We start from the raw sequence: 72,089 nt of genomic DNA, 5'->3' as shown, positions 1-72,089 counted from the left end.
GAAGGTCTCCAAACTGGCGCTTCTCCCAATAAAAGCTTTGCTTTATGCCATTAAAGTAGGCATAAAAGTTTAAAAAGCACTTTCAACGTGTTTCTAGCTCGGACCGAGCTCTTTATCAAGACGTGCATGATGCACGTCTTGATAAAGAGCTCGGTCCGAGCTAGAAATGCGTTGAAAGGGCTTTTTAAAAGTCACTGAAGCTAATGGCACCAACAGCGAGGGATTGTGAGGGCCTAGAAGAAAAATGCCATATCTGTGGTGTAGCGACTCCGTGTAGATTATGACGGGCCAAGTTTTATGTAAAGGTCCTCTTAGAACTGAGACTCATATGTCCATGTACAGTATGACTGGAAGGACTCACGTGTATATATGTGACTTCACCAAAGTTGGGTTCTTTAAACCCTTTTAGAGCCCTGTAGTTAAAGAAGCTCTATAGGGGAGCCGAAGATTGCTGAACAGCTCTTTCTTAGAGCTATATAAAGGGGGTGGCCCCTCCTTCGGGCAGGTGTTGTGACGCGCCGCTGTGAAGGTGAGCCGGGGGGCCCTAGCGATCGGACCCCCCTGCAATGTAAAACTTATCGCCTATCCTTTGGATAGGGGATACATTTTTTTACATGATACTTAGCAGATCATCTTTTTCTTTTTGAAAGGCAACCTGTCATGTATGTAGGACATATAGGATACTTCGTTCCGTGATGCTTCATGTCCTCGCCCACTCTGCACGGCTTGTGAGTGTCAGTGAAGCAGTGAAATGCCGAGTATTCATATCACCCATGGTCAAGCAACATTTCACAAGCAGCCGGGAAATGAAGAAGTTAAGAAGAGCACTTGTTATTACTTGTTCATTATGGTAGATCTAACAATCTTAGTGGATACGAGGAAGGATGGTTATGCTGCATTCACAAAAAGGAGCTCAGATTTACCAAGCAAGGAAATTACTTTGGCTTTACCATTTTAGTGACAATAGCCCTGTGATTGGGCGGGGATGAAAACCCAGTAGACGAGGTGTATAAGGCCAGGATTCCACTGAGGTTTTTTTCTCACCAGCAAAAACGCCATAAAAACTGCCACAGCTTTTTCCTGCGTTTTGGCAGTTTTTCTGTCATTTTCCTTGGTGTTACTCCCCCCCCCCCCCCCCCCAAAAAAAAAACAAAAAAAAAAAACAAGTGGAATTCCAGCCTTACAGAATGGGAGCACTAGAGGGCCTCATGAATCTTCAACTATTTAACATTAGTGTCGGCTCCTTTAAAGGGGTTATTCAAACTAAAAAAAAAAACAATTAGTATTCTGCATCAATGAAGAGGCTGCAGAGCTCCAAACAGCTCTGACTTCATAGATGTCAGACCCTCCCCAATCTAATCGATGATCTATTCTAAGGTTGGCAATAAGTTTTAAAGGGGTTCTCCACTGCTCTGCCTTCCGGAGCTCCGCTCGCAGCGTCCGGAAGTTTATTACTCCGAAGGCTGTGTTCGGGCTTCCATGTTCGAGGACGCCCCCTCGTGACGTCACGACGCTCCCTCATGACGTCACGCCCACCCCCTTGTGACGTCACGCCTTCCCCCTCAATGAAAGTCTATGGGAAGGGGGCGTGACAGCGGTCGCACCCCCTTCCCATAGACTTTTGTTGAGGGGGCGGGCTTGACATCACGAGGGGGCGGCCTCGAACACAGCGTTCGGAGTAATAAACTTCCGGATGCTGCGAGCAGAACTCCGGAAGGCAGGGCAGTGGAGAACCCCCTTAATAACCCCTTTAACTATGAAGATCTTTCTTCAGTAAATACTAATTGCAAGTAAATAGCGACATTGCATGGCTGCTGTACATTGTGAGGAAGGAGCCATCTAAGGTTTTGTTTTTCTGTAGAAAAGGCCAGAATAGTGTCTGGTGCTTTTTATCCTCCTGGACAATTAAGGCTCTGATATATTAGGGTATGTTCACAATGAGTTAAAAATATAACCGCATTATAAGCTGTATTTTGGAGAGTAAACTAAAAAACGACTGGTTTGCTGATTACAGCCAAAAAAATAAAAAAAAATGCCAGTACACATGGCTGAATTTTTACGTAGGGGAACATACCCTTAAAGTAAAACAAAGAGAACAAAGTGGCTGCACTCACCCAGTATCTTGCCAGATGAAATCTTTATTCAATATTCCATAAAAACGGTGTAGCGGGTAGATGCAGAGGAGCAGCCTCGCAGGCTGCTCCTCTGCATCTACCCGCTACACCGTTTTTATGGAATATTGAATAAAGATTTAATCTGGCAAGATACTGGGTGAGTGCAGCCACTTTGTTCTTTGAACTGTTTGCCTCTATTTGCTTCTTTTGGAGTGCACCTCTGGGACAGCCCCACTAGTATTGTTGGCCGGAGTCTCATATCCCGAACAGGACTATGTGTGGATTGCAGTGCCGGTTACATATTGCCTCTCTCAGCTGTCATACCCTTAAAGTACAGTGACCCCCCCCCCCCCCCGAACTACGATGGCCCCTACATACCATCATTTCAACATACGATCATTTCAACATACGATCACTCTCAGAGGCCATCGCATGTTGAAGGCAGCATCAACATACGATGCTTTTGTATGTCGGGGCCATCGCATAAACGGCTATCCGGCAGCGCAGACTGCTTCAGCTGCCACCGGATAGCCGTTTACGATGCCCCGCGTGCTCCGCTGACGATCACTTACCTGTCCTCGGGGCTCCGGCGCCTCCTCTTCGGGATCCCCTGCATCGTCGGCGCTCTCCATCGTCATCATCGCGTCGCTGCGCACGCCGTCCTGTCATCCAATAATGCGTGCGTAGCGATGTGATGGCGGCGACGGAGAGCGCGGATGCCGGGGAAGCAGAGGCCTTGCCGGAGCATCGGGAACACCCCGGGGACGCGGCGACAGCGATGGAAGGCGACATCCAGGGCAGCGGTGACGGTCCGGAGCGGCGGGGACATGTGAGTATAACCTCCAATACCAGTGGTCTTCTACCTGCGGACCTACCTGCCAACGGCTGTCCGGGCATGCTGGGTGTTGTAGTTTTGCAACATCTGGGGGTCCGCAGGTTGTAGACCACTGTCCTATACTTTACATTGCACGGATCTCTCAACATACAATGGTTTCAACAAACGATGGTCCATTTGGAACGGATTACCATTGTATGTTGAGGGACCACTCTAGTTGTCCTATCTCCTTACTTTCTTACTTTTCCGACCATCTCCTGCCCATTTGCAGTGTCCGAAGGTGGTTGGTAAAACCTAAAGCAAATGAAACAAAGTTACTCTCATCGACTTTGATGGGAGTTACGCAAACAGCGTAGCCCCGCAAATCACACTGTTTCCGTAACAGAGTATTTCATGGATCTGCGCTGCTTGTGCAAATTGCGTTACTTCCCCGATTTGGCTACTGCAAACCGAAAGGGGATGGCCGTAAAAAGTGGAAGTAACCCCTTTAAAGGGACATCTGCACCGTATGAGCTACAAACAAGGACAGACACATATTGGTGCAATGACATGAAGGTCCCCTTTTCTAAAGATGAGGGCCTTTACAGAGGTTTATATTTTGAGCTGAAGTGTCAAGGAGGTGGGCTCAAGCTGAAGTGTCAAAGAGACAGGGACGAGCTGCAAAATTCCAACTGTCCAGAGCAGCATATGTTTTCTATGGGGATTTTCTCCTACTCTGGACAGTTCTTAAAATGGACAGAGATGTCAGCAGAGAGCACTGTGGTCATGATGTCAGCAGAGAGCTCTGTGTTCCAAAAAGAAACAAATTTCCTCTGTAGTATTCAGCAGCTAATAAGTACTGGAAGGATTATGATTTTTTTTTTTATAGAAGTAATTTACAAATCTGTTTAACTTTCTGGTACCAGTGGATTAAAAAAATGTTTTTCCACCAGAGTACCCCTCTAAAATGAAATGTGGTTTTATGTTCAGAACCAGATGCTAAGAGTTTTTCAATCCTTGCTGATTTTCAGTTCCTCGGTATCCCGTGCCATCCGATCTGCTGGAGAATGCCCTGTGTGGTTTGGGTTTCACTCTCGGCATCATCTTCCTCCTTCTGGGTTTCGTCTTCTTCTATTTAGCTAAGAAGTTGCACAATAAGGGTAAGCTGGGGGCTTCCTGTTCTACTGTCTGCAGTCCGAGACTTCTACTTGTGTCTGTGTGATAGTTTAAACCGTACATATATTAGGGTCATTTTACCTATAGATTTCTCATCAACAAACATGATGCAAAAAAAAAAAAAGGTAAAATTGGTAAAATTCAGTGGCCGACATTTATAATTGTTTTTAGACTGTTTTTTGTGTCTAGAAAAGGCGCAAAAAAGGCGCAAGCAGGGTTTTTTGCGCCTTTTTTGCGCCTTTTGGTTTACACATTTCTGCTGATTTTGAGTTGCAATCCACTGATTTTGGCAATACACATGATATGGAAGGATTTAATCAACTGCGCCTTTTTGTGAAAAGACGCAAAAAAGGCGCAGAGCCACTGAAAAGTCTCTAAAACTACCCCAGCCCAGACTTAGCTTAGCTTTTTGGTGTATGTGAAGAGAGAAATTTCTGAAAATGTGACCTGCACAAAATTTATCAAATGCTCTGTGATCATTTAATAAATTTGATTCTCCTATACATTAATAGCACACACAAAAAAGGTGAAGAAAAATGCTTCACTTACACCTACAATGATAAATGCTTCACTTACACCTACAATGATAAATGCTTCACTTACACCTACAATGATAAATGCTTCACTTACACCTACAATGATAAATGCTTCACCTACACCTACAATGATAAATGCTTCACTTACACCTACAATGATAAATGCTTCACTTACACCTACAAGGATAAATGCCGGCCTATAAGTCTATACAATATTAAGAATTAAATAAAACACTGTTTATGTAAAATTTTCAAACCTCTAGGATGCATTCACACATATTGGACGTGCTGCATATTTGAAGTTGCGGATCCGCTACTGCAGATTTTGAGAGGCAATTCTGATGTAGTTTTGATTGATTTTGTCAATAAAGCGATTGCCGTGTAATACCCGTAACTGCATATTTTACAACTATGGATCCGCAACTTAAAGGAGTACTGTGGTGTAGGACAATTTATCCCCTAAGTGTCTGGGAAGTGTCACGGAAGGGTGTCCGACCACTGGGACCCCCAACGATATCCTGCATGGCACCTGGCTCTCCCCATGAATGGTCCTCGTGGGTGGAGACTGCTCCGTGCATGAGGAGAGCTGGGCGCCGCTGCGGATTTTAAAGAAGTACTGTGGTGTATGACAATTTATCCTTGTGTCTGATCGCGGGGCGTCCGACCGCTGGGACACCCCCAACCCCCCCACTGCCAGGATCTCCTGCCCCTCACCAAGCTCTCCTCGTGCATGGAGTGATCTCCGCTCCGAGAAGGGAAACTGTTGACCCCCTGCATGAAGCGGTGGTAAATGCTCCCCCCTCCATGTATGTCTATGGGAAAGCTGGAGATACATGAACGTTGTATCTCCGACTCTCCCATAGAGATGCATGGATGGGGCGTGTCGGCCACCACTTTGTGCTGTGGTCAATACAGGTCCGTTTATGGGGGGTACTCCCTGCGATCAAACACTTAGATAATATATATATATATATATATATATATATATATATATATATATATATTATTGTTTATTATATATTCTTGTTATATATTGTGTGTTAGAGCAATAGATGTTTTTTCACATTTGATTTGGGGGATTTTTTTTTAGGGCTGTTACTTGTTGATCTTGTACAATTATTTTTTCCTTTTTTATTCCTTGCAGACTGAATTCGTCACCTCCTCAAATCCTCAAGACTAAAGAAACTGCAGCATCTTGATTTCTCCCCAGACCAAACGCGTACATTATCTTGTTCCCTAGACCTCCCATCGACTCCTATATAACTATGGTGGCATTGTGTTATGTAACATAAAAACCATTGAAAGCCCTTATGTCATGAATAGTACGCTAGTATAATCTAGATCAGTGTTTCCCAACCAGTGTGCCTGCAGCTGTTGCAAAACTACAACTCCCAGCATGCCCGGACAGCCTTCGGCTGTCCGGGCATGCTGGGAATTGTAGTTTTGCAACAGCTGAAGGCACACTGGTTAAGAAACACAGATTTAGATGGATTCAGAGGAAGAGGAAGATCAATCTCATTGCAGCGGCATCCATGCTCGGTTCTCAGGATAAAGCTTCTTACATTGCATCATTGCCTGAATGTGGTTGCAGAGACATCGAGCTTCCTCTATGACCAAATTTTATTTTAACGTAAAGATATTGAAAAAGTAAGAACTTCATGGCCTAACTCTGTTGGACCAAACCGTATATTTGTTTAATATCCCTTGAAGGGGTACTCCGGTGGAAAACATTTTTATTTATTTTTTAATCAACTGGTGCCAGAAAGTTAAACAGATTTGTAAATGACTTCTATTAAAAAATCTTTACCCTTCCAGTACTTTTTAGCAGCTGTATGCTACAGAGGAAATTCTTTTCTTTTTGAATTTCTTTCTTTGTCTTGTCCACAGTGCTCTCTGCTGACACCTCTGTCCGTGTCAGGAACTGTCCAGAGCAGAATAGGTTTGCAATGGGGATTTTCTCCTGCTCTGGACAGTTCCTGATACTGGCATCAGGTGTCAGCAGAGAGCACTGTGGACAAGATAAAAAAGAAATTCAAAAAGAAAAAAATTCCTCTGTAGCATACAGCTGCTAGAAAGTACTGGAAGGGTAGGATTTTTTAATAGAAATAATTTACAAATCTGTTTAACTTTCTGGCACTGGTTGATTTAAAAAAAAAAAAAAAAAGTACCCCTTTAAGACAGGGACTACACAAAGAATTTTTTCTAGCACAACAATTGCAGTCCATGGAAAATACATTGAGTTATTTGTGCAACGTTCATAACATTTTCATGGGACCACACCCTAACTAATGCATTGATGAGAAAGAAGTCCTCACAGGACAGTTGTCTTTGAGGCACTGCCATGACAAAGTCTCAGGACTAGGCCACTTTCCCATGAGAGTATGCATCTGTATTGTTTTTTTATGGACATAATAAGGGGCTATGATATATGGGGCTAGTCACATGGTTGTAAAAAATAAGTGTGTATCTTAAAAAAAGAGCATGCATGACTTTCATCTGTTTTGCAGATGAAAACTGCCCATTTAAGTCTATGGAAAGAGTTCGAATTACAGTACGAATACATCTATATGTTCATTTGATTTGTATTGCATCTTTTTTTTATTTTATTTTTTAATGTGGTACGATTAAGACACCCACCAGTATTTTAATGGGTATTCCGGTGTCCATAAAAAATTATTATAGTGCTGAGGCTGTAAAAAAAAAAAAAAAAAAAAAAAAAGCAATACTTATTCTTCCAGTCCCCTGATGCAATTTTCTTCTGCTTGCTTTTGAGATAAGCGCTTGGAGCAGGACCTGCATGCTCAGTCAGTCACTGGCCGAGACAGGATACCGCTTAGGTCGGTGATTAGTGAGAGGGCAGGTCTTTCTTCAATCACATTTCTTAGTAGGAGACAGAAAAGATCAGCTATGGGGGACTGAAAGAAGTTGAAGTTGGAGGGAGGGGGTGGGGTAGGTAAGTATCACTTTATTTTTCTACAGTCCCAGCATTATATAAAGTTTTTTTTTTTTATTGTAAAGAAACAGATGCAATACTGCATTAGTGCTGATAAAATACTGATGACCATACTGATAAAACCTCCATATTACCGACATATACCAATGCACTCATGGTAAATAGGCCTAAATGACAGCTTTATCAAGAACGTGTGAAAACCTGTCCATCTATCCTTTACAATAAACTTGTGTCATTAACGTATACAAGAGAAGGGTTTTGTATGGTTGGTAAAAACTTGGTAATATTTTCCTATAAAATGAAAAAAAAAAATTTTGCAGTATATCTAACTAATCTATTCTGGTTTCCACACCAATAATGGCGGCCATGTATTTTTGAAGTGTTCTGATTTCCTGGAGAAATCTTATATGACTCATTCCTAAAAAAAACTCATAATCTCATACCAGATTTTGGAGAATTTGGAAACTGAAACGACTTTTTCCAGGCCAAACAAATTCATTAGATTCCTATTCAGTGACTCGTATGGTAAATTCACTCATCTATAGTGGAGAAACATGGAAGCCATATAGATATGTAAACGATTAACACAGCGGATCTTGATGAACAGGCAGCAGCGGTGCGGAACCAGGGCAGAATCAGATTAGTTTAGTATATTATAAACTTTATTATTTTTACATTGAATACTTAAACATCTCTATTTATATAAACTATAAAGTCCCTGTGAAAATAAAGGTGTAAATTTGATGCTTTTTCCGATTGGTTATTATGTAAAAATTAGGGCTAATGTGGGATGATTGTTTTACAAAGAGTGAAGAATTTTCATACAGACTTTCTTATGTGCATTTTTTTAATTAAATGTTTCATAAAATTTGTCTCTGTGTTCTTAGATGACTATCTGATGTATATACAATTTTATATTACAGAGGTAGTGCAAAGTACACAGTAGAAGTCATAAAGAATAAGATTTAGCCAAGATTTTTCTCACTATTAATTTAGCAAAACGCAGTCATAATAGTGATAAAAAGTGGAAACGGAACAGAACTGGAACCAGCCAAAGTATTTTTACTCCAGTAGACAAAGAAGTGAGTTAAACTTACAAACTCTTACAAGTATCGGGAAGTCCAGAATGTTTATGGGGATTTCCTATGCAGGCCTAAAAAGATAACATGTCACATTGTCTAAAATATAAAGTTCAGAATGTTTTTGCAATAATAACCAGCGCTCTGCCATGTTCAATAAATGATGGAGTCAAATTTATTCATGTTACCGCAAAGGGGCCATATTAAAAGGAGTTGCCTATAGAGATTTTGAAAGTAAAAAGTTCTCAGGGCGGAGGGAAGAATTAAAAAAAAACATATACTCACCTACTGCCGATCCCCTGACCCCCCCCCCCCCCCCCCCCCCCCCCCCGGGGTTCTAAAGCTAAATTGAAAAGGAGGGGGAACAGGGGGCATCCCTGTCTCATGCCCAGAGTAAAGGGCGAGGACAATATGGCCGAGGTATGGATTCGTGCCATGGGTGAGGAATAAAGACCCCCTATAAAGGTGCGACAGCGACCAGTGATTCCCTCTTTGTTCAGCACCATCCCAAGCCAGTCCCATTGAACATTATCAAAAGCCTTCTTGGCATCTAGAGCCAATAATAGTGGGTTATCATTGGGCTTGGGTTGGAGCTGCACCATGTCCAGGACAGTCAATACGTTACGAATATTAGTGACCGCAGAGCAGTTGCGAACAAAGCCCACCTGGGAGAGGCCGGCCAGGGAGGGAAGAAATTGGCTTAGACGGTCTGCTAATAATTTGGAGATCAATTTAGGGTCTTGGTTAATGAGGGAAATGGGGCGATAAGACTGATGGACAAGGGGATCCTTGCCAGGTTTTAGTAGGAGTTTAATGATAGCAGTGTTAGTGTGTAAAAGCAAAGGGCCGGTGCAAAGGGTTGAATTAAGGCATCAATGGTGGCACAACTTGGTCAATCAAGGCTTTATAAAACTCCCCAAAGAAGCCATCTGGGCAAGGGGCTTTTGCATTGTGTAAGTGCTTTATGGTTAGCCGGACTTCGTCTTCCGAGAAGTCCGCATTTAGCACTGTCCGCTGATCGTCAGACAGTACAGGAAGTTGAACCAATTCCAGAAACGTCTCACCAGCAACCATGTCCGCCTGAGTTGGGAGGTACAAAGACTTAAAGTAGGAATTAATTTCTCTGGGATCCGTGTGGACCGCCCCTGAGGCATCACAAAGTCCAGAGAAGTACTAAGGTGTTCTGCTGCCCTTTGCCAAGTGAGCAAGTAGGCGACCTGACTTATTACCAGAGCAGAACAACTCTGCCTTAAATCTAGAAAATACGTTTCAATGTGTGTGGACCATAGCATGGAACACACAAAAATGAGGACTTGGTCCATAGCAAGAGGGGAAGCGAGCTGGACCAAGTCCTCATTTTTGTGTGTTCCATGCTATGGTCCACACACATTGAAATGTACTACAAGCACTGAGTGACCATATCACCCAGAGAGGACCCCGGAGCTGCTGACCTCTACCAAGCGAGACTACATACATGTATAGGTGTTGTGCCCTCAGCACAACTACTTCTGGTAAGCTCATATTTTTTCCTTGGAGGCTTACCTGTGCAAACAATCCACACTAGGAGCGCACCTCTTTTTTCTTTTCTCTTAAATCTAGAAAAGGAAGCCATGCATTTCCGCTCTGACCAAAGATCAAAAGTCGTTTTCGCCGTCTTCCAAGCCTGGCAAGCTGCCTCAAAAGGCCGGGAGAGAAAGTCAGTAAAGGCTTTTTGCAAGGCCTTGCTGGCCTCTTGGAAATTATGGAGTGACTTCTTTTTCACAGTGGTCATATAGGCAACCAAGTGACCACGAAGTACTGAGCTAGCAGTCTCCCAATATAATGGAGCTTTGGAGAGATGCTCGCTATTATGCCATGAAAAGTCAGTCCACCAATTCTTCAATGAATCAATAAAGTTATCGTCCTTTGTCATATAGGCAGGGAAACACCATTGAAAATCAGCCCCCTTTGGGAAGGTGTCAGAGAGTGTGAGAGAGATAGGGGAATGATCTGAGATCACCATGGTATGAATGTCTGAGTCTGAAACACGTTGCAAAAGATCAGAGGACAAAAAAACATAGTCAATCCGGGACCACATGGAGTGACTATCGGAGTAATGAGTAAATTCTCTGCTGTCCGGATGTATCAATCTCCCGAGGTCATGAAGTTTAGCTGTCTCAAGAAACCGTGCAAAGGTTCTATCACTTGGTCGAATAGTAAACCTGCCACTGCGTTCATATCACCCCCACAATTTTATACGGGACAGGATCACTTAGAATCATGGGCTCCAAGTACTGGAAATAACGCTTGTTGTCTCCATTTGGGGCCTAGCAACTATAGATACTATAATCATGACCCTCAAATCGAACCAGTAGCTTCACCCCTTGCCCTTTCCCATCCACCTCCCTGCACAGTATGGTGCCACTAAAATTCTTGTTAATGAGTATCAGGGTGCCCGCCTTACCCCCAACCGCTGAAGCTCCAATCATCTCCCCAACCCAGAGTTTAGACATACGAATTAGGTCCTTGGAGGCTAGGTGGGTCTCCTGGAGAAGGACGACATCAGGCTGAAGCCGCTACAGGTGGCGGTGTATTTGCACCCTCTTGTTCGGAGAGCAGAGGCCCTTGACGTTCCATGAAATCACATGCATATCTGTAGGAACAAGAAGGAGAGAGAGAGAAAAAAATACAAACACTCACGCACCCAAACTACAAACACTCAAAACCTCTCACTAAGGGGACAGAGGCTGGGCAGGACAGTAGATGACAGAGTGGTCGGAATAGGAAAGTAAAGGTTATACAAAGGTTATACAAAAGAGTTAAAGAAGAACACAAACACCTAATGTATCACAGGCACTCCAAGAGTGCCTAACACCGTGTTGGGGACTTCACGTTTTTCTACCAAGCCCATTGCAGGTACCTCCCGACCATAGACATGGTAAAGTGGCAAGGTAAGAGTGCTTAAATAGACAAGAGAACAAAACAAAATCCCCGGCAGACCACTGGAAAGGGCAAAAACCATACAATACGTGGACAGCAACCGTTAATGGAACAGTCACTCTCGCAAGGGGGGGGGGGGGGGGACAGGATAGGGTGTGAAGCCAGACAGCAATGACCACGTCTCGGCATGCATCTCCTTTCAACAGATAAAACCAGGAGGTAGCCGTCAGAGGAGGAAAGGGAGATCAATAGCCACAATAGGCAGGGGATGTAGATAGTCACGTCCCTTGTAGGTCAATTAGCAGGTAGCATGTGGAGACCCCCTGCTTCCAGGTGGGGGGGGGGATAGGGAGTCCTCTCTGGTAAGATGTCGGTCTCCATTCCGCCGGGCGGGTATGGCTGGACTGTGTTGGGCCGCTTCAGCCACCGACGGACTAGAAAACACAGAATTAGTGCCATCCTCATGGTAAATGTGGTGTAAGGCTGGGTACTGGAGCTGGAACTTGGCTATATGAGAGAAGGTGCGCTGAGGGAGCGGTGCCATCGCCATCTTTTTTGACGGTGTGGGAGGGGACTCCGGGAGATGCCGGCTGCTTCTGAGTGCTGAGCAGCGATACGCTCCATACAGGAGGAGCCGTCTGTGTAGGTCATGGGAGGCTGCTGGGGGAGACACGATTCGGGCAGCGTGCAGCGGTGAGAGGTCAGGAGGCACAGGAGCTCACTCAGCTGCGAGCAGGCATGGCAGCACCAGAACTGGAAGTCCACCCCGACTCTCTTCATGCATAGAGCAACATGCCCCCTCCATGCATCTCTATGGAAGAGCCGGAGATGCAAAGATAACTCATGTACAAAGCTGATGCTACAGTCATACAGGATTATATTCTGGATGATATGGGGACCCCTAGTTGTATTTTTTTTTAATTTTTATAAGCGATGATTTCTATATAAAATGAAAGAAAGGTTAATGTTTTGCCAAGATGTACAACATATAGAAAGTTTTTGAATCTGACAGTGCCCATCTAAGTACCGAAGTTCCTCTTCAAAGGGGTAAAAATACATTTTCAAATCAACTGGTGCCAGAAAGTTAAAGGGAACCAATCATCAGATTTTACCCTATATAACGCTTGGCAAAGCGTTATATAGGGTAAAATCTTTATTTTCACCATTCCCGGGGGACGCTCCTGCCCCCAGGGATGGTGAAGATATGAAGTTATAAACTAGTCACCGCCGCCGCCGTAAGTAGTCACCTGGGCGGGGAGCTCTTCTCCCCTACTCCCGTTCTTCGTCCGGGAGCGACGCCCCCTCCGCTTGATTGACGGGCCGCGTCATCGCTCTGCTCCGTCTGTTCAGTGAGCGGAACAATGACGCGGCCAATCAATCAAGCGGAGGGGGCGTCGCTGCCGGCCGAAGAACGGGAGTAGATGAGAAGAGCTCCCCGCCCAGGTGACTACTTACGGCGGCGGCGGTGACTAGTTTATAACTTCATATCTTCACCATCCCTGGGGGCAGGAGCGTCCCCCGGGAATGGTGAAAATAAAGATTTTACCCTATATAACGCTTTGCCAAGCGTTATATAGGGTAAAATCTGATGATTGGTTCCCTTTAAACAGATTTGTAAATTAGGTAAAACAAAGCAGGGAATGTGCAGCTCACAATTAACTAGCCGAGGTAAGAGGGCTATACACCTACACCTGGTGTTGGAATTAAAATGGCAAAATTTTAACAAAAGCCAACCCCTCAAAGCTAGAATCAGTTGCCTGATACAGAGATGAAAAAGATATTGAAAATAACTGGATCGTGCTTCAATTATAACATGATAATGTAAAATTTATTTCACAATATAAAATATATTAAAAAAACGTTTTTTTAAACAGTTAGTCCTCAAAGCACAGGGCCCTTGTGCGGAGGGAATTATGATGTAAAATAAAATATATGATAAGAAATAGCAGCATATCGGTGTTTGTTGATACTGCTATTTCATATAATATATTTTATTTTATATCATAATTCCCTCCGCACAAGGGTCCTGTGCTTTGAGGACTAACTGTTTAAAAAAACGTTTTTTTAATATATTTTATATTGTGAAATAAATGTTACATTATCATGCTATAATTGAAGCACGATCCAGTTATTTTCAATATCTTTTTCATCTCTGTATCAGACAACTGATTCTAGTAGAGATGAGCGAACTTACAGTAAATTCGATTCGTCATGAACTTCTCGGCTCGGCAGTTGATGACTTATCCTGCATAAATTAGTTCAGCTCTCAGGTGCTCCGGTGGCTGGAGACTCTTTCCTAGGACTGTATCCACCTTTTCCAGCCACCGGAGCACCTGAAAACTGAACTAATTTATGCAGGATAAGTCATCAACTGCCGAGCCGAGAGGTTTGTGACAAATCAAATTTACTGTAAGTTTGCTCATCTCTAGATTCTAGCTTTGAGGGGTTGGCTTTTGTTTAAAGATTTGTAAATAACTTCTATTAAAAAAAAAAATCTTAATCCTTCCAGTGCTTATCAGCTGCTGTATGCTTCAGAGGAAATTGTGTAGTTCTTTTAAGTCTGACCACATTGCTCTCTGCTGACACCTCTGTCCGTGTCAGGAACTGTCCAGAGCAGTATAGGTTTGCTATGGGGATTTGCTCCTGCTCTGGACAGTTCCTGACATGGACAGAGGTGTCAGCAGAGAGCACTGTGGTCAGTCAGAAAATAATAACTCAACTTCCTCTGGAGCATACAGCAGCTGATAAGTACTGGAAGGATTTTTTAATAGACCTAATTTACACATCTGCTTAAAGGGGTATTCCGCCCCTAGACATCTTATCCCCTATCCAAAGGATAGGGGATAAGATGTCAGATCGCCACGGTCCCGCTGCTGGGGACCCCTGGGATCCCTGCTGCAGCACCCCACTATCATTACTGCACAGAGCGAGTTCGCTCTGCACGTAATGACGGGAGATACAGGGGCCGGAGCATCGTTGCGTCATGGCTCCGCCCCTCGTGATGTCACGGCCCGCCCCTTTCAATACAAGTCTATGGGAGGGGGCGGGCCGTGCATTAAGGGGACGGGTCGTGATGTCACGAGGGGCGGAGCCATAACGTCACGCTGCTCCGTCCCCGTATCGCCCGTCATTACGCACAGAGCGAACTCGCTCTGTGCTGTAATGATAGCGCGGTGCCGCAGCGGGGATCCCGGGGGTCCCCAGCAGCGGGGCCGCAGCGATCTGACATCTTATCTCCTATCTTTTGGATAGAAGATAAGATGTCTAGGGGCGGAGTACCCCTTTAACTTTCTGGCAACAGTTTATTTAAAAAAATAAAAAAAAATTGTTTCCCACCTGAGTACCCCTTTAAGGAGTTAAGAAAAGACTTCTTATAAATATGTACAAATAGATAAATGGTCGTACAAAAGACTATGGTCAAAAGCTGTTAATGTTTTCCTTTCATCCTATTATTTTGTTATGACTTGAAATACAAATAATTCATTAAATAAACCCGTACTGTACTGTACTTCCTCAGTAAATAGTCGCTTCTTGCGATTGCGGTTTATGCAACTTCTCACGTAGTTTCACTTACACCCAGATCAAAAACTACCTAGCAGCTTCGAATGAGCGTCTCTCTAGCAACAAGTGATGTCATCTTACTCCTGATTTCCTATTGGCCGAGAACTTTAGGACGGACGTTCTGCTTTGTGGATTTTAGCATATCGAGCTGGAATGCAGAGATGAGAGGGTTACTTCCAGGGCTTATGCTGGTATACAGCTCTATATATCTCCATGTATCAGGTATACAGCATTCCTCATTCATCACCGGATATCCCGCCATCACTGCGTTGTAATAGACTTTATTTTTTACATATATAATTAGTATTTGTCACTAAGGGACTTAAAGTTGAAACCTGTCGCTTTATAAGTCCGTAACATTCCACTGTTGTGTTATCTGTGTTATCTTTTGTGCACCAGCGCCACCTAGAGGACGCAGTGACATGAAAATTAAAGATAATATTGTAATTTCTGATATTTATGAACAACATTTTTGCTTTATTTGTATTCGATGAAGTTTATTTATTTAAATATATATATTTTTTTTTTTACATGACTGTCTTTTCACAGGTTACGTTATGCAGGAGATTTCATGGTGCACATACGGAGATGATGAGCGAGGAAATGCGACATTTTTCTATATTATGTCATTTAATCACGTTCCTGCACTGGTCTATGACAGCTCTGAGAAAATGTTTTTGCCTTATCAATCACCCATCTTCAAAATGATGGCCGTAGTGAGGAAGTATACTACGGAATTTAACACTAAACCGTACATGTTAAATTACGTGAAATCTGAGGAGAAGAGATGTAAAGAGAACCTAAGGACATTCTGGAATGGTACGGTGGAGAGAAGAGGTGAGTGGGAACATTCCGAACAGAATACATGCGAATGGTATTTTTAAAAAAAAATTTTTTAAGTTCATATCTAAGTTTTTTAGTTGTTAAAGGGGTTATCCAGGAAAAAAACAGTTTTTTTATAGATCAACTGGCTCCAGAAAGTTAAACAGATTTGTAATTTACTTCTACTAAAAAATCTTAATCCTTTCAGTACTTATGAGCTGCTGAAGTTGAGTTGTTCTTTTCTGTCTAAGTGCTCTCTGATGACACCTGTCTCGGGAACCGCCCAGTTTAGAAGCAAATACCCATAGCAAACCTCTTCTACTCTGTGCAGTTCCCGAGACAAGCAGAGATGTCAGCAGAGAGCACTATTGCCGGACAGAAAACAACAACTCAACTTCAGCAGCTGATAATTATTGAAAGGATTAAGATTTTTTAATAGAAGTAATTTACAAATCTGTTTAACTTTCTGGGGCCAGTTGATATAAAAAAAGAATTTTTTTTTTTTTCTGGAATACCTCTTTATCTAAGATCTTTATACCAATGCATCCCTGGAATCATCAGTTTAAAGGGGTGCTCTGCCCCTAGGCATTATTATCCTCTATCAAAAAAGGATAGGGATAAGATGTCGCCTCCATTCATGTCACACCACGCCCCCTCCATTCATGTCTATGGAAGGGGGCGCCACGCCCCCTCCCATTCATGTCACACCACGCCCCCTCCATTCATGTCTATGGGAGGGGGCGCCACGCCCCCTCCCATAGACATGAATGGAGAGGGCGTGACATCACAAGGGGGCATAACTTGACGTCACGACCCCCGCCACAGGAACCCATACTGTTAAGAAGTGCTGCACGGAGATCACAGGGGGACCCCTGCGATTTGGCATCTTATCCCCTATCCTAAGATGTCTAGAGGTGGAGTACCCCTTTAAGCTCCTAGATCCCAATGCAAAATCTGTACCAGGTGAGTCCTCACCTACCCTCTGCCATTTATAATAATGGTATCTTCACATGTGACAAAAAGGCCTTTGAGGCCCCCTCGGGCACCAGGGCCTGGGTGTGAATGCCGCTTCAACACCCCCAAAGCTATGCCACTGCAAATGTCAGATTGTATACTAGTATACATTATATTGTGTAGGTAAGACTAGAGGCGGAGTTATACATGACAAACTGAAAATCGAAAGAATAAAGGTGTCGCCCACAGACACATACAGTAGATTTAGTGAAATCAGCCCCATGTAGCTTAACTTAAAGGGGTACTCCACTGGAAAACATTTTTTTTAAATCAGCTGGTGCCAGAAAGTTAAACAGATTTGTAAATTACTTCTATTAAAAAATCTTAATCCTTCTAGTACTTATCAGCTGCTGTTATGATCCACAGGAAGTTATTTTCTTTTTGAGTTTCCTTTCTGCCTGACCCCAGTGCTCTCTGCTGACACCTCTATCCATTTTAGGAACTGTTCAGAGCAGGAGAGGTTTTCATGATTTGCTCCTACTCTGGACAGTTCCTAAAATGGACAGAGGTGTCAGTAGAGAGCACTGTGGTCAGACAGAAAGGAAATTCAAAAAGAAAAGAACTTCCTATGCATCATACAGCAGCTGATGAGTACTGGAAGGATTAAGATTTTCTAATAGACGTAATTTACAAATCTTTTTAACTTTCACACCAGTTGATTTAAAGAAAAAAAATGTTTTCCAGTGGAGTACCCCTTTAAGCTGATGCTACTTGCAGACAGACAAAAATATATAGTAAATAACAGGCTTTGCTAAAGAACAGTACTAGTGGATGCAAGTAGTTGCTACCTGCTAGACATTTTCTCTCCGTAATGGCCCATTTGTTCAAAGAAATACTTCCTACTATGTACAATAATATAACTACTATAATACTGCCTCATATACAAGAATATAACTACTATAATACTGCCTCCTATACAAGAATATAACTACTATAATACTGCCTCATATGTATAAGAATAAAACTACTATAACACTATTCCTATGTACAAGAATATAACTACTATAATACTGCCTCCTATACAAGAATATAACTACTATAATACTTCTCCTATATACAAGAATATAACTACTATAATACTGCTCCTATATACAAGAATATAACTACTATAATACTGCTCCTATATACAAGAATACAACTACTATAATACTGCCTCCTATATACAAGAATATTACTACTATAATACTGCTCCTATATACAAGAATATAACTACTATTATACTGCCTCCTATACAAGAATATAACTACTATAATACTGCTCCTATATACAAGAATATAACTACTATAATACTGCTCCTATATACAAGAATATAACTACTATAATACTGCCTCCTATATACAAGAATATAACTACTATAACACTGCTCCTATATACAAGAATATAACTACTATAATACTGCTCCTATATACAAGAATATAACTACTATAATACTCCACCTATATTCAATAATATAACTACTATAATACTGCTCCTATATACAAGAATATAACTACTATAATACTGCTCCTATATACAAGAATATAACTACTATAATACTGCACCTATATACAAGAATATAACTACTATAATACTGCTCCTATATACAAGAATATAACTACTATAATACTGCTCCTATATACAAGAATATAACTACAATAATACTGCTCCTATATACAAGAATATAACTACTATAATACTGCTTCTATATACAAGAATATAACTACTATAATACTGCTTCTATATACAAGAATATAACTACTATAATACTGCTCCTATATACAAGAATATAACAACTATAATACTGCCCCTATATACAAGAATATAACTACTATAATACTGCTCCTATATACAAGAATATAACTACTATAATACTGCTCCTATATACAAGAATATAACTACTATAATACTGCCTCCTATGTACAAGAATATAACTACTATAATACTGCTCCTATATACAAGAATATAACTACTATAATACTGCTCCTATAAGCAAGAATATAACTACTATAATACTGCCTCCTAGATACAAGAATATTACTACTATAATAATGCTCCTATATACAAGAATATAACTACTATTATACTGCCTCCTATACAAGAATATAACTACTATAATACTGCTCCTATATACAAGAATATAACTACTATAATACTGCTCCTATATACAAGAATATAACTACTATAATACTGCCTCCTATATACAAGAATATAACTACTATAACACTGCTCCTATATACAAGAATATAACTACTATAATACTGCTCCTATATACAAGAATATAACTACTATAATACTCCACCTATATTCAATAATATAACTACTATAATACTGCTCCTATATACAAGAATATAACTACTATAATACTGCACCTATATACAAGAATATAACTACTATAATACTGCTCCTATATACAAGAATATAACTACTATAATACTGCTCCTATATACAAGAATATAACTACAATAATACTGCTCCTATATACAAGAATATAACTACTATAATACTGCTTCTATATACAAGAATATAACTACTATAATACTGCTTCTATATACAAGAATATAACTACTATAATACTGCCTACCTTGTAAAATAATATAACTACTATAATACTGCTTCTATATACAAGAATATACCTACTATAATACTGCTCCTATATACAAGAATATAACTACTAAATTACTGCCTCCCATATACAAGAATATAACTACTATAATACTGCTCCTATATACAAGAATATAACTACTATAATACTGCTCCTATATACAAGAATATAACTACTATAATACTGCCTCCTATGTACAAGAATATAACTACTATAATACTGCTCCTATATACAAGAATATAACTACTATAATACTGCTCCTATAAGCAAGAATATAACTACTATAATACTGCCTCCTATATACAAGAATATAACTACTATAATACTGCTCCTATATACAAGAATATAACTACTATAATACTGCTCCTATATACAAGAATATAACTACTATAATACTGCTACTATATACAAGAATATAACTACTATAATACTGCTGTCACGATGCCGGCTGGCAGGAGGTGGATCCTCTGTGCCAGAGAGGGATTGGCGAGGACCGCGCTAGTGGACCGGTTCTAAGACACTACTGGTTTTCACCAGAGCCCGCCGCAAAGCGGGATGGTCTTGCTGCGGCGGTAGTGACCAGGTCGTATCCACTAGCAACGGCTCACCTCTCTGGCTGCTGAAGATAGGCGAGGTACAAGGGAGTAGGCAGAAGCAAAGTCGGACGTAGCAGAAGGTCGGGGGCAGGCAGCAAGGATCGTAGTCAGGGGCAACGGCAGGAGGTCAGGAACACGGGCTAGGAACAGACAAGGGAACGCTTTCACTAGGCACTAAGGCAACAAGATCCGGCAAGGGAGAGCAGGGGAAGTGAGGTAATATAGGGAAGTGCACAGGTGATCACACTAATTGGTAATTGGGAAGATTGGGCCAGGCACCAACATTGGTGCACTGGCCCTTTAAATTGCAGAGACCCGGCGCGCGCGCGCCCTAGGGAGCGGGGCCGCGCGCGCCGGGACAGGACCGACGGAGAGCGAGTCAGGTACGGGGACCGGGGTGCGCATCGCGAGCGGGCGCCACCCGCATCGCGAATCGCATCCCGGCTGGAGGCGGGACTGCAGCGCACCCGGTCAGTGGATCTGACCGGGGCGCTGCAGCAACGAGGATGAGGCGAGCGCTCCGGGGAGGAACGGGGACCCGGAGCGCTCGGCGTAACAGTACCCCCCCCCTTGGGTCTCCCCCTCTTCTTGGGGCCAAAGAACCTGAGGAAAAAAAAGTCAATTTTTCCGTGATGAGGTCCGATGCACATTAGGAGGGGTTCTGTGCGGAAACGCATGAGACAGTCCAATCTTTTATTGTTAATACAAAAGATGTAGAGGGGTCTGGCGAGACTGGTCACAGGGACGTAGAACCTGTTGATAAGAGAGGCCAAAAAAAATTTTCCTGCAGATCCGGAATCCAAGGAGACCATAGTAGAGAAGGAGAAGGTAGAGGCAGATATCCGCACAGGCACAGTAAGGCGTGGAGAAGCAGAGTTGACATCAAGAACTGTGTCACCTTTGTGCGGAGTCAGCGTACGTCTTTCCAGGCGGGGAGGACGGATAGGACAATCCTTCAGGAAGTGTTCGGTACCGGCATAGTACAGGCAAAGATTCTCCATGCGGCGTCGTGTCCTCTCTAGAGGTGTCAAGCGAGACCGGTCAACTTGCATAGCCTCCGCGGCGGGAAGCACAGGAACGGATTGCAGAGGACCAGAGGAGAGAGGAGCCGGGGAGAAAAAACGCTTCGTGCGAACAAAGTCCATATCCAGGCGGAGCTCCAGACGCCATCCGGAAGAACGCATGTCAATGCGAGTGGCAAGATGAATGAGTTCATGTAGGTCAGCAGGAGTCTCTCGTGCGGCCAGAACATCTTTAATGTTGCTGGATAGGCCTTTTTTAAAGGTCGCGCAGAGAACCTCACTATTCCAGGACAACTCGTAAGCAAGAGCACGGAACTGAATGGCGTACTCGCCAACGGAAGAAACACCCTGTTCCAGGTTCAGCAGGGCAATCTCGGCAGAAGAAGCTCGGGCAGGCTCCTCGAAGACATCACGGGCCTCAGTGAAGAAGGACTGGACTGCGGCTGTGGCAGAATCATTGCGGTCCCCATCAAACTTGTCCGGCAGGGACAAGCAGGGGTTAAGAACGGCCGGTTGCTGCGGAGGAGTTGCAGGAGCCGGCGGAGGAGATGGTTGTTGCAGCTGTAGCTGTGACTGAAGTTGCTGTATCTGCGGCAGCAGCTGCTGTGACTGAAGTTGCTGTATCTGCGGCAGCAGCTGCTGTAACTGTGACTGAAGACGCTGTGTCTCGGAGATCAAGTATGCCAGCTGTTGATCTCGTTGGGCGATCTTTACGCCAAATTTGTCCGGCAGGGACAAGCAGGGGTTAGGAACGGCCGGTTGCTGCGGAGGAGTTGCAGGAGCCGGCGGAGGAGATGGTAGTTGCAGCTGTAGCTGTTGCTGTATCTGCAGCTGCTGTATCTGTGACTGAATACGCAGTGCCTCGGAGGTCAAGTATGCCAGCTGTTGATCTCGTTGGGTGATCTTTAAGGCTAGCTGGGCGACCAATGTAGGATCTTCAGCGGGATCCATGGCCGGATCTACTGTCACGATGCCGGCTGGCAGGAGGTGGATCCTCTGTGCCAGAGAGGGATTGGCGAGGACCGCGCTAGTGGACCGGTTCTAAGACACTACTGGTTTTCACCAGAGCCCGCCGCAAAGCGGGATGGTCTTGCTGCGGCGGTAGTGACCAGGTCGTATCCACTAGCAACGGCTCACCTCTCTGGCTGCTGAAGATAGGCGAGGTACAAGGGAGTAGGCAGAAGCAAAGTCGGACGTAGCAGAAGGTCGGGGGCAGGCAGCAAGGATCGTAGTCAGGGGCAACGGCAGGAGGTCAGGAACACGGGCTAGGAACAGACAAGGGAACGCTTTCACTAGGCACTAAGGCAACAAGATCCGGCAAGGGAGAGCAGGGGAAGTGAGGTAATATAGGGAAGTGCACAGGTGATCACACTAATTGGTAATTGGGAAGATTGGGCCAGGCACCAACATTGGTGCACTGGCCCTTTAAATTGCAGAGACCCGGCGCGCGCGCGCCCTAGGGAGCGGGGCCGCGCGCGCCGGGACAGGACCGACGGAGAGCGAGTCAGGTACGGGGACCGGGGTGCGCATCGCGAGCGGGCGCCACCCGCATCGCGAATCGCATCCCGGCTGGAGGCGGGACTGCAGCGCACCCGGTCAGTGGATCTGACCGGGGCGCTGCAGCAACGAGGATGAGGCGAGCGCTCCGGGGAGGAACGGGGACCCGGAGCGCTCGGCGTAACAACTGCTCCCTATTTACAAGAATATAACTACTATACTACTGCCTAACATGTAAAATAATATACTGTAACTACTATATTACAACATGTTGACTTTAATGGATAAGAGAACTTTCATAACTAACCTTTTGTATGTAATATGCATGACTTCCTATATTTGCAGCAAAACCATCTATGGAGGTATTTTCTCCAGAGGAATTTAACGGGGAAAATCTCCCAGTACTGATCTGCCATGTTTGGGGCTTTTACCCTCAAGACATTATTGTAACCTTGGTCAAAAATGACAAGATGGTGGTGAAGAATGAAACTGAGGCTGTACGAGTCGGGGACTGGACCTACCAGGTTGTTTTAAAACTAGATTTGCGGGATTCCCTTCCTGGAGACAACTACACCTGCCTAGTAGAACATCAAAGCCTCGATGGTTCCATGATGAAAACTTGGAGTAAGTATGAGAAAGTTTTCTCAGCACTATAGGAAGACTATACTAAAGCCTACTATATAGCATAGTAACAAAGTTCATAAGGTTGAAAAAAAGACCAGAGTCCATCAAGTTCAACCTATAACCCTAATGAGTCCCTACCTAGTTGATCCAGAGGAAGGGAAAAAACCCTCGTACTAGAGGTAAAAATTCCTTCCCGACTCCAAATATGGCATCAGAATAAATCCCTGGATCAACGTTCTGTCCCTATAAATCTAGTATACATAACCAGCAATGTTACAGTGTTCCCTCAACATGCGATGGTAATTCGTTCCAAACGACCCATCGTTTGTCGAATCCATCATATGTTGAGGGATCCGTGCAATGTAAAGTATAGGAAGCTGTACTCACCTGTCCCCGTCGTTCCGGACCAGGTCCTCACCGCTCCTGATGCTGTCCCAGGGGCTCCCGATGCTGTCCCGCTGCTCCGGTGTCTTCTTTGCGATCCTCCGGCTTCTTCCGCATCTTCTGCAGGGTCCGGGCCTCGCTTTCTGGTGATGTTATTACGCTGCTGCGCCGGCGCGGCGTGCGTAGTGACGTAATAACGACGCTGGAAAGCGAGGCCCGGACCCTGGAGAAGATGCGCAAGACACCGGAGGATTGTGAAGTGGACCCGGAGCAGCGGGAATAGGTAAGCGAACCTGCCAGGGATGCTTAAACTGCTATCCGACTGCAGCTTAAGCATTTTGCGCTGTCGGATAGCAGTTAATGCGATGGCCCCGACATATAAAAGCATCGTATGTCGATGCTGACATCGACATGCGATGGCCTCTGAGAGGCCATCGTATGTCGATTTTATCATATGTCGGGGCCATCGCATGTCGGGGGGTTACTGTATTATTCTCCAAAAATGCATCCAGACCCCTTTTAAATTATTTTACCAAGTTCACCATGACCACCTCCTCGGGCAGAGAATTCCACAATCTCACTGCTCTTACAGTAAAGAACCCCGTCTGTGCTGGTGTAGAAACCTTCTTTCCTCTAAACGTAGAGGATGCCCCCTTGTTATAGATACAGTCCTGGGTATAAATAGATCATGGAGAGATCTCTGTACTGTCCCCTGATATATTTATACATAGTTATTAGGTCTCCCCTAAGCCTTCTTTTTTCTAAACTAAATAACCCTAATTCTGATAATCTTTCTGGGTACTGTAGTCCTCCCATTCCCCGTATTACTCTGGTTGCTCATCTTTGAACCCTCTCCAGCTCCACTATATCTTTCTAGTACACTGGTGCCCAGTACTGTACACAGTATTCTATGTGTGGTCTGACCAGTACTGTACACAGTATTCTATGTGTGGTCTGACCAGTACTGTACACAGTATTCTATGTGTGGTCTGACTAGTGATTTGTACAGCGGTAGAATTATTTCCTTGTCGTGGGCATCTATGCCCTATTGATGCCCCCCTTAATTTTATTGGCCTTGGCAGCAGCTGCCCGACACTCGTCACTACAGCTAAATTTACTGTTAACTAAGACTCCCAAGTCCTTTTCCACGTCATTCGTCCGAAGTGTGCTCCCATTTAATATATAATCCCAGCCCAGATTTTTCTTCCCCATGTGCATGACCTTACATTTATCAGTGTTGAATCTCATCTGCCACTTCTCAGCCCAAGCCTCCAACCTGTCCAGATCCATTTGTAACAGTGCATTGTCCTCTATTGTGTTATCTACTATACAAAGTGCACTGTCCTCTATAGTGTTTACCACTTTACAGAGTTTAGTATCATCTGCAAAGATTGCTACTTTACTATTCAAACCCTCTACAAGGTCATTAATAAATACATTAAATAGAATAGGACCCGAGACTGACCCCTGTGGTCCCCACTAGTAACAGTCACCCAATCAGAATAAGTACCTTTAATAACCACCCTCTGTTTCCTATCACTGAGCCAGTTACTTACCCACTTACACACATTCTCCCCCAGCCCAATCCTTCTCATTTTATGCACCAACCTTTTATGTGGCAGTGTATCAAATGCTTTGGAAAAATCCAGATATACGACAACAAGCGATTCCCCTGGTCCAGTCTGGAGCTCACCTCCTCATAAAATTTGATCAGGTTAGTTTGACAGGACCGATCCCTCATAAAGCCATGTGATATGGGATCATACATTTATTTTTATCAAGATACTCCAAAATAGCATCTCTTAGAAAACCCTTAAACAATTTACATACAACGAAGGTTAAACTAACAGGCCTATAATTCCCAGGGTCACCTTTTGACCCCTTTTTAAATATTGGCACCACATTTGCCATGCACCAGTCCTGGGGAACAGTCCCTGTCACTATAGAGTCCCTGAATATTAAAAATAGGGGTCTGTCTATCACATTACTTAATTCCTTTAGAACACGGGGGTGTATGCCATCTGGACCTGGTGATTTGTCTATTTTGATTTTTTTGTATGCGGCACTGTACTTCTTCCTGGGTTAGACAGGTGACCTGTACTGGGGAGTTTACCTTATCTCGCTGTATTTCACCTGGAGGGGCAAGCTGTGCATAACTAGCTTGCCCCCTGACTGGTGAGAAGTTAAGGGGTTAAGAAATATACAGGCAAGGTTTTTAGCCCCCTCCCCCGCCTGTAAAACTTGTTGGTAACTATAGTGGTATGTCCCATGGGTGGGGGGGGAAGGAGTGCACCAATCAGGGGTTTAATAGTTTCCCAGGCTTTCAGGGGCCCTCCCCTGGGTATTTATAGCTGTGGTGCCTCCCTTCCCCCCCTCAATCTGCCCAGGACCCGGAGTTTTGACTGCTGGTTGGTATGTGTCTTCCTTTTATTTGTGGCCCGGATGGTGCAGGAGGGTGAGGGCTGGCATGCTCCCTTGTGGCTGAGCTGGCCTCCCCTCCTGTTGCACCCGAGGCGGGTTCGGGAGGCTGGCGGACCCACAGTCCCACTCTCCTACCCACTATGGCCCCTGTGAGCCCTGTCCCGCCCGTTCCTTTTGCCCCCTTCCCTGCCCGTGGCCAAAGCCCTCTCCCCTGCCTGTGCCTGTATCCCTCCCTCAGGCGTGCTCCTTAGGAGCATGCTCTGCTGTCTTCCTTGTCCCCCCCCTGTCCCCCTCCTTGTCCCCTCCGTCTCTTTTTCCTCTTTGCGGTCCCCTCCGTCTCCTCCCCCCCCCCTGTTCCCCTCCGTCTCTTTCCCCCCCCCTGTCCCCCCCCCCCCCCTGGCTCTGGAGGCAGCGGCCCCTGGGGGGCTGCTGCTGTTTTAACTCCCTATGCGCAAATGGACGCTTATTAACTTCCATTTGTGCTCCTTCAGATATAATGCGCGCTCACAAGGTGAGTGCGCATTATATCTGTGGGTCCCGGTTGCTCTTAGCAGCCAGGACCCATGCCACGCCGGACATCGCCGATCGGGCAGATGTCCGGCATTACATCTTTAGACGCGGCGATCTAAGTTCATCGCCGCGTCTGAAGATGTACTTTCAAGCATCCCGGCTGCTCAGTCGGGCTGACCGGGACAATCGTGATCTAATCGCGTTGTCCCAATCAGCTGGGATGCAGCAGGAGGGTCACTCACCTGTCTCCTGCGCGTCCGCTCGTTGATTGATTGCTCCAAGCCTGAAATTCAGGCTTGAGCAATCAATCGTTGATGGCACCGATCATTGCCATGTTAATACATGGCAAGTGATCAGTGTTAGGATCAGTGTGTGCAGGGTTATGGCTCCTATGGAGCTATAACATTGCAAAAATAAATAAATAAAAAATAAATAAAAACGTTAAGTCAATAAAGGTCATTTAACCCTTCAATAATAAAAGTTTGGTTTGCCCCCTTTTCCCCATCCCGAAAAAAAAATTTTTATAAATAAATTATAAAAATAAACAAATAAAAAATATATATATAAATAAATGAATAAATAAAAAAATAAAAATAAATAAAAGTTACTCTATACACGTGAAATGCATAATAAATAATATTGGTAATTTAATACACATATGACATTTCTGTTTAGCATACTCGGTCAATTTTTCTACCGTATGTATTAATAAACGGTGTTCACAAAAAAAAAAAAAAAACAATCCGAGAAAATGGCAAGGGTACTGCGGGCTCTTTCGGATTACGGCGCAAACTATTTGAGCTCTCATATCGTCCCCTCTCATTTACCCAGCTTCTCACCCCGCCCACGCTGGCACCTCTCCCCTTACCCCACCCCCCTGCCCACTGCGTCTGCCCCCCCCCCATCACCTCTCCGCCCAGTGTTCCCAAACCCCCCCCCTTCTTCCTCCTGCCTCTCCAATGCCCCCTGTGGAGGGGTAGTGAGTGTGGTGGCGGAGTGCCCGCGACCCGGCGGTCTCCGGCTTGCCTTGTCCCACGCCTGCGGCGGTGGTGAAGTGGTTTTTCCAGCTGTTGGCTTCTCCATCTTATGGAATTGGTGAGTGTTCTGATGCGGGGCTTGGCCCCTTCCCCGGTTAGTGTGCTTATGGCTGCGTTCTGTGCAGTGTTCGTCCTTTTGTTTCTGTGTGTATGTTGAGTTTGGTCTCTGGTTGGGAGTTGGGTACGTCTCTTCTTGGCAGGGTGCTTTGGTAGAGTATCATTTTCTGTTGTGCGCACTTGGGTGAGTGCTCTTTTGGCCTTACGCTCTGGGTGGCCGTGGTTTGGCGGACTTGGCTCCTGAGGCTTGTTCCTTATCCTGATTCGGTGGGTGCCGCCCAGTTACGGTTTTGTTTCTTTTGGTTTTCTCCCCCTTTGTTTGGTTTATCTCTCGGTATTTTCCCAATCTCTGGTAGGCATGGGACTTCTGTATGTCGTTTTGGGTGCTTTAGCTGATGTGTTCGGTGGGTAGGTTTCGCTTGAGTCTCCGGGGGTAGGTTCGCATGAGTCTCTGTTTGCCTTGCCTTGTGAGTTCTTCTGTTCGGGGTGGTATTCCGGAGGGTGATTCTCCTGTGCTCTGCGCTTGTGGGTGTGTGGTTTGTTGTTGCAAGGCTGACACGCAAATTGTGAAGCGTTCCATATTTGGTGCTCGCTTCGGCAGCACATATGTTAAAATTGGAACAATACTGAGTAGATTAGCATGGGTTCCGCATGCCACGTTGGCGTTGGTCTGCTGCTTTCCTGTGGTCAGGGTGTGATTGCGTTTTCTCTGTTTTGGTTTCTTCGAGGATCGCTAGGTGCCCTGGTTACGGTCCTTGCTGGTTTCCTGATTGTTCCACGTGGAATATGGTTCCGGGCGGAGTTTTTTCCTCCAGGTTGTCTCTGGCCGCCGAGGGTGTGTGGTATCGGTGCCCCCGCATGTGTGCCCCGGGTGCGCTAAGGGCTGATGTTTCGGCTGGTTGGGGTTTTTTCATGTGTTGTGCAGTGGACAGGCCTGCTTTCTGTCCCCCGTTGCAGCTCACGGGAAGCTCGCTCTGTTTCCGGATGTGGCCGGTTTGGTTGGTTGTTGGTGTGGTTTGCTTTCCCAGTGGTGCTACTGGGTGGTTTAGCCCTGGGTCTTGGTAGTCAGTGGGTTTCTGCCATGCTTGGGTTTTGTTAGCGCTTTTTCCTTGGTATTGGTTGTGGGACTTTGGGTGCTTGCTTCGGCAGCTCATGTTCTGGACTTGTGTGGGTTGGCTTGGCCCCTGCGCTTGGTAGCGCTCTAATTTGGTGTTACTTTGCTTCTTTTCTGGGGTGCTTTGAGTGATCGTGGCGTGTTGACGGTCTGACATTCGGGGAGTTGTCACTGATATTACTCTTGTGGATTTCTTCCTGTGTTCGGCTTGTTGCGCCCTTGTTGTGCTTCGCTGTTTGAAGTTACAATTTATTTTGGGGCTGTGCTCCCTGGGGTCGGTATTGGGTGTTGACGCTTTGTCTCGTTTTTCTCTGGCAGGGGTTCCGGAGGTTGCTCCCTCGGGCGGAGTCGGAAGGTTTGCCTGTGTGGCTGGCCCGTGGGTCATCGTGGAGTGTGGTGTGTATTTCTTGGTCCGCTTTGGTGGCTCCTGCGAGTGGTTGGTGGTGTGGAGGCCGGGATGTCTACAGTGGAGGGGGGTCCCGGAGGTTCCAAATGTGTCTGTGGATAGGGGATTTGTTTTTAGTACCTGGAATGCCCTTTGTAGTAACCTTCCGGGCTCTGATGTTTATTCCTATTTCGTTTTCATAGGATGTGATGACGGAAGTTGACTGCTGTGTCACCTCTCCAAGGAGGTTCGAGATTTGGGCTGTGTTCTCCGTGCATCCAAATAACATTCTTAGTATGTGCTGCCGGGTAACTTCACCTGTTCATGTGAATCACCTTCTATTCAAAAAGAAAAAGGAGAAAACAGGTGGGTGGCTTTCCCACTGTGCTGCGACCCAGTGGGGTGCGGTTGGCGCATGGCGGGGGGTAATTTTTTCTTTTCTACTTTGCGGTTGGTGGGATGTTGGTGTGTACCTAGCGACTGGGCCCGTGAGTGGGTGGCCTTGCTGTCGGCGACCGGTTTTTCCTATCAGTTTTGGGTCACTTGGTGGCAGCTGCGGGTTGGATTTTTGGTTGTCGCTTTTGCGTCGTTTTGCTCATCCGAGGTTTGCGCTGGCTTTTTTCGGGGCTATGTGGATGGGGCACTTCCTTTCTCCTCATCTGGGACTGGGGTGTCTGTTTTTTGGGTGCCTATTTTGTGCAATTCGTGAAACAGTAAAAAAAAAAAAAAAAATGAAAAAAAATAAATAAAAATTATAAATTTTAAAAAAAATTAAAAATTAAAGGCCCCATTTTTTGTCCGAGACTGCTTCGGCGATCCAGGTAGCGCAGCTTGTGCTGCATGGGGGTCAGCGAATGACTGTTTTTTCGGGTTGTCGTCCTATTGCTTGACGGGGCGGCTGTGGGGCGCCCCCCACCTTTTTTCTTTTTTGCTCCCCGCCCCTGATTATTCAGTTTCGAGTTTTTTGTCTGTTTTGGGTTTTGCTTTTCTTTGATAGGATGGGGTGTTGTGAGTTTGAGATTCGCCCTCTTGTATCGGGGCCGGCGGAGATGGCTTGGTTTCCGGAGAGGGTAGCGCAGCGCGTGGGGCGCTGGCGATCTGCGTGTTGCGTTGCTATTTTCGCCCAGTTTGATGTTTCCCATATGTGTTATGTTTTGCGAGCGGTTTTCCGCAAGGTGGTGCGAGTGCTGCGGCTCTCTTCTGTGTATGGGCGAGTCTGAGAGTTGTGTTCGCACAAGAGTTATTGAAAAAAAAAAAAAGGATTCATAAATAAAATGAATGATTACAAATTAATATAAGAAATAGGTCCTGGCGGCAAGTACCTCGGTTTTCCTGGAGAGGAAACGTGTTGGGTGGATTTCCTGGAGAGGAAAAGTTTTGGGCGGATTTCCTGGAGAGGAAACGTGTTGGGCGGTTTTCCTGGAGAGGAAATGTGTTGAGAGGATTTCCTGGAGAGGAAATGTGTTGGGTGTGTCCGTGGGGCTGAGGTGGCCCCAGGTGTTGGCTATCCAGTATCTCTTGGGTGGGGGTCGGATCCCAGTGTAGGGCTAACTGGTCTCCTCCGTGGCGGTAAGAAGACGGTGAAAGCGGGGTCAACCCGGGGTAGACCTCCACACAGGACAGTGTGGCAGCACCTCTCGGGTTGGCAAGAAGCCAATCGGTGTCTTTGTTACAGTTAAATTGTTATTTATATAAGTAATTTTATAAATAAAGCTGTGGCCGATCCCCACCCATAAAAAAGTTGAATTGTTGTTGTGTCAGTTATTATTTAATTAATTATTGTAATAAGGGGGAGGGGTAGTTATAGCCTGCTAGGAGCTAATTGTGTCTCAACAGTCTGGAGGGGCAAGCTGTGCATAACTAGCTTGCCCCCTGACTGGTGAGCAGTTAAGGGGTTAAGAAATATACAGGCAAGGTTTTTAGCCCCCTCCCCCGCCTGTAAAAACTTGTTGGTAACTATAGTGGTATGTCCCATGGGTGGGGGGGAAGGAGTGCACCAATCAGGGGTTTAATAGTTTCCCGGGCTTTCAGGGGCCCTCCCCTGGGTATTTATAGCTGTGGTGTCTCCCTTCCCCCCTCAATCTGCCCAGGACCCGGAGTTTTGCCTTCCCTCCCTCCCTTTTTGTATCTCTGTTTATTGTAAGTCACAGCTTGGCGGTAAGAAGACGGTGAAAGCGGGGTCAACCCGGGGTAGACCTCCACACAGGACAGTGTGGCAGCACCTCTCGGGTTGGCAAGAAGCCAATCGGTGTCTTTGTTACAGTTAAATTGTTATTTATATAAGTAATTTTATAAATAAAGCTGTGGCCGATCCCCACCCATAAAAAAGTTGAATTGTTGTTGTGTCAGTTATTATTTAATTAATTATTGTAATAAGGGGGAGGGGAAGTTATAGCCTGCTAGGAGCTAATTGGGTCTCAACAGTCTGCCCTTTCATTTTCCTCGGTGAATACAGTACAGAAGAATCTGTTTAATATATTTGCTTTTTCCTGTTCCCTGTTTATAATTTCTTCTTTATCGTTTTTTAAAGGGCCAACACTTTCATTTTTAACCTTTTGCTATGTATATAGTTAAAGAACATTTTGGGGTTACTTTTACTCTTTTTGGCAATGAGTCTTTCTGTCTCTATTTTTGCAGCTTTTATCAGTTTTTACATATTTTACATTTTTATTTATAGCTTTTTAATGCTTCTTCACTGCCGTCCTGTTTTAGTAGTTTAAATGCTTTATTTTTGTCACTTATTGTCCACCTAATGTTCTTATTCATCCATATTGGTTTTCTTTTATTCCTGACCCTTTTATTCCCATAAAGGTATATACCTCTTACAGTGAGAATTTAAGATATTTTTAAAAGTCTCCCATTTAGCTTCAGTATTCTTATTTTTGAGGACATTATCCCATTTTATATTGTTAAGGGCTTCTCTGAGTTGATCGAACTTTGCTTTCCTAAAGTTCATTGTTTTGTGGCCCCTCGAGAGATTCCCTTATTGAAGAAAAAGTTATAATATATTATATTATGATCACTATTTCTTAGGTGTCCGTCTACCTGCACATTAGTTACTCTGTCGGGTCTGTTGGTTAATATTAAGTCTAGTAGGGCGCCCCCTCTGGTCAGGTCTGTTGGTTAATATTAAATCTAGTAGGGCGCCCCCTCTGGTCGGGCCCTGCACCATTTGGGACAGATAATTGTCTTTAGCTATAGTCAGAAACCTGTTTCCTTTATGAGATTCACAGGTCTCAGTCTCCCAGTTTATATCAAGATAGTTAAAGTCCCCATTATTATCACCTCATTCTGATTTGCTGCCTTGTTTATTTGCCTCAGTAATTGATCTTCTGCCTCTTCCATTATGTTTGTGGCTTATAACAAACCTCTATCAGAATTTTTTTTTTAATCTCCATATAATTCTACCCATAATGACTCCACATTATCGTTTCCCTCCCGTATATCCTCCCGCAGTGCGGCCTTCAGACTGGACTTTACATAAAGACAGACTCCTCCCCCTTTCCGTTTTGTCCGTTCCTTCCTGAATAGACTATAACCCTGTATGTTGACCGCCCAGTCACAGCTATCGTCCAACCAAGTCTCTGTTATACCTACTATGTCATAATCCTCCTCAGACATTATCAACTCCAGTTCGTCAGTTTTAATGGACCGACTTCTGGCATTAGTCAACATGCAATTCAATGGTGTATGTTTTTTCTTTCTGTGAAGCCTATCCCTATTAACTATTCTAAGCCCTCCCTCCGCTCCACCCCCAGGTACATTAATAAGTCCCTCCTCTCTATCTACACTATCTTCCCCCTCTATGTTATAGGTTCCCTCCCCCCCAATCCCTAGTTTAAAAACTCCTCCACCCTTCTAGCCATCTTCTCCCCAAGCACAGCTGCCCCCTCCCCATCCCTACGGTAGAGCCGATATCCGACAGAGAAGTCAGCCCAGTTCTCCATGAACCAAACCCCTCCTTCCTAAACCAGCTTCTGAGCCCACTGCCTCTCTGGTGTGGCTCGTGGTACAGGTAATATTTCAGAAAATATTACCTTGGAGGTCCTTGCCTTAAGCTTGCGTCATAAGTCCCTGAAATTATTTTTAAGGACACTCAACCTACCTCTTACTTTGTCATTGGTACCAATATGTACCAAGACTGCTGGGTCCTCTCCAGCCCCACCCAGAAACCTGTCAACCCGATCCGCGATGTGCCGAACTCGAGCACCAGGAAGATATTGTACTATCTTCTCCATCCCATCTTCTTTATCCACAAACATGCAGGATCTAGATCTAGTTTTGTTCTGCCTTGGGACCTTAATTTAAGAATTTCACTTAAAGGGGTACTCTGCTCTTAGACATCTTATCCCCTATCCAAAGGATAGGGGACAAGATGTCTGATCGTGAGGGTCCTGCCATTGGGTACCCCCACGATCTCCTGCCCGCCACTCAGCATTCTGAATGCTGGATTGAGGGCTGTGGTCATGACGTTATGCCACACCTCTCATGACGTCACACCATGCCCCCTCTATTCATGACTATGGAAGGGTTCGTGACGGCAGCCATGCCCCCTCCCATAGACATGAATGGAGGGGGTGTGGCATGACATCACGACCCCGGCCGCAAAACTCAGCGTTCGGAACGCGGTCGTTCCCAGTGGCAGGATCCCAGGGATAAGAAATCTTGTCCCCTATCCTTTGGATAGGGGATAAGATGTCTAGTGGTGGAGTCCCCCTTTAAAACAATTGAAGTTTTAAAAACAGAGGTCCAAGCACCATTGTGAAAGAAATAGAGGAACGTTTTTTTTTCATATATAGGGTCGTTACGCCCCTTCCCATAGACATGAATGGAGGGGGCGTGGTGTCACAAGGGGTGTGGCTGTGACGTCAGGATCCTGGCCTCCTGCTCCAAGCATTCGAAACAAAATGTTCAGAACGCTGGAGCACGGGAGTACCCTTTTAAGTTGTCAAATTGTGGAATTGATGTGTTTTTCCATCCTCCAAGAAATAATAATATAAATATTGCCTTCAAATAATAATATAAAAATTACCTAAAAGCCTTTGAATACAATGCTGTGGCCTAAAGGCCGAAAATATGTCTTGAGGGTTCATCCTAATGGCTAAGTGTGTGTATCAATTCTCCTTTCCCTCTTTGAAATAAAATGAGGCCCTTTGACTCTATGATAGACTCATCCATTATTTCTCATCCACACAGAACCTGGGTTGACCTCCATTCAGATCATTAAGATCAGCGTCTCTGTAGTGATCTTTGCACTAGGACTGATCACTTTGATCGCAGGAGTTTTATGCTGGAAAAATGGCAAGAAAAGTGGTAAGATCCTGTGAACATGGACAGATGACATAAATAAGGCTTTTTTCTGCTTTTGTCTTCTAAAGGGAATTTCCACCTTTTATACCCTGTTTATCCCCTGCTTAAAGGGGTATTCCGGTATAAGATTTTTTTTTATAAATAGAACTAGAATACCAATTTACTAATAAATAGGGATGTCCCGATACCGATACTAGTATCGGTATCGGGGCCGATGCCCGGCATTTGCATGGTATTGGGGACTCGTTTAATGTCCCCGATACCAAGGCCGATACCTGCTGCAGTGCGGCCGTCAAATGCACCGCTCCACTGCCCCGTTCTACTGTTCGCATCCCCGTTCTGCCGTCCACATCATGGCGTCCGATGGAGGAGCATGTGACATACACGTCACTCCACCCCCTCCACTGCGCCCAGCGTAATGCTACGGAGGAAGCAGAGTGACGTGTATGTCACATGAACCTCCATAGGGCGCCATGATGCGGACGGGAGAACGGGGATGCGGACAGCAGAAAGAGGCAGCAGAGCAGCAACCGCAGGTGAGCAACTACCGTGGGGGCGCTGTCTAGAAGGTAGGCACTGTTTACAAGGGGGGCACTGTCTACAGGGGGGCCTGCTGTTTACAAGGGGGCACTGTCTACAAGGGGGGCACTGTCTACAAGGGGGGGCTGATGTTTACAAGGGGGCACTGTCTACAAGGGGGGGGGGGCTGCTGTTTATAAGGGGGCACTGTCTACAAGGGGGGCCCTGCTGTTTACAAGGGGGCACTGTCTACAAGGGGGGCCCTGCTGTTTACAAGGGGGCACTGTTTACAAGAGGGGGGGCCTGCGGTCAACAGGGGTGCTGCTACTAATGTCTGCAACTTTCTATACTACCTACAAGGGGATACTACCTACTATTAAAGGCAATCTTACAGCAGAGTCACCTGCATTAACTTGAATTTATAGGTAGATAGTGCAGGTGACCCGGATTCTACCGCTGCTCACCATGTGAACATCAGCGCAATCGCTCTTTAGACATCGGTCTCGATGCAAATGCAAATTCCCTTTTCTGTCCAGCAGCCGCCTCCATTGTACACAACAAGAAACCCACATATCAGAACGGTAAGCAGCGCCAGAAACCGCATCACCTTGGTGTCAGATTCCCTTTAAAATAAAAATACTCGTAATTGGTATCGGCAAGTACTAGAATTAAAGTATCGGTACTCGTACAGTGGTCCCTCAACATATGATGGTAATTCGTTCCAAACGACCCATCGTTTGTCTAATCCATCGTATGTTGAGGGATCCGTGCAATGTAAAGTATAGGCATCTGTACTCACCTGTCCCCGTCGCTCCAGACCAGGTCCTCACCGCTACCGCTGCTGTTCCAGGGGCTCCCGATGCTGCCCCGCTGCTCCGGTGTCTTCTTCGCGATCCTCCGGTGTCTTGCGCATCTTCTGCAGGGTCCGGGCCTTGCTTTCCGGTGACGTTAATACGCTGCTGCGCCGGCGCGGCGTGCGTAGTGACGTAATAACGACGCCGGAAAGCAAGGCCCGGACCCTGGAGAAGATGCGCAAGACACCGGAGGATCGCGAAGTGGACCCGGAGCAGCGGGGATAGGTAAGTGAACCTGCTGGGGCACATTACACTGCTATCCGACAGCAGCTTAAGCATTTTGCGCTGTCGGATAGCAGTTAATGCGATGGCCCCGACATATAAAAGCATCGTATGTCGATGCTGACATCGACATACGATGGCCTCTGAGAGGCCATCGTATGTCGATTTTATCATATGTCGGGGCCATCGTAGGTCGGGGGGTTACTGTACTAGGTCTTAAAAAATGGTATCGGGACATCCCAACTAATATAGTGTTATCCCAAATTATACTGGATTTTAAAGGATTTTTCTTATTTCCCCCTGACAGGAAGTTGTGTAGTCCTCTCGTTGTCAGTGTGGTATTGTCTCAGTAGCCACTCCCTCTCTAACAGGAAGTTGTGTAGTCTTTTCATTTTCAGTATGGTGTTGTCTCAGCAGCTCACCAGTCTTAGAGGAATTGGCTGGATCTTGTCTCTGAGCCCCTGAGTGATGTCACCACCTCTGACCAGCCCCATCAACTACATCACCATCTCCCTGTCATAAACATATAAATCTCTATTGATATACATGGGCACTGTGTAATGCTTAGTTTCTTCTGTGATGGCGCTGCAGGGAAATTTAACACTTAAATGGGCACTGTCAGGTACAAAAACTTTTGTAAAGCCTGTATAACCAATAGGTTTTGCAATCGCTTTCATTACAAAATTTTCAGTATTTCATACTGAAAAAGCCAGTCAAACATCTGCCCCCCCCTGCCTGCTTGGACACATACTAGTCCTGCTGTGTCCATGAGTCATCACCTATGTCATGGACACACTTCCTTGATTGACAGCTGTGAGTGCAGGGCTCAGAGCTGGAGGAAAAATCCTCCCACTGTCAGCTTGTGTCCCGCTACAGTCAGTGAGGACAAGCTGGGAGTTGTAGTTTTGCTAATGCTAGGGGAGATGTAAACAGACAGCATACTGAGGGAGGGGGCGGAGACCTGCACAGTGAGGCCACGCCCCCTCCCTTTGAGAGGAATTCAGACTAGTGAGCTAAATTAAAAGTGTAATAAAAAAATAAATAAAGGTGCTAGACACATAAAAATTAGATGTACATGGTCAGGATTAGGTACTGAGTGATAGATTAAAAAAAACATTTTTGTTGGATCTGACGGGTACCTTATCATGGGGGATTGTTGAGATGAGGAAATGGAGAAAAAGACCTTGGCAGCAGGCGCTCAGGTGTCCAATGGAAGTATCACACTAAGGTCACGGAGATAAAGTATTCAGCAACTTTATTAATGTACAGCCATAACGCGTTTCGGGGTTATTCTTCCACTTCTTCAGATTGACGAAGTACAAGTGATGTACTGAAGAAGGGGTAGAATAACCCTGAAATGCGTTATTTCTGTACATTAATAATGGGGGCAGCCATCTTTGCCTCAGCTGTTGTTAGTAGATATGTGTTACAGCAGGTTGATGACTCCTATAGGAGAGTTTTGGGGGCATGCTCTGTGACCTGTGCAGAGGTCAGTATGCAAGAAAAGGAGGTGAACTATATTCATTGTTTTCTTTACATCTTCTGTAGGTTACACTCCAATTCCAGGATACAATGATGCAAACTGAGGCTCTACTAGGTAAGTATTAAAGGAATATATCATCTATCTATAACTGCTGGGGGTAAATCTAAAGGCTTTGTTGACATTGTAGTTTTAAGAGATGGAAAAATCTTATGCAGAATCGTGTGAGATAATCAGATCTAGATGTGGTTTCCACAACCAACACGCACATTTAGATGTGGATTTTCATATAGGTTCTCTGCCTTCATTCAAAAGTAGCAGATCCTTCCATGTCGGGAAAATTCCACCGTCGTGATGTTCAGAACCGTGCGCCAAATAGTCTGCATGGTGGAGACTGACGAGCAGATTGACTTTTTTCCTGAATACTTTCTCTTTTACAGATCCTGATGGGATTGAGGGAGAAATCTGCCCAGAACACTCCGCAGTGACAATGGTTGTATATGGATCTCGCCATGGACCAGAAACACTTCTGAGCTGTCACCAGATGGTTTTGCAGACCTATTGTGCACCACTTAAGGACACTTATTGCGTTTTAAGTTTTTACTTCATTCACTTCCATGACAATTGCTTGTTAGGAAAAGTTTTATATTGTTTTTTTATTTTTATTTTTTGCATTCATTTCACTAAAATCATCAAGGAAAACTCACAAGGATCTGCAATGTCTCTTCATCGTACTTGTAGGTTACGCCTGGTGCGGTATTACAGAAGTACAAATACCGTCTGTCAATCTAACCGTGAAGGAGATACATGTTGGAAATTTAAAGGGGTACTCCGCTGCTCAGCGTTTGGAGCTTGTGATGTCATAGCCCCGCCCCCTCATGATGTCACGCCCCGCTCCCTCAATGCAAGTCTATGGGAGGGGGCGTCAAGCCCCCTCCCATAGACTTGCATTGAGGGGGCGGGACTATGACGTCACAAGCTCCCGGCTCCAGCGTTCGGAACAGTTTGTTCCAAACGCTGAGCAGCGGAGTACCCCTTTTAAAGGGGTACTCCGGTAGAAAACTTTTTTTTTTACATCAACTGGTGCCAGAAAGAGAAACAGACTTGTAAATTACTTCTATTAAAAAAAATCTAAATCCTTCCAGTACTTATTAGCTGCTGAATACTACAGAGGAAATTCTTTTCTTTTTGGAACACAGTGCTCTCTGCTGACATCTCTGTCCATTTTAGGAACTGTCCAGAGCAGCATATGTTTTCTATGGGGATTTTCTCCTACTCTGGACAGTTCTTAAAAAGGACAGAGGTGTCAGCAGAGAGCACTGTGGTCATGATGTTAGCAGAGAGCTCTGTGTTCCAAAAAGAAAATAAGTTCCTCTGTAGTATTCAGCAGCTAATAAGTACTGGAAGGATTAAGATTTTTTAATATAAGTACTTTACAAATCTGTTTAACTTTCTGGCACCAGTTGATTTAAATAAAAAATAAAAAATTCCACCAGAGTACCCCTTTATAGGGAACCAATCATCAGATTTTACCCTATATAACGCTTGGCAAAGCGTTATATAGGGTAAAATCTTTATCCTCACCATCCCTGGGGGGACACTCCTGCCTGCGGGGATGGCGAGGATATGAACTTATAAACTAGTCCCCGCCGGCCCCGTAAGTAGTCCCCTGGGCGGGTAGCCCCTCTTACCATGTACCGTTACTTCGGTCCACAGTGACGCCCCCTCGGCTTGATTGATGGGCCGCATCATCATTCTGCTCTACTGAATAGACGGAGCAGAGCGATGACGTGACCCGTCAATCAAGCCTAGAGGGCGTCGCTGCTGGCCGAAGTAACGGGACTAGGTAAGAGGAGCTCCCCGCCCAGGGGACTACTTACGGAGCAGGCGGGGACTAGTTTATAAGTTCATATCCTCGCCATCCCCGCAGGCAGGAGCGTCCCCCGGGGATGGTGAGGATAAAGATTTTACCCTATATAACGCTTTGCCAAGCGTTATATAGGGTCAAATCTGATGATTGGTTCCCTTTAAGGGTAATGTAATTGCTCCTAAGGCTTAGACTACACAAAGACCCATTTTCTGTGTGAGATTGAGTTGTAGATGTTGTGTGTTTTTATGATGTTTGTGTAAATTTCTTTCTTTTATAAAGATGTCGCTATTGCAGCTGTTTGGTACATAGCTATGTGTAGTGTGAGTCTTAGGATGCGTCTTCTTTATATTGTGTTGGAACAACTAATGTAAAAAAAAGGTTGTCCAAAGGTAAAAAAAAAAAATTATAAAAAGAAGCGGATGCGCAGGGAAGAGTAGATAGGGAGGTGTGTTTTGTAGTACGCTTGTTTTTTAAATACTGTAATTAAAACCGCTTTCTTATTTAGTTTTTTCCCACTATATTCTTCATAATTTCATGAGATTCTGACTTCATTCTCTGTTGTTATCACCAATAAAGTGATGGTTTAAAAAAATTTGATAAGAAAAGGGGCAGACTGGGTTGGCAAAATTAAGAAAGAAGTACTCACCATACAGATCCACCCATCGTTGCTGTTTTCACTGTGCCCAGGTTATCACTTCCTGTTTCCTGTCTGGAAACACAGGAAATGCATGCTCGGTCAATCACCCGTCATAGTGCTGACCCTTCTCATCCAATGATTGCCGGAGCAGGCATTTCCTGTGTCTTGAGAACAGAAATTGGTGATCAGCAAGGGCTTGGGCACAGCATGAACAGCAGCGATAGGGGATCAGTGAGGTGAGTACTGTTTTGTTTTTTAACCCAGTGTGCCTAGTTGTTGTTGTTGTTTTTTTTTTGTGTTTTTTATTAACTTGAAGCACTTATAAAAATTGTTTACAGTTATTAAAAGTTAAAAAAATAATCTCAGATATTCACTGACTCCAGATAACAATATAATTTTAAGTAATAAAAAAAGAGAATAATAAAATCACAATAGAAAGTAAATTGGACATGTCTAAAGTTTATGATTAGCATTTATTACTATATTTTTCATAATAGAAGCCTATAAAATGTCCATAAAATACATGTTTATTTCAGATAAACTGGATAGGTTGTGGCTCACACACAAGTCTTTATTAACAGTTTGCAAACAATACTATCAGAGTAACTTATACTCCACACATGGAGCGCAGAGCAAAGGCATTACTGTCAGTAGTAGACGACACAGTTATGGATATAAGGCTAAACAACAGCGGAATAGTTAGAAGAAGGTTTTAACAGTGTATGGTCAATATATACAATGGGTCTCATTTATTAAAGGGGTACTCCGCTGCTCAGTGTTTGGAACAAATTGTTCTGAACGCTGAGCTGGCGCCAGGAGCTCTTGACATCATAGCCCCGCCCCCTCAGGAGGGGGCGGGGCTATGACATCATGAGCTCCCGGCGTCGGCTCCAGCGTTCGGAACAGTTTGTTCCAAATGCTGAGCAGTGGAGTACACCTTTAAGTAGAATTTGTAGTTTTTTTTTGGTGTCGCCTGTGTCGTGTGCCAGAATTTCCAACAAAAAATCCTAGAAATCCTACTAACTCTCCACTCTACTCAGAAAACCCTGACCGGTATTTTTCTATGGTATTTAATATTGTCTCTTGTATTTGGTAGTTTTCCCCACGTTTTGCTCTTTTTACACCTGTTGTATTCCTGAGCTCAGATCCACCACAATTTATGTTGAAAGAAATTTGTAGGTTTCTTTAAAAAATGTATTATTATTTTTTTTTTTGGGGGGGTGGGGGGGGGGGACGACACACGCCCCTTATCCTACAAACTCTACACTTTGCTCAGAAAAACCTACAAAGGGGCGTGACCATTGAGGACAAGGGACGTGCCCCCCCCCAAAAAAAAACAACCCAAAAAACTACATTTTTAAAAGAAACCTACAAATTTCTTTCAACATAAAATGTGGTGGATTTGAGCTCAAGAAAACAACAGGTGTAAAAAAGAGCAAAACGTAGGGAAAACTACCAAATACAAGATACAATAGTAAATACCATAGAAAAATACCTGTCAGGGTTTTGAGTGGAGAGTTTGTAGGGTTTTTGGGATTTTTGGTCAGAAATTCTGGTGCACGACACAAAAAACCCTACAAAATCTACTCGGAAAAGCATTAGTAAATGAGGCCCATTGGCCCTGATTTACTAAGATTGGAGTGTAGTTTTCTTTTTTTTTTGCAACAGTATTTGCTAAGGTTTCCCTACATTTTGCACTTTTCCCTAAAATTTTTTACATTACATTTTGGTTTTCCTCAGCTCAAATCCACTACATTTTCTGTGGAAACCTTAGTAAATATGTTGGGTTTTTGTGAAAATGTAGGGGACATGCCCACTTTTTCACCAACCATGCCCACTTTTACGCCAGCCACACCCCTTTTATGGGTTTTCCCAGTAAAATGGAGAGTTAGCCGGGGTTTTTTCAAATCTGGCGTAAATTCTGATGCAGACAGAATTTCTGACGCAATGGCGCACAACCGAAAAAAACATGTCGGGCTTGCAATAGTAATTAAGAGACATTGGCCCTAATTTACTAAGAGTGGAGTGTAGGTTTCTTTGTGGGTTTTAATTCGCCACAATTTTTTTTCCACAACTTTCCCTACATTTTGCTTTTTTTTTTACACACGCTCTGATCTGTCGGGTTTTCCTCAGCTGAAATCCATCACATTTTCTGTGGAAACCTTAGTAAATATGTTGGGTTTCTGTGTCTTAGTAAAATGGAGAGTTAGTTGGGTTTTTTCAATTCTGGTGCAAATTCTGGCACACAACCCGACAAAACATGTCGGGTTTGCAATAGTAAATCAGAGCCATTGGCCCTAATTTACTAAGAGTGGAGTGTAGGTTCTGTTGTGTTTTTTGCTGTTCCAACCTTTTTTTCCCATGGTATTTACTAATTTACTCCGCTTTCGGAAACTTTATACATGCTTTATAGTGTAGGGTTTTCTTACCAGAAAATTCCCATGATTTTCAGAGTGGTTTTCAGAAAAGACGAGTGATTTTGGATGAAATGTAGGGAACACGCTTCTTTTCCCGAAAACCACACCCATTTTGTAGTTTTTTTTTTCACTCTTAGTGTTTCTGATTTTGTTGGGTTTTTTCTGTCCCACATTCAGAATTAACACAGAATTTAGGCACACAACCCGACAAAAAGAGTCAAAATGCTGTTAGTAAATGAGGGCCAATGTGTTTAAACCTACACCAGGCTAGAGTTGTTGTAAAAGTAACATTCCTTAAAATGGGCCACGTAGTTATTTGCACATGGAGGACCCCATTTAACCCAATGGCCGAACCCCACTGCTGGATGAAAAAAATTATCATGAAAAATAAGGTAATTTTCCTGTAAGACTAGTTATAACAAGTCAGTGACAAAGTTTTATGATGTGTAACAGCCCCCGTGCCTTTATTGTGTGCTGTAGATGTATAAAGGCTTGATACATCTCTATTTACAAGCCTTGTGTCAGGTTACATCTCCCCCAGGTTGTTTAATATGGACAAAAATCATGAGGCATCCAATAAAAAGTATAAAGAATTCCTCACTAAGTGTCAGAACCAAGTTGGGGGGTGCCGCTATCGAATGTCCTGGAGGGTCAAAGATGATGTTTCAGTCTGTTGCAGTTCAGGTTTCCCGTCACAAAATCATTGCAAACATATGCAGCGGTGGCTATCAATGGCAGGACATGTGACGGGAGCCATGATGCCAAGTGCCTGGAAAAGACAGAGACAGGGGTGAGTAATGAAGGCACAACCTTTGGCTGGAAGATGGACTTGTCAACTGTAGGAGCTGCTTGTGCTTGTCCGTAGATCAAACAAACCTCTCTTTTGGTGTCTATCTGGGCTGTCCAGAGCCAGACCAACACCTCCTTACAGTCTGGTCAGAATGGCCTAGAAGGCCGGAAATTCATTGATATAACTGTAATGTCCTAGTACAGGATATAACCCTGTACAGTACTTAGACCCTGTCAGGTTGAGTCACTCAGTGTCTTGGGGGCTCTCCTGAAGTGGCCCAGGAGATGAGATGAAAAGCCCCACCACCAAACCTACCCTTCATCCCATAAAAATCCAGGCCGAATACAGGACCAGGCTGGCTAAGTCTTGCCAGGGTTTTACTTATTCCCTGGATTTCCCAGATCTTACCCAGCTTTCCCTGGATGAAATATGCTCTTCCTAGTAGGCACAGGTACCTTGTGAAAATATATCAACTCCCTACCACCATTCATGTCACTGTATCAATATATACACTGCTCAAAAAAATAAAGGGAACACTAAGATAACACATCCTAGATCTGAATGAATGAACTAATCGTATGAAATACTTTCATCTTTACATAGTTGAATGCGCTGACAACAAAATCACACAAAAATTATCAATGGAAATCAAATGTATCAACCCCTGGAGGTCTGGATATGGAGTCACTCAAAATCACAGTGGAAAACCCCACTACAGGCTGATCCAACTTGATGTAATGTCCTTAAAACAAGTCCCAATGAGGCTCAGTAGTGTGTGTGGCCTCCACTTGCCCGTATGACCTCCCTACAACACTTGGGCATGATCCTGATGAGGTGGAGGATGGTCTCCTGAGGGATGTCCACCCAGACCTAGACTAAAGCAGGCATGATGTCCCAGATGTGCTCAATCGGATTCAGGGGAACGGGCGGCCAGTCCATAGCATCAATGCCTTCCTCTTGTAGGAACTGCTGACACACTCCAGCCACATGAGGTCTAGCATTGTCTTGTATTAGGAGGAACCCAGGGCCAACCGCACCAGCATATGGTCTCACAAGGGGTCTGAGGATCTCATCTCTGTACCTAATGGCAGTCAGGATACATCTGACAAGCGCATGGAGGGCTGTGTGCCCCCCCCCCAAAGAAATGCCACCCCACACCATTACTGAACCACCGCCAAACCGGTCTTGCTGGAGTATGTTGCAGGCAGCAGAACGAACTCCACGGCGTCTCCAGACTCTGTCACGTCTGTCACATGTGCTCAGTGTGAACCTGCTTTCATCTGTGAAGAGCACAGGGCACCAGTGGTGAATTTGCCAATCTTGGTTTTCTCTGGCAAATGCCAAATGTCCTGCACGTTGTTGGGCTGTAAGCACAACCCCCACCTGTGGATGCTGGGGCCTCATACCACCCTCATGGAGTCTGTTTCTGACCGTTTGAGTGGACACATGCACATTTGTGGCCTGCTGGAGGTCATTTTGCAGCGCTCTGGCAGTGCTCCTCCTTGCACAAAGGCGGAGGTAGCAGTCCTGCTGCTCGGTTGTTGCCCTCCTACGGCCTCCTCCACGTCTCCTGATGTCATGACCTGTCTCTTGGTAGCGCCTCCATGCTCTGGACACAACAAACCTTCTTGCCACAGCTCGCATGGATGTGCCATCCTGGATGAGCTGCACTACGTGAGCCACTTATGTGGGTTATAGACTCCGTCTCATGCTACCACTAAAGTGAAAGCACCGCCAGCATTCAAAAGTGACCAAAACATTAGCCAGGAAGCATAGGAACTGAGAAGTGGTCTGTAGTCACCACCTGCAGAACCACTCCTTTATTGGGGGTGTCTTGCTAATTGCCTATAATTTCCACCTGTTGTCTGTTCCATTTGCACAACAGCATATTAAATTGATTGTCAGTCAGTGTTGCTTCCTGAGTGGACAGTGGGATTTCACAGAAGTGTCATTGACTTGGAGTTACTTTGTGTTATTTGTGTTCCCTTTATTTTTTTGAGCAGTGTATATCTACCTATCTACTCTATCTATCTGTATAGAAATATATATATATATATATATATATACATATATATATATATATATATATACACATACATACATACATACATACATACATATCTTATTGTTTCAGTTATTTCTCTCCTCTATTTTGAGTAAAGCATTTGATGTGGCTCGCTTCCTATGCTGGTAATGAGGAAGAAGACAAGCACTTGCTAAAAAAAATATATATATAGTTTACTGTTATTCATGTAAAGAACATTTATTTTTGTTATTTTCTCTCTGCCTGACATATTGTATATTGAACAGCTTGATCACTATTTCATGGCTAATGACACATGTGCTGAGAAGATGGTGCCTGTTCTACTGAGTGCCATGAAGTGGGGTGTAGGCTGCTAGTGTTACTGAGCGCCATGGGGTGGGGTGTAGGCTGCAAGTGTTACTGAGTGCCATGGGGTGGGGTGTAGGCTGCCAGTGTTACTGAGTGCCATGGGGTGGGGTGTAGGCTGCCAGTGTTCCTGAGTGCCATGGGGTGGGTGTAGGCTGCCAGTGTTCCTGAGTGCCATGGGGTGGGTGTAGGCTGCCAGTGTTACTGAGTGCCATAGGGTGGGGTGTAGGCTGCCAGTGTTCCTGAGTGCCATGGGGTGGGGTGTAGGCTGCCAGTGTTACTGAGTGCCATGAAGTGGGGTGTAGGCTGCCAGTGTTACTGAGGGGGGGGGGGGGGGCTGTGCTTTGCTGCACAGTCTAACATAAGTCAGATGGGAAGATGTAGGTAACTTTCGGACACTAAATCCCAGCTTCATCAGGGGCGGACATATAACTTATTCAGCCGGTTCGGCTGCACAGGGGCCCAGCGTGTTAGGGGGCCCCCCTAGTGGCCCAGGTCACAGCCTGGGCCTCACAGTCTGGGCCCCTGCAGGGCCCCCTGCCAGTACTTCATACTATATGCTGCAGCAACAGGTCCCGGACCTGCCGCTGACAGCAGTAATTTACCTTTAAACCAGCCGGGCGAGACGGACAGGCCAGGGGCTGATGGGAACAGACGTGCCCCGCGCAGGCACGCACGTCTGTTCCAAGCCCCTGACGTCACGTGTCATGGCCTCTAGTGTTGAGCGGCATAGGCCATATTCGAATTCGCGAATATTCGCAAATATATGGACGATTATTCGTCATATTCGCGAATATTCGCATATTCGTAATATTCTCGTTTTATTTTCGCATATGCGTATATTCGCGTGTGCGAAAATTCGCATATATGAAAATTCGCATATATAAAAATTAGCATAAGTGAAAATTCGTATATGCGAAAATTTGCATGTGCAAATTTCCGCATATGCGAAAATTCGCACATCAGTCTCACACAGTAGTATTAGAGCCTTCTTACACCACATAAGCTGGAAGCAGAGAGGGATGATCACTGTGATGTGTACTGTGAAAAAAAAAAAAAAAAAAAATATTCGTAATTACGAATATATAGAGCTATATTCGCGAATTCGCGAATATGCGATATTCGCAAATAAAATTCGAATTGCGAATATTCGCGAGCAACACTAATGGCCTCTGACCCCGGCAGAAGCGACAGGAGCAGCAAACCCTCCCGCCTCACAGCCGCATCGCTGAGCAGATAAAGTGAGGAGAGCGACGGTCGGTTGCAGGGGGGTGGGGGGAGGGGATTGTAATGATGATGAAGAGGACAGGAGGGGTGTTGAAGAGGTTGGTGGTGTAATGATAAGGAGGATTGGGGGTCTGGGAGAGCGTAGTGTTGGTAAGGAGGACCAGAAGGGGGGGGTCAGGGGTGTAGTGATTAGGGGGTTTAATGTTGATGAGAAGGACTGGGGGGGTGTCAGCTGTGTAATACTGATGAGGTGCTTAAGGTATATGAGGTGATGAGGAGACTGAGGATGGAGTGCGTGGTGTGTATGGGGGTGATGAGGAGACTGAGGGTGGAGTGCATGGGGTGTATGGGGTGATTAGGAGACTGAGGATGGAGTGCATGGGGTGTATGGGGTGATGAGGAGACTGAGGATGGAGTGCATGGGGTGTATGGGGTGATGAGGAGACTGAGGATGGAGTGCATGGGGTGTATGGGGTGTTGAGACTGAGGATGGGGTGAATGGGGTGTATGGGGTGATGAGGAGACTGAGGATGGAGTGCATGGGGTGTATGGGGTGATGAGGAGACTGAGGATGGAGTGCATGGGGTGTATGGGGTGATGAGGAGACTGAGGATGGAGTGCATGGGGTGTATGGGGTGATGAGGAGACTGAGGAGGGAGAGCATGGGGTGTATGGGGTGATGAGAAGACTGAGGATGGAGTGCATGGGGTGTATGGGGTGATGAGAAGACTGAGGATGGGGTGCATGGGGTGATGAGGAGACTGAGGATGGAGTGCATGGGGTGTATGGGGTGATGAGGAGACTGAGGATGGAGTGCATGGGGTGTATGGGGTGATGAGGAGACTGAGGATGGAGTGCATGGGGTGTATGGGGTCATGAGGACACTGAGGATGGGGTGCATGGGGTGTATGGGGTGATGAGGAGACTGAGGATGGAGTGCATGGGGTGTATGGGGTGATGAGAAGACTGAGGATGGAGTGCATGGGGTGTATGGGGTGATGAGAAGACTGAGGATGGAGTGCATGGGGTGTATGGGGTGATGAGGAGACTGAGGATGGAGTGCATGGGGTGTATGGGGTCATGAGGACACTGAGGATGGGGTGCATGGGGTGTATGGGGTGATGAGGAGACTGAGGATGGAGTGCATGGGGTGTATGGGGTGATGAGAAGGCTGAGGATGGGGTGCATGGGGTGTATGGGGTGATGAGGAGACTGAGGATGGAGTGCATGGGGTGTATGGGGTGATGAGGAGACTGAGGATGGAGTGCATGGGGTGTATGGGGTCATGAGGACACTGAGGATGGAGTGCATGGGGTGATGAGGAGACAGGATGGAGTGCATGGGGTGTATAGGGTTGATGAGGAGACTGAGTATGGAGTGCATGGGGTGATGAGGAGACTGAGGATGGAGTGCATGAGGTGATGAGGAGACTGAGGATGGAGTGCGTGGGGAGTATGGGGTGATGAGGAGACTGAGGATGGAGTGCATGGGGTGATGAGGAGACTGAGGATGGAGTGCATGGGGTGATGAGGAGACTGAGGATGGGTTGTGTGGGGTGTATGGGGTGATGAGACTGAGGATGGGGTGCGTGCGGTGTATGGGGGTGATGATTAGACTGAAGATGGGTTGCGTGGGGTGTAAGGGGTGATGAGGAGACTGAGGATGGAGTGCGTGGGGTGTATGGGGTGATTCAGTGGTGTATAGTGGTTGGCAGTATTATATTAATGGAGTACAGTGGTTGGTAGTATTATATTCAGGGGTACAGTATTTGGCAGTATTATATTCAGGGTACAGTGGTTGGCAGTATTATATTCAGGGGTACAGTATTTGGCAGTATTATATTCGGGGGTTCAGTGGTTGGCAGTATTATATTCAGGGGAACAGTATTTGGCAGTATTATATTCGGGGGTACAGTGGTTGGCAGTATTATATTCAGGGGGTACAGTATTTGGCAAGGTTATAATGATTATTGTCATCATACAGAGGATGAGGATCTACTGACAAATTAAGGAACCAATGATGTCCGGGTGTCAGACTCTGCAGAGAAGATGGAAGAAATCCTGGTGTCTGGACCAGATGAAGAAGAAAAGTAAAGACAACAGAGAAGACGTCACTCAGGTCAGTGATATCATTGTGTATTTTCCTAACTGTCCCATCAGAGCTGTAGTCACTGATATCATTGTGTAGTCTCCTGACTGTCCCATCAGCTGTAGTCACTTCAGACATGATGGGAGTTGCAGCTTTCCAACATCTGGGGAGCCACTTGAACCAAGGTGATTGGTGGGGGTCCCATGAGTCAGACCCCCACCACAAAAATGGGCTGTTTATTTTAAAATGCCTGGGCCTATTTTTGGTCCCAGTCTGGCCCTGCCTGTAAGTCACTTCTATTACTAAGGATAAGAAGCCAAGGAACCAGGGGGTGCCAAGGGGTGTCGTGCTAAGTCCAGGGGTGTGAATGTAAAGGGGAGCACTGCCCTCTGCCTCCCAGCTAGATACGGGTCAGGCTGACCTGGGGGAGTACTCACTGGGCTGCACACTGAGAGGGACAGGGGCCACCCGGAGCCCACCTCAGGAGCCGTTCCATCCACCTGTGGTGAACAAGGCAAGTGGCGACACTACATGCGCGGGGTAAGTGGAGGCCCTCCGGTGGGGTCTAGATACATGAGGGGGCACAGTGCTGGGGGGGGGGGGGGGGGGCCCAGGCACATTCTTTGCACAGGGGCCCTCTGCTGTCTGTGTCCGCCCCTGAGCTTCATAATAGTGGTTTAGTGACCCGGGCGTAGCAACATATTCCCTTTTAGAAGAGACTTCTCAGGGGTAGCACAATAAATTTGGACAAATAAAAGATCATATAAAAAAGGTTCTCCACCTTCTCTACAAATAAGATGACAGCTTTATGTTTAAGAGGCTATCCAAGATTAGAAAAACACAATCGATTTATTCCACAAACAGCACCACACCTGTCCTCAGGTTGTGTAGAGTATTACAGCTTGATTCACTTCAATGGAACAGAACTGCAATACCGCACACAAACTGAGGACAAGAGTGGCACTGTTTCTGGAAGACAGCTCTAATCCCGTCCTTTTTCACAATGTTGTGGCTTAAAATAAATAATTGCTCATGAATAAATATGCACCGCGCTTCCTTAATAGTCATTAGTAGTTATTAATTGTAATTTATTGCAATTGCGATCTCTGCAACTTCACATGTAGTTTTACTCTAACCTCCATATTAAGAAGTACCCAGCAGCTTTGAATGAGGTTCTGCCTAGTAACTAATGATGTCACCTTAGTCCTGGTTTTCTATAGGCGGCAACGTAACAAATGATGTCATCTTACTCCTCATTTCCTATTGGTCGGCAACTATAGGACCGGCTTTCTCTGCTGTGGATTTAGTTTCTGCAGGTATAAGGAGCTGGACTGCAGAGATGAGAGGGTTACTACCTGGGCTTGTGCTGGTATACAGCGCCATATCGCTCCACGTATCAGGTACAGTGCATGCATTGTATATATATATGGAGACATCACTGTCACTGCTTTGTAATGGAATTCATGATATATACATATATAAATATATAATAATTATAAGAGATATTAAGAGATATTTATATATATATATTTATATATATATATATATATATATATATATACTGTGTGTGTGTGTGTGTGTGTGTGTATATATATATATATATATATACTGTATATAAATTCAAAAAATATAGAAAATTTTTATTCATAAACTTAAAGTTGAAGCATTTAATTTTATTAGTAGTATAACATTCCTCTATTATGTTTTCTATATTATCTTCTACCAGGGCTTGTGCTGGTATACAGCACTATATCTCTCCGTGTATCAGGTACAGTGCATGCATCGTAAAAAAGGAAACATCACTGTCACTGCTTCGTAATGGAATTTATTAAATATATAAAGAAAAAAAACATATATAGATATATATATACAGTACAGACCAAAAGTTTGGACACACTTTCTCATTCAGAGTTTTCTTTATTTTCATGACTATGATAATTGTAGATTCACACTGAAGGCATCAAAACTATGAAGTAACACATGTGGAATTATAGACATAACAAAAAAGTGTGAAACAACTGAAAATCTGTCCTATTCTAGGTTCTTCAAAGTAGCCACCTTTTGCTTTGATTACTGCTTTGCACACTCTTGGCATTCTCTTGTTGAGATTCAAGAGGTAGTCACCTGAAATGGTTTTCACTTCACAGGTGTGCTGGAGTGGAGGAGGAGGTGTGATGGTGTGGGGGAGGAGGTGTGATGGTGTGTGTGTGTGTGTGTGTGTGTGTGGGGGGGGGGGGGGCTTTGCTGGTGACACTGTTGGGGATTTATTCAAAATTGAAGGCATACTGACCCAGCATGGCTACCACAGCATCTTGCAGCGGCTGCTATTCCATCCGGTTTGCGTTTAGTTGGACCGTCATTTATTTTTCAACAGGACAATGACCCCAAACACCTCCAGGCTGTGTAAGGGCTATTTGACCAAGAAGGAGAGTGATGGGGGGCTGCGCCAGATGACCTGGCCTCCACAGTCACCGGACCTGAACCCAATCCAGATGGTTTGGGGTGAGCTGGACCGCAGAGTGAAGGCAAAAGGGCCAACAAGTGCTAAGCATCATGGGAACTCCTTCAAGACTGTTGGAAAACCATTTCAGGTGACTACCTCTTGAAGCTCATCAAGAGAATGCCAAGAGTGTGCAAAGCAGTAATCAAAGCAAAAGGAAGAACCTAGAATATGACAGATTATCAGTTGTTTCACACTTTTTTGTTATGTAAATAATTCCACATGTGATAATTCATAGTTTTGATGCCTTCAGTGTGAATCTACAATATTCATAGTCATGAAAATAAAGAAAACTCTGAATGAGAAGGTGTCCAAACTTTTGGTCTGTACAATATATATATATATATATATATATATATATATATATATATATGCAAATCAAAAAATGTTGCAGTATCTTGTAATACCTTTTTTATTGGACTAACAGAATTTTGTAGAGACAAACTTTCGGTCACTGAAATCTTGTCTCTCCAAAATTCTGTTAGTCCAATAAAAAAGGTATTACAAGATACTGCAACATTTTTTGATTTGCCTCTGCATAAATGGACTAATATGGCTACTCAAATTTACTATATAGATATTTTTCCGTCATAGTGTGTTAGTGTACGGGGTAGTTCTCTGAAGTTTGGAGTGACGTTGTCTATTTTTGGCAGGCTACGTTATGCAGGAGATTTCGTTGTGCAGTTACGGGGATGATACGGTAGGAAATGTGACGTTTCGGTATTCCATTACATTTAATCACGTGCCTGCACTGGGATATAACAACTCTATAGGAAACTTCTTCACGGAGGATGCCATCGATGCAATGGAGAAAGTAGTGGAAAATTATACTGCGCAATTCAACGATAATACGGAGATGTTACATTATGTGCAATCTGAGGAGAAGAGATGTAAAGACAGTGTAAAGACATTCTGGAATGGTACTGTGAAGAGAAGAGGTGAGAATAATACAGATAGAATATATATATATACAGATACAATGGTCTCCAAACTATGGAAAAACTACAACTCCCAACCTGCCCAGAGTTATAACTACAACTCCCAGCATGCAAGTTATTACCCTATAGTGTTCAGCCTATTACCCTATAGTGTTCAGCCCATTACCCTATAGTGTTCAGCCTGTTACCCTATGTGAATACCTTATTACCCTATAGTGTTCAGCCTATTATCCTATAGTTTTCAGCCTGTTACCCTATAGTGTGCAGCCCGTTACCCTATAGTGTTCCGCCCGTTACCCTATAGTGTTCAGCCCATTACCCTATAGTGATCAGCCCGTTACCCTATAGTGTTCAGTCCGTTACCCTATAGTGTGCAGCCTATTATCCTATAGTGTTCAGCCCGTTACCCTATAGTATTCAGCCTATTACCCTATAGTGTTCAGCCCGTTACCCTATAGTGTTCAGCCCATTACCCTATAGTGATCAGCCCGTTACCCTATAGTGTTCAGTCCGTTACCCTATAGTGTGCAGCCTATTATCCTATAGTGTTCAGCCTGTTACCCTATAGTGTTCAGCCTGTTACCCTATAGTGTTCAGCCTGTTACCCTATAGTGTTCAGCCTGTTACCCTATAGTGTTCAGCCTCTTACCCTATAGTGTTCAGCCTCTTACCCTATAGTGTTCAGCCCGTTACCCTATAGTGTTCAGCCCGTTACACTATAGGGTTCAGCCCGTTACCCTATAGTGTTCAGCCCGTTACCCTATAGTGTTCAGCCCGTTACCCTATAGTGTTCAGCCTGTTACCCTATAGTGTTCAGCCTGTTACCCTATAGTGTTCAGCCCGTTACCCTATAGTGTTCAGCCTGTTACCCTATAGTGTTCAGCCTCTTACCCTATAGTGTTCAGCCTCTTACCCTATAGTGTTCAGCCTGTTACCCTATAGTGTACAGCCTGTTACCCTATAGTGTTCAGCCTGTTACCCTATAGTGTTCAGCCTGTTACCCTATAGTGTTCAGCCTCTTACCCTATAGTGTTCAGCCTGTTACCCTATAGTGTTCAGCCTCTTACCCTATAGTGTTCAGCCTGTTACCCTATAGTGTTCAGCCTGTTACCCTATAGTGTTCAGCCTGTTACCCTATAGTGTTCAGCCTGTTACCCTATAGTGTTCAGCTTGCTACCCTATAGTGTTCAGCCTGCTACCCTATAGTGTTCAGCCTGTTACCCTATAGTGTTCAGCCTGCTACCCTATAGTGTTCAGCCTGCTACCCTATAGTGTTCAGCCTGTTACCCTATAGTGTTCAGCCTCTTACCCTATAGTGTTCAGCCTCTTACCCTATAGTGTTCAGCCTATAACCCAATAGCTATCACCCTATTAGCCTATAGTGTACACCCTTTTACCCTACAGTGTTGATTCAGAAGAAGTAAAAAAAAGCCGGAAGCCGATTTTCCTTATGTTTTTTGGGTTAAAAATTCCTTCCTAACTCCAAGTCTGGCAATCGGAATGAATCCCTGGATTAACGTCCAACCTCCAGAATCTAATGACTATACCCACTAATATTATTACTTTACAGAAATGCATCCAAGCCCCTTTGAAACCCTTTTTGTTGAGTTCTCCATGACCTCAGAACAGACCACCATGAAATAGTGTTCCCATCTGTACATTTATGTCATAGCCACACAATACTTTATCTGGTCTGGTGGATGTGGGTCCTACATGTGGTGCCCAGATCTTCCTTGAGATTGGCCAGTGGTGGCCATGAAGCTGAAAACAGCTTAATGGGCCGATAGACTATAGCTACTATAATACTACCTCTCTGTACGCTAATAGAACTACCATAATACTGCTCTATAAGGACTAATGTGTTGATCTGAATGGATGGGAGAACTTCCCTATCCAACATCTCTTTCTTTATGCATCTGTTTAATATGTATGACTTCCTTTCTCTGCAGTAAAACCATCTATGGAGGTATTTTCTCCAGAGGAATTTAACGAGGAAAATCTCCCAGTACTGATCTGCCATGTTTGGGGCTTTTACCCACAAGACATTATTGTAACCTTGGTCAAAAATGACAAGATGGTGGTTAAGAGTGAGACTCATTCTGAACGAGTCGGGGACTGGACCTACCAGGTTGTTGTAAAACTAGATTTGCGGGATTCCCATCCTGGAGACAACTACACCTGCCTAGTAGAACATCAAAGCCTCGATGGTTCCATGATGAAAACTTGGAGTAAGTATGAAAGTGTCTTCTCAGCACTATAGAAATATCCCTGTATATGACCAAACCTTCTTCTACTACACTGCTCAAAAAAATAAAGGGGACACTTAAACAACACAATGTAACTCCAAGTCACTGACACTTGTGTGAAATCCCACTGTCCACTCAGGAAGAATACTGATTGACAATCAATGTCACATGGAACAGACAACAGGTGGAAATTATAGGCAATTAGCAAGACACTCCCAATAAAGGAGTGGTTCTGTAGGTGGTGACCACAGACCATTTCTCAGTGCCTATGCTTCCTGGCTGAGGTTTCGGTCATTTTTGAATGCTGGCGGAGCTTTCCCTCTAGTGGTAGCATGAGACGGAGTCTACAACCCAAACAAGTGGCTCAGGTAGTGCAGCTCATCCAGGATGGCACATCAATGCGAGCTGTGGCAAGAAGGTTACCAGGAGACAGGCCAGTACATCAGGAGACATAGAGGAGGCCGTAGGAGGGCAACAACCCAGCAGCAGGACCGCTACCTCCGCCTTTGTGCAAGGAGGAGCACTGCCAGTGCCCTGCAAAATGACCTCCAGCAGGCCACAAATGTGCATGTGTCCACTCAAACGGTCAGAAACAGACTCCATGAGGGTGGTATGAGGGCCCGACATCCACAGGTGGGGGTTGTGCTTACAGCCCAACACCATGCAGGACGTTTGGCATTTGCCAAAAAAAACACCAGGATTGCCAAATTCGCCATTGGCGCCCTGTGCTCTTCACAGATGAAAGCAGGTTCATCCCAGACCTGAATCGGATTGAGCACATCTGGGACGTCTCACTCCATCCACCACAGACTGTCCAGGAGTTGGCGGATGCTTTAGTCCAGGTCTGGGAGGACATCCCTCAGGAGACCATCCTCCACCTCATCAGGAGCATGCCCAGGCGTTGTAGGGAGGTCATACGGGCACGTGGAGGCCACACACACTACTGAGCCTCATTGGGACTTGTATTAAGGACATTACATAAAGTTGGATCAGCCTGTAGTGGGGTTTTCCACTGTGATTTTGAGGGTGACTCCATAATTCATACGATTAGTTCATGTGTTATCTTAGTGTTCACTTTATTTTTTTGAGCAGTGTATATTGTACTATAGTCTCCACCTCATCTTCTTAATCATGAGGGATCTAGAACTAGTTTAGTTCTGCTTTGACATCTTACTTTTAGAAATTAACTTAAAATATTTTTTCTTGTAAAAAAAAGGTCTAAGCACTCTTATGAAGAAGAGTGGAGCAGTTGCCGATAGCAACCAATCAGATTTTTTTTCATTTTTCACAGTCCTTTTTAAAAATGAAGCGATCTGATTGGTTGCTATGGGCAACAGCACGGCTCTTCCTCTACACAGGTTTTGATAAATCTCCCCCAATATGTTTACAGTAGGATAACAAGTGTCTGGACCCCTACATTTACAATGTTTTCTTATTTATTTTGCTATTTTCTCTATTTTATAGATATTTATTTTATGCTAATAGTAAGTTTACATTGTTTTGGCTATCTGAGCTCCTTTTGCAGTGTTCTAAAAACTCTCTGAAAAGTAATTGAAATATTTAAAGAAGATGTCCACCAAAAGAAAATGTATTCCTTATCCACAGGATAGGAGATAAGTGTCTGATCGCGGGGGGTTCGACCACTGGGACCCCCTGCAATCTCCTGTATGGGGTCCCAGCTCTGCTCCAGGAAATGACGATTCACACACAGCACGTCAGCTGGTCAAAACACTATGAGAGAAGCAGAGACACAGCCTCTCAGACTCCGCCTCTCCCATAGAAATGATGACCAGCTGACGTGCTGGGTATGAAACATGCAGTGCCGGGGCAACAATCATTACGGTAAGATCAAGGTGCGTCTCTAGTGTGGGCAGTGCTCAGCTGTCAGTCGGAGCGGTGTCTTCACAGTTGTTAGGCACCTTCTACCACGTTTTCAACACCTCAGTGATGCCGTCACGCCGTGGGCCGTGATGCCGTGGGCGTGTCGGCATTCACGTGGGCCGGATCATGTGATGCAGGAGAAGCGGCGGCCGGCGGGGGTTCTGCTATCTGTTCTTACATGGGGCATGCACAGAGTGGAGCACACTATGACCCGGAATTGCAATTATTGCCCAGGTGTGATGCTTGTTAGGGGAGGTACTTAAGATATCTGATTGCTTGGGTTTTTGCGTATGAGCCAGAGGATGCGCTAGAAGCGCGAAACATATGTCGCTCGTTCTTTCATGAAAGCACCCACTGTTGTTCCCCCGTGGATGGACGTTAAAGGGTTACTCCGCACCCCAGCATCTGGAACATTGAGTTCCGAACACTGGGTGCGGGCTTCCGTGTTCACGCCTGCCCCCTCGTGACATCACGCCCTGCCCCGTGATGTCACGTCCTGCCCCCTCAGTGCAAGCCTATGGGAAGGGGGCGTGACGGCCGTCGCGCCCCCTTCCCATAGACTTTCATTGAGGGGGCGGAACGTGATGTCACGGGGCGGGGCGTGACATCACGATAGGGCGGGTGTGAACACGGTAGCCCGCACCCAACGTTCGGAACTCAATGTTCCGGACACTGGGGAGCAGAGTAATCCATTAATAAAGTCTGAAATACCCCATGGAGGAACGCCTCTCTCCTCCTACCTCATAGCATCTCCCCTCTGTGAAAGACACACAGGCCCTGCACATGCACCATCATCGTATATTACAGCGCACGCGCTGTCCGTCTGCGAGTGATTCCTATGCTCTGTGACTAACTGCGCATGTGTTGTAATAGCTAGAGGCAGAGAGCTCGCTCTAGTGTCTGACCAATGACAGCGCTGACATAATAATGGTGCATGCGTGTGGGCCCATAGCACCAATCAGATTGCTTATTTGATTTCTAAAAAGGCCTCAAAAAATTAAAGCTGCAATCTTACTCTGCACGGATTTTGATAAATCTCCAAAGGGAGACAATCTAAGAGTTCTCCAGATTTTAAAAGGGGTACTCCCGTGGAAAACTTTTTTTTTTAAATAAACTGGTGCCAGAAAGTTAAACAGATTTGTAAATCACTTCTATTAAAAAATCTTAATCCTTCCAGTACTTTTTAGGGGCTGTATACTAAAGAGAAATCCAAAAAATAAATGCATTTCCTCTGATGTCCTGACCACAGTGCTCTCTGCTGACCTCTGCTGACCATTTTAGGAACTGTCCAGAGCAGCATATGTTTGCTATGGGGATTTTCTCCTGCTCTGGACAGTTCCTAAAATGAACAGCAGAGGTCAGCAGAGAGCAGTGTGGTCAGGACATCAGAGGAAATGCATTTCTTTTTTGGATTTCTCTTTAGTATACAGCCCCTAAAAAGTACTGGAAGGATTAAGATTTTTAATAGAAGTGATTTACAGATCTGTTTAACTTTCTGGCACCAGTTGATTTAAAAAAAAAAAAAAAAGTTTTCTACGGGAGTACCCCTTTAAATCGGGGCTTGGGCTGTTTGAAAATCTAGGGGCCCTTTGATAGTCTCATCCATTATTTCTCATCCACACAGAACCTGGTTTGACCTCCACTCAGATCATTAAGATCAGCGTCGCCGCAGGATTCTTTGCACTAGGACTGATCACCTTGATCGCAGGAGTTTTTTGCTGGATGAACGCCAAGAGAAGAGGTGAGATCTGTCGGAACATGGACAAATAACATGAATAAGACATAGTTCACGTCTGCTTTTGTATCCTAAAGACCTTTAAGGTTTAAGACTCCGTTCATTGGTTCTAATAGTGCTTAAAGGGGTACTCTGAAGGGAAAAAAAAAGTGAAATCAACTGGTGTATAACTGGTGTATATTACTTATATATACAATTCTTATTCCTTCCAGTCTGACCACAGTGCTCTCTGCTGCCACCTCTGTCCATATCAAGAACTGTCCATAGCATGAAAAATCCCCATAGTAAACCTCTCCTGCTCTGGAAAGCAATGCCCTGACACAGAAAAAGATGGCAGCAGAGAGCACTATGGTCAGACTGGAAATAACTACACAACATCCTCTGGAGCATACAGCAGCTGATAAGTACTGGAAGATTTTTATATAGAACACACACACATATATATATATATATATATATATATATATATATATATATATATATATATATATATAACATATTTACAAACCTGTTTTCCACCGGAGTAACCCTTAAAAGATTTTTTATCAATATAGACCAGTGTATTCCAACTAGTGCGCCTCTTGCTGTTGTGAAACTACAATCCCCAGCATGCCCGGACAGCCAAAAGCATGCTGGGAGTTGTAGTTTTGCAACATCTGGAGGCATACAGGTTGGGAAACACTGATATAGACAGTGATATGAAAAATTACAAAAAAATAAATCACAAAAAATTCTCACCAAACATGCATAATGTAAAAACATATTTAAACAGATAGCCCTGGATTTGGGTGGAAATTGGAAATGAGGAGTATGGATATTTAATACGGTAACATCTTATACAGTCAAAGTTTTCCAATGTCCAAAAAACTAAAACTTTCCTTGTAGAGCGAAGAGCTTACAACATCAGATTACAATATGTCGTTAACAAATAATCAAGGCTCTGAAATTGAATAAAATTAGAAATCCAATGGCGCCACCTGCTGGGTATATTTAATAAAAAACAAAACAAACTACAGTCTTGAGTTGCAAGTAAAATATGTGGGTTTATTGTTACAGAGGGTCCTCACTTTGCAATTTATATCTCTCCCCCATTTCCTTGTCACCTACCCAGCCACCACCCATGTATAAGTTATATATATATACATAGTCTTTGCCTGGGTTTCTGAAGCTTTCCGATAACTCATAGTGCTTTGACCACTGTTGCTTTTGATGCAGTTGGGGGTCATCTTAACAGGTAAGCCATATTGCCACTAGTCTGCGGCTAACAAAAAGGTGAGGTAAGTTGTTATTTCTTTTCTTTTTTATAAATGTGTGTGTATATATATATATATATATATATATATATATATATATATATATATATACACATACATACAGTGATCCCTCAACTTACAATGGCCTAAACATACAATAGTTTCAACAAACGATGGTCTTTTCTGGACCATTGTAACTTGAAACCAGACTCAACATACAATGCTACGGACAGTCCAGATCTGTGAAACGTTTCAATGGCTGGAAGAACCGACCAATCAGAATGGACATTTACACCTGCACTACTGAGGTGTATGCACTGACTGTTTGGTAGCACCCCCTACAGTACAGGGAGGTATTACATGTTCTGTACTCTTTACCTGTATTACTGAAGTGTATGCACTGACTGTTTGGTAGCGCCCCCTACAGTACAGGGAGGTATTACATGTTCTGTACTCTTTACCTGTATTACTGAAGCGTATGCACTGACTGGTGTCTGGTAGCGCCCCCTACAGTACAGGGAGGTATTACATGTTCTGTACTCTTTACCTGTATTACTGAAGTGCATGCACTGACTGGTGTCTGGTAGTGCCCCCTACAGTACAGGGAGGTATTACATGTTCTGTACTCTTTACCTGTATTACTGAAGTGCATGCACTGACTGGTGTCTGGTAGCGCCCCCTACAGTACAGGGAGGAATTACATGTTCTGTACTCTTTACCTGTACCAGGGTTAGCTGCTCCTTTGGACACCAGGTGAGGGCGACTACATTTCGCGTGTACTGTACAGGACCCTGAAGAAGCTCCTGTCCTCTATATAGACCAGTCTTTCCCAACCAGGGTGCCTCCAGCTGTTGCAAAACTACAACTCCCAGCATGCCTGGACAGCCTTTGGCTGTCCAGGCATGCTGGGAGTTGTAATTTTGCAACAGCTGGAGGCACCCTGGATGGGAAACACTGACATAGACAGTGATTACAGCTCCCAGCAGATCTTTCTTACTTTTATATGTAAGGATTTGCTTTATCTATATTAGTTATCTACTTATTTTTCTTTAATCCTCACTTTTTCCTATTTTTGGATGAGATTTTCGTGGCTTCAAAACCAATTACCAGGTTTCCATAGAGTTATGGTCTCAACATACAATGGTTTCAACATGCAATGGCCATCCTGGAACCAATTAATATTGTAACTTGAGGGACCACTGTATGTATGTATATATATATATATATATATATATATACACAGTATATATATATATATATATATATATATATATATATACACATATTTATTTATTTATTTTGTAATATTCACAACATTTCTCCTGAAAGAGCTGATTTATTCTGCTATCAGCTGCAGAGACTCACCGCTAATATTTTATTTGTAAATATTTTATTTGTAAATTACTTCTATTTAAAAAAATCTTAATCCTTCCAGTACTTATCAGCTGCTGTATGATGTGCATTATTATATTGACATTATTATATTGACAGGTTGGGGCGTTACAATAAAGAGGCGACTGTCAAACTCCACAAGCTTTATACGATGTTATAATATAATAATATAATGCTGCATTCATTGGGATCTTTTCATCTTTTGTAGGTTACACTCCAATCCCAGGATACAATGACGTTAACTGAGGCCCCACGAGGTAAGTATAAAATGTATAGATCATATATCTATAACTGCTGTGAGTAAATCTAGAGGGTTTGTTGACATGATAGTTTTAAAGGGGTATTCCATGAAAAAAAATTATTTTTATAGATCAACTGGCTCCAGAAAGGTAAACAGATTTGTAAATTACTTCTATTAAAAAATCTTAATCCTTCTAATAATTATCAGCTCCTGAAGTTGAGTTGTTCTTTTCTGTCTGGCAACAGTGCTCTCTGCTGACATCTCTGCTTGTCTCGGGAACTGCACAGAGTAGAAGAGGTTTGCTATGGGGATTTGCTTCTACTCTGGACAGTTCCCGAGACAGGTGTCAGCAGAGAGCACTTAGACTGAAAAGAACAACTCAACTTCAGCAGCTCATAAGTACTGAAAGGATTAAGATTCTTTAATAAAAGTAATTTACAAATCTGTTTAACTTTCTGGAGCCAGTTGAGATATATATATATATATATATATATATATATATATATATATATATATAAAAGTTTTTTTTCCTGGATTAACCCTTTAAGAGACAGAAAAATCTAATGCAGACTACAAGTTTTTTTTCTTCCTTGGCTCCAGGTCTTTCCAGGTCTGATACCTCCACCAGGACCGTGAAAGGGAAAACTTTCATGGTGGCAACTTAAAGGGGTTCTCCGCTGCTGAGCGTTTGGGACAAACTGTTCTGAACGCTGGAGCCGGCGCCGGGAGCTCGTGATGTCATATCCCCGCCCCTTCATGATATTACGCCTCACCCCCTCAATGCAAGTCTATGGGAGGGGGCGTGACGCCCCCTCCCATAGACTTGCATTGAGGGGGTGAGGCGTGATATCATGAGGGGGCGGGGCTATGACGTCACGAGCTCCCGGCGCCGGCTCCAGCGTTCAGAACAGTTTGTTCCAAACGTTCAGCAGCGGAGCACCCCTTTAAAGGCAGATTTTTTTTTTTTTTCTGGATAATGGGGGGGGGGGGGGGGGGATTTACTTAGACCAGTGTTACTAAGACCATTCTTTAATAAAGTCCCCGCAGCTGTAGCTTTTGGCCGATTCATTATAAGGCTACAGCTGCGCCTGTCCCGCACGCTGCACTTTCAAATCTGTACTAGTTTTGTAATAAATTATACAGGAAGTTAGGCCACGCCCCTTTACAACAGACCACTCCCATTTTTTTTTAAACAGGCATGACTAGCACAGAAGTACAAAAAGTAAAAAAAAATTGTGCAAACTAAGGGCTTGTAGAAAAATTTGTGACTTTTCTAGGCCTAAAAAATGTAGGGGTAGGTACTTGCTCACCCCCTTTCTCTTTCCTTTTACAGATTCTGAAGGGATTGAGGACGATCTCTGCACAGAACACTCCTGAGCTGTCCCCAGATGGTTCTACAGACCCCATGTGCATCATACAAGGACACTTATGTGCATTTTAAATATGTTTGCTTCAAGGACAATTGCTTGTTAAAGGGGTACTCCGGTGGGAAAACTTTCTTTTTTTAATCAACTGGTGCCAGAAAGTTAAACAGATTTGTAAATTACTTCTATTAAAAAAAATCTTAATCCTTCCAGTACTCATTAGCTGCTGAATACTATAGAGGAAATTCTTTTCTTTTTGGAACACCAGAGCTCTCTACTTACATCATGACCACAGTGCTCTCTGCTGACACCTCTGTCCATTTTAAGAACTGTCCAGAGTAGGATAAAATCCCCATAGAAAACATATGCTGCTCCGGACAGTTCCTAAAATAGACAGAGATGTCAGCAGAGAGCACTGTGGCCATGATGTCAGCAGAGAGCACTGTGTTCCAAAAAGAAAAGAATTTCCTCTGTAGTATTCAGCAGCTAATAAGTAGTGGAAGGATTAAGATTTTTTTTAATAGAAGTAATTTACAAATCTGTTTAACTTCCTGGCACCAGTTGATTAAAAAAATAAAAATAAAAACGTTTTCCACCGGAGTACCCCTTTAACAAAAATGTTCATGTTGTTTTTGTATTATTTGTTTACTAAAGCCAATGGGGACAACTCACAGTCAAAAAGGATTGTCAATGCCTCTTTGTCATATATGTAACGGCTGGTGTGGTATTACAGAAGAAGAAGATACCGTGCCTGAGGGCTTCCGTTGTAGCGGTTGTGTATGTGTGACGTTTGTGTAACTTTCTTCTAGAAAAATGCAGCTCTCATACAACTCAATGTAGTCCAAGGCGCAGAGCTGTGATGTCGCTTTTGCAGCTGTTTTGTATATAATTCATGTATGGGGGCACAGTATATTTTTATTTCATATATAGAGCCACAGTATATTAATAGATATATGGAGAACAGTGTAATTAATACATATATGGGGGCACAATGTATAATTCATTCATTTATGCAGGCACAGTATATTTTTGAGTTTATGTATGGGGCACCGTTTATAATAATTTTTTGGGGGCACATTGTGTTTCGAATTTCAGTGGTATGATATGGTATTTTGTAAATTATTCCTGGAGTTGCTCTGTTTTAGAAGCAACAGTGTGTGGCAGTATTATATTCAGAGGATGCAGTTTGTGGCAGTCCCATATGCAGGGTGCAAACTGTGTAGATCTGTTGTTGTTAGGGGGCACAGTGTGTGGTAGGGTTATATTCAAGGGCACAGTGTGTGTTAGTGTTATTTTCATGGGCATAATGTGTTGCATGGTTTATTCAGAGGGTACAGTGTGTGGCAGGGTTTTATTCAGGGACACAGTGTGTGTTAGTGTTATTTTCATGGGCATAATGTGTTGCATGGTTTATTCAGAGGGTACAGTGTGTGGCAGGGTTTTATTCAGGGACACAGTGTGTGTTAGTGTTATTTTCATGGGCATAATGTGTTGCATGGTTTATTCAGAGGGTACAGTATGTGGTAGGATTATATTCAGGGACACAGTGGCCCTCATTTACTAACATGATTCCGAATCTTTTTGTCGGGTTTTGCCCCTAAATTCTGTCGCACGGAACGTGCGAAAGAATAAACCCGACTGATCTGAATCACTCAGAGTGAAAAAAAAAAAAAAACTAAAAAAAATGGGCGTTGTTTTCGGGGAAAGGGGCGTGTTCCCTACATTTCAGCCAAAATCACTCGTCTTTTCCTAAAACCACTCTGAAATTCATGTGAATTATCTGGGAAGAAAACCCGACACTTTAAAGCATGTATAACGTTTCAGAAAGCTGAGTAAATTATCTGGCTGTTTGCTTCTTTTTCTGTCTCATCTTTTTCAAGCAATTCTTACTTGTAATTTTTTTTTTTTTTTTGCACAATTAAATTTTTAGGCAAGATTTTAGCTTTATTATTAAATTTTTTATGAGTCTTTTCAACACTTTTTTTTATTCCCTATCGTTTCAGTAATAATGGTGGGTTCAATTCCTGAGTTGATATACAGTGTTGGGATTATACTTTAATTAGGATAGACATACATGGGTCAATTGATCGACTGACATCCATGAGCACTTCCCTCTTTCTACTGCTAATACCTCTCCCTATACACCCATGAGCACTTCTCTCTTTCTACTGCTTATACCTCTCCCTATACATCCAAGCATTCTGCTAGCATTTCCTGCTCTCTATGACATTGTCTTCCTACCTTCATGTCTTCTGAAATAATGACCCCTAAATCATTTACCTCAGATACTGAGGTTAGGATTATTTCACATAGTCTATACTCTGCCCGAGGGTTTTTACGCCCCAGGTGCATTATTTTGCACTTATCAACATTAAACTTTAGTTGCCAGAGTTCTGACCATTCTTCTAGTTTACCCAAATCCTTTTCCATTTGGCATTTACCTCCAGGAACATCAAACCTGTTACAAATTTTTGTGTCATCAGCAGAAAGACCAATACCTTACCATCGAGACCTTATGCAATATCACTGATAAACATATTAAACAAAATGGGTCCCAGTACAGATCCTTGTTAAAAATTCAGTGAATACATTATGTGGCCGTATTATATTTAGAGGGCACAGTGTGTGGTAGTATATTTAGAGGAAACATTGTGTGGCAGTGTTATATTCAAAGGAAATCGTATGTGGCAGTATTATATTCAGCAGGCACAGAATTTATTAGTATTTTAATGAGCGGGCACAGTGTGTGGCAGTATTATATTCAGAGGACACAGTGTGTGGTAGTATATTTCGGTGCACAGTGTGTGGCAGTGTTACTGTATTTTCAAAGGACATAGTATGTGGCAGTATTATATTCAGAGGGTACATTCTCAGGCAGTACTATATTCAAGAACACAGTAAATGGCAGGGTTATATTTAGAGGGCGCAGTGTCTGGCAGTATTATATGCAGGAGTAAAGCAGGCATAGTTTCTGGTAATATTATAACCAGGAGCATGGTGTATGGCAGTATTATATTCAGGAGCACAGTGTATGGCAGTAATATATTTAGAGGCCACTAAGGCTGCACGATTTGGGGAAAATGTGCAAAATGGCGAAATTCCCCAATTTCATGTCCAATGTCCCCCATTTCACATTCTCCCCCCATTTTACGTCTATCCCCCATTTTCATCTCCGCCATTTTATGTCCACAACTCTCATTTTACATCCCCCATTTTTGTGTCAATCCCCCAATGTCACATCTCCCCCCATGTTACATCTCCCCCCCATTTCACATTCCCCCAATGTCACCCCCCCCCCCAATGTCACATCTCCCCCCTTGTCACTTCTCCCCCCCAATGTTAATTCCATCCATGTCACATTTTCCTCCATGCCACATTCTCCCATATCCCTCCCCCAAATCACATTCCCTCCCCCCATGTCACATCCATCTCCCTCCCCCATGTCACATCCCTCTCCCCTTATCACACCTCCCCCTTGCCACATCTCGCTGCCCCCTAGTCATATCTCCCCCCACTTGCCCCATCTCCCCCCAATAATGTATGTTGTGCAGGGGCACGGGGGAAACATAACAAAACCTGATACTTATCTAGCCCCAGTCCCCAGTAGATACCGTTCTCCTCCATGTAGTCCGGTATCTTATGGATCTTACAGAACCTTCCTGCTTAGCCAATCACTGGCCTGACACGTGACACCTCTGTGACCACTGATTGGCTGAGCGGGAAAGGTCCTGGAACCAGCTGATTGTCAGGACCAGAGACAGATACCAGGCCTGCACGGAGGAGAACGGGAGCTATGGCAGACCTACGGGGACCAGGGCTAGGGGAGCATAAGACTTTCTATGTTCCCCCCCACGCCCCTATTATTATTGTACCTCTTGCTGGCATTGTGGATCTGCCGAGAGTACAATGACACATATTCGGTGGAGTTGGCGGATCCTCACACCGTTCTGTGGCTTGGTTCTTCAGATTGCTGCTAAAGTCATGGGGTGACTGTCCCACAGGACCCTGGTGCCGTTCTGCTATACATATTCCATATGGATGTTTCAAAATATAAACATTCCATTCCTTGGCATCTTCTCCAAGAATCGAAGACAGTCATCCCTCGACACTGGTGCTCCTCTACATCCCCCACTTGAGAAGAATGGTTTTCTAAGGTTTCCCACATTCAGCGGATGGAGGAACTGTTAGTAGTTTCCCCGACTGATTTCCCCTGGTCGGAATTTTGTTCATCCCACATATACCGTCCAGTGGCCTTGCTTGTGTGGGGTATACTCCCCCCCTCTCCCTCCTTTCTTACAGGATAGGGGATAACATGTCTGATCACGTGGGGGTCCAGCCACTGGGATCTCCGGGCTGGCGCTACAGCGTTACAGTCACAGAAGCCTGGGGCTTCCATGATCGTGATTTCACACCATGCCCCCTCCATTCATACACAGCCGTCACGCCTCCTCCCATAGCAGCTGGACCCCAGCAAACAGCAATTAAAGGTTTTTTTTTTATTGATTTTTTTTTTTTACAAAATTCACCTTTAGAATCTGCAACAGGAACCTGTACACAGTAAAGGAGTGTTACATAGTTACATAGTTAGTACGGTCGAAAAAAGACATATGTCCATCAAGTTCAACCAGGGAATTAAGGGGTAGGGGTGTGGCGCGATATTGGGGAAGGGATGGGATTTTATATTTCTTCATAAGCATTAATGTTATTTTGTTCCAAGAATGTATCTAATCCTGTTTTAAAGCTGTTAATTGTTCCTGCTGTGACCAGTTCCTGAGGTAGACTGTTCCATAAATTCACAGTCCTCACGGTAAAGAAGGTGTGTCGCCCCTTGAGACTAAACTTTTTCTTCTCCAGACGGAGGGAGTGCCCCCTCGTCCTTTGGGGGGGTTTAACCTGGAACAGTTTTTCTCCATATTTTTTGTATGGGCCATTAATATACTTATATACGTTTATCATATCCCCCCTTAAACGTCTCTTCTCCAGACTAAACAATTGTAACTCCTTTAATCGCTCCTCATAGCTAAGATGTTCCATGCCCCATATTAGTTTAGTCGCACGTCTCTGCACCCTTTCCAACTCCGCAGTGTCCCTTTTATGGACAGGTGCCCAAAACTGAACAGCATATTCCAGGTGAGGCCGTACCAATGCTTTATAAAGGGGGAGTATTATGTCCCTGTCCCTTGAGTCCATGCCTCTTTTTATACATGACAATATCCTGCCGGCTTTGGAAGCAGCAGCCTGACATTGTGCTATTCTGTAGTCTGTGATCTACAAGTACACCCAGATCCTTCTCTACCAGTGACTCTGCCAGTTTAATCCCCCCTAAGACATACGACGCATGCAGGTTATTAGTACCCAGATGCATAACTTTACATTTATCCACATTGAACCTCATTTGCCAAGTGGATGCCCAGACACTTAGTCTATCCAAGTCATCTTGTAACTTATACACATCCTCTATAGACTGTACTGTGCTACAAAGCTTTGTGTCATCTGCAAAGATAGAAACAGAGCTGTTAATACCATCCTCTATATCATTGATAAATAAATTAAACAACAGCGGGCCCAGTGTTTTTTTTATATTTTCAAACATTTTAAATAATTATACAACATGTTCCCTTTATAGGAGTTGCAACAGGACATTGAAGAACCTGTACTTAGTAAAGAAGTGGTTTTTAACATTTGCAAAAAAAAAAAAATAATAATAATAATAATTTGGGCATTGAAGAACCAATAGGCAGTCCATTTTTTACATTTTGAAAAAAATTGATTTGACGAAATTCCTTTTTGAAAGTTACATCAGGTCTGTACACACATGAGAAATCACTTTTTGAATTTTTTTAAATAATGAAATGGCACTGGCAATAGCTACTACTACTACTCGAAGTATCTATTGTGGCATGCACGTGCTGTACACTGACAACTTCATGGAGTGGCCCACCCTCTTCGCCATATAATTGTGCACAGCAGGGACTAGTGGTGGCTGTAGCTAGTGGACAGCAGTCAATGGTGAACTAGTATTAGCTGTAGCCACAGGACACCAGGAATTGGTGGACTAGGGATATTTGTAGCCAGGCTTTGTCATGCCTTTAATTTTTCACAGACCCTTTTAAAAATTAAAGAAGCAATCTGGTTGTCATGGGCAACTGCACCACCTTTCCTCTACCCAGGTTTTGATAAATCTCCCCCCAATGTTCTTACGTAGAGTCCTAATTCCTAAAGTCGGACCCTGGCATCATATGCACCATGAAGCCGTACAGTATCACCACCACTTGTGCTGCTTCCACCACTGCAACACACTCCAAAGACTGACTGTGACACAACTCACAAAATGTGAAAAAAGGGTTTTAAAAAAATGGACACTAGGGGTCTCTTCTGCAAACGAACCTAGAAAATGCAGCCTTTTTGGTCGTTTTTTAAAGGGGTTCTCCGGTGCTTAGACATCTTATCCCCTATCCATGCTCCGCCCCTCAATGCAAGCCTACGGGAGGGGGTGTGATAGCTGTCACGCCCCCTCCCATAGGCTTGCATTGAGGGGCGGAGTGTGACGTCACACGGGGCGGAGGTGTGACGTCACACGCCGCCGGCCCTGTGGTCGACGGTAATCAGACCCGGAGCGAACACGCTCCGGGGACTGATTACAAGCGGGGTGCCGCGTGCAAGATCATGGGGGTCCCCAGCAGAGGAGGTGGGAGGGAGGTGTGGTTATCTCCATGCTGTTCCTCAGAGAACAGACAAGATGCAGACATCGTGCAGCCTCTTCAGGAGAAGCATTTACATGCACAGTTACAAGCAATACAAGGTGCTAAAATATTATTTATACGCAAAATGGTTTATCTTTGGTCATTTTATGAACTTATTTCTTGTGTATGTGCACCATATAGGTTCCATATGGCTGCTTTAGGATTATTAAAAAAAAAGAAAAGCATGCATAATGGTTACAAAGCTGTGAAAATGTAAAAATCTTTGTTTTTTTGCAGATTTTTCTTCTGTCCTTGCACAATATATTTTCACATGGCTGCATTAGTTACATAGAGCATGCATAGCTGCAACAGAGTTATATAGAGCATGCATAGCTGCAACAGAGTTATATAGAGCATGCATTTAGCCAATATGCTTTGCAAAAGTAAAAATGTTTGTGCAGACCTCATGACAGGGGGAGGAGAGGAGCTCATCATGCTTCAGTGTAAACACCCCCAGCCTCTGAGAGAAAGGCAGAGAAAATTATCAAATATAAATAGATCAAAAGGTATTTTACATATTAACACATGCATATTATGCATACAGGTCCTAGGGCATATTACTACACTGATTTAAAGGGTACCTCTCATCAAAAAAAACTTTTGATATATTATAGATTGATGTATGCAGAATAACTTTACAATTGCATGTTATTAAAATATATGCTTCTTTCTATTTAATTTTCCACTTTGAAGAAATGACCACTAGGGGTCTCCCTACCAGTCCTGGCAGCAAGCATTTCAGACTCATGCTGGAGTCCTAAACACTTCGAGCTGCCAGTCTGCTTTGTTCACAAAGGAGAACACTCAGAGCTGCCAGCCTGCTTTGTTCACAGCCTGTTTGGCTGTGAACAAAGCAGGCTGGCAGCTCTGAGTGTTTAGGACTCCAGCATGAGTCAGAAATGCTTGCTGACAGGACTGATCGGGAAAAATACAATAGAAAGAAGCATATTTCTCATTAACATGCTATTGGAAAGTTATTCAACATTCATTAATCTAAAATATATCAAAAGTTTATTTGATGAGAGGTACCCTTTAAGCATTTTTTTTTAATTTTCCTACTAATGACAGTAACGCTTTAAAGGGGTTCTCCGGTGCTTACACATCTTATCCCCTATCCAAAGGATAGGGGATAGGATGCCTGATTGCGGGAGTCCCTTGCATTGAGGGGCGGAGCATGACGTCACACGCCGCCGGCCCTGTAGTCGCCCGTAATCAGACCAGGAGCGAACACGCTCCGGGGACTGATTACAAACGGGGTGCCGCGTGCATGATCACGGGCGTCCCCAGCGGCGGGACTCCCGCGATCAGGCATCTTATCCCCTATCCTTTGGATAGGGGTTAAGATGTGTGTCACGATGCCGGCTGGCAGGTAGTGGATCCTCTGTGCCAGAGAGGGATTGGCGTGGACCGTGCTAGTGGATCGGTTCTAAGTCACTACTGGTTTTCACCAGAGCCCGCCGCAAAGCGGGATGGTCTTGCTGCGGCGGTAGTGACCAGGTCGTATCCACTAGCAACGGCTCACCTCTCTGACTGCTGAAGATACTGAAGATAGGCGAGGTACAAGGGAGTAGACAGAAGCAAGGTCGGACGTAGCAGAAGGTCGGGGCAGGCAGCAAGGATCGTAGTCAGGGGCAACGGCAGGAGGTCAGGAACACGGGCTAGGAACAAACAAGGGAACGCTTTCACTAGGCACAAGGGCAACAAGATCCGGCCAGGGAGTGCAGGGGAAGTGAGGTAATATAGGGAAGTACACAGGTGATCACACTAATTGGTAATTGGGAAGATTGGGCCAGGCACCAACATTGGTGCACTGGCCCTTTAAATTGCAGAGACCCGGCGCGCGCGCGCCCTAGGGAGCGGGGCCGCGCGCGCCGGGACAGGACCGACGGAGAGCGAGTCAGGTACGGGGACCGGGGTGCGCATCGCGAGCGGGCGCCACCCGCATCGCGAATCGCATCCCGGCTGGAGGCGGTACCGCAGCGCACCCGGTCAGTGGATCTGACCGGGGCGCTTCAGCAACGAGGATGAGGCGAGCGCTCCGGGGAGGAACGGGGACCCGGAGCGCTCGGCGTAACAGTACCCCCCCCCTTGGGTCTCCCCCTCTTCTTGGGGCCAAAGAACCTGAGGAAAAAAAAGTCAATTTTTCCGTGATGAGATCCGATGCACATTAGGAGGGGTTCTGTGCGGAAACGCATGAGACAGTCCAATCTTTTATTGTTAATACAATAGATGTAGAGGGGTCTGGCGAGACTGGTCACAGGGACGTAGAACCTGTTGATAAGAGAGGCCAAAAAAATTTTTCCTGCAGATCCGGAATCCAAGGAGACCATAGTAGAGAAGGAGAAGGTAGAGGCAGATATCCGCACAGGCACAGTAAGGCGTGGAGAAGCAGAGTTGACATCAAGAACTGTGTCACCTTTGTGCGGAGTCAGCGTACGTCTTTCCAGGCGGGGAGGACGGATAGGACAATCCTTCAGGAAGTGTTCGGTATCGGCATAGTACAGGCAAAGATTCTCCATGCGGCGTCGTGTCCTCTCTTGAGGTGTCAAGCGAGACCGGTCAACTTGCATAGCCTCCGCGGCGGGAAGCACAGGAACGGATTGCAGAGGACCAGAGGAGAGAGGAGCCGGGGAGAAAAAACGCCTCGTGCGAACAAAGTCCATATCCAGGCGGAGCTCCAGACGCCATCCGGAAGAACGCATGTCAATGCGAGTGGCAAGATGAATGAGTTCATGCAGGTTAGCAGGAGTTTCTCGTGCGGCCAGAACATCTTTAAT

General features: G+C 44.4%; 3 protein-coding genes across 6 annotated transcripts in view; all 3 read left to right on the top strand.

Moving 5' to 3' along the window:
• LOC130291181 (class II histocompatibility antigen, M alpha chain) overlaps positions 1–6,012 on the top strand; it is a 20,276-nt gene extending 14,264 nt beyond the window's left edge. For 3 of the 4 annotated variants that reach the window (XM_056539679.1, XM_056539678.1, XM_056539677.1), the window contains exons 4-5: positions 3,960–4,088; positions 5,785–6,012. In XM_056539679.1, the coding sequence (XP_056395654.1) occupies positions 3,960–4,088; positions 5,785–5,789 (134 nt within the window). In that variant the 3' untranslated portion in view covers positions 5,790–6,012. Of the gene's footprint in view, positions 1–650; positions 1,093–3,959; positions 4,089–5,784 lie in introns of those variants that run through there. The other variant, XM_056539680.1, reaches the window with a different exon arrangement.
• A 9,169-nt stretch (positions 6,013–15,181) lies between these two features.
• On the top strand, positions 15,182–38,703 carry LOC130290973 (HLA class II histocompatibility antigen, DM beta chain-like). The gene is made up of 6 exons (XM_056539258.1): positions 15,182–15,374; positions 15,702–15,989; positions 23,030–23,308; positions 34,413–34,529; positions 37,670–37,718; positions 38,042–38,703. Exons 1-5 carry the CDS (start codon positions 15,197–15,199, stop codon positions 37,705–37,707), a joined length of 900 nt encoding a protein of 299 aa, XP_056395233.1. The 5' UTR covers positions 15,182–15,196; the 3' UTR covers positions 37,708–37,718; positions 38,042–38,703.
• Positions 38,704–42,905: 4,202 nt separating this feature from the next.
• LOC130292019 (class II histocompatibility antigen, M beta 1 chain-like) lies at positions 42,906–62,723 on the top strand. The gene is made up of 7 exons (XM_056541450.1): positions 42,906–42,917; positions 50,224–50,419; positions 52,173–52,457; positions 54,407–54,685; positions 58,209–58,325; positions 61,173–61,221; positions 62,539–62,723. The coding sequence occupies exons 1-6, from the start codon at positions 42,906–42,908 to the stop codon at positions 61,208–61,210; spliced, it is 927 nt and encodes a 308-aa protein (XP_056397425.1). The 3' UTR covers positions 61,211–61,221; positions 62,539–62,723.
• The last annotated feature ends 9,366 nt before the right edge of the window (positions 62,724–72,089 follow it).

Source organism: Hyla sarda, chromosome 9 (assembly GCF_029499605.1).
Source record: "Hyla sarda isolate aHylSar1 chromosome 9, aHylSar1.hap1, whole genome shotgun sequence".
Classification (NCBI taxonomy): domain Eukaryota; kingdom Metazoa; phylum Chordata; class Amphibia; order Anura; family Hylidae; genus Hyla; species Hyla sarda.
This window is presented reverse-complemented; position numbering and strand designations above follow the sequence as displayed.

Coding starts and splice junctions, on each gene's coding strand:
- LOC130290973 (XM_056539258.1), top strand. CDS start 15,197: ATGAGCGTCTCTCTAGCAACAAGTGATGTCATCTTACTCCTGATTTCC. Junction 23,309..34,412: donor TTCCATGATGAAAACTTGGA/GTAAGTATGAGA, acceptor TCATCCACACAG/AACCTGGGTTGACCTCCATT. Junction 34,530..37,669: donor GAAAAATGGCAAGAAAAGTG/GTAAGATCCTGT, acceptor CATCTTCTGTAG/GTTACACTCCAATTCCAGGA.
- LOC130292019 (XM_056541450.1), top strand. Junction 54,686..58,208: donor TTCCATGATGAAAACTTGGA/GTAAGTATGAAA, acceptor TCATCCACACAG/AACCTGGTTTGACCTCCACT. Junction 58,326..61,172: donor GATGAACGCCAAGAGAAGAG/GTGAGATCTGTC, acceptor CATCTTTTGTAG/GTTACACTCCAATCCCAGGA.